This window comes from Jaculus jaculus, chromosome X (genome assembly GCF_020740685.1).
Source record: "Jaculus jaculus isolate mJacJac1 chromosome X, mJacJac1.mat.Y.cur, whole genome shotgun sequence".
NCBI lineage: Eukaryota > Metazoa > Chordata > Mammalia > Rodentia > Dipodidae > Jaculus > Jaculus jaculus.
The window spans coordinates 50389766-50460614 of record NC_059125.1 but is presented as its reverse complement, the minus strand read 5'-3'; the positions used below and the strand labels follow the sequence as shown (position 1 = coordinate 50460614).

At 44.5% G+C, this 70849-nt stretch overlaps 2 protein-coding genes and 1 pseudogene across 8 annotated transcripts; 1 reads left to right on the top strand and 2 right to left on the bottom strand.

Moving 5' to 3' along the window:
* Positions 1–28475: 28475 nt before the first annotated feature.
* On the bottom strand, positions 28476–37681 carry Wdr13 (WD repeat domain 13). 3 transcript variants are annotated; one of them, XM_045140353.1, is made up of 10 exons: positions 37663–37681; positions 37136–37215; positions 36177–36417; positions 35044–35153; positions 34792–34922; positions 33936–34243; positions 33023–33203; positions 32619–32760; positions 31395–31513; positions 28476–30985 (listed from the first exon to the last, which is right to left on the bottom strand). In XM_045140353.1, exons 2-10 carry the CDS (start codon positions 37174–37176, stop codon positions 30801–30803), a joined length of 1458 nt encoding a protein of 485 aa, XP_044996288.1. In that variant the 5' UTR covers positions 37177–37215; positions 37663–37681; the 3' UTR covers positions 28476–30800. The 3 variants fall into 3 exon arrangements, with proteins under 3 accessions (XP_044996288.1, XP_044996287.1, XP_044996286.1); XM_045140352.1 differs by lacking the exon at positions 37663–37681 and adding an exon at positions 37568–37651; XM_045140351.1 differs by lacking the exon at positions 37663–37681 and adding an exon at positions 37363–37426.
* A 12327-nt stretch (positions 37682–50008) lies between these two features.
* Positions 50009–50585, top strand: LOC101614572 (annotated as a pseudogene).
* Positions 50586–53643: 3058 nt separating this feature from the next.
* On the bottom strand, positions 53644–57034 carry Rbm3 (RNA binding motif protein 3). Of its 5 annotated transcripts, none has more exons than XM_004672813.3 (7): positions 56880–57034; positions 56204–56323; positions 55760–55866; positions 55014–55119; positions 54841–54934; positions 54556–54641; positions 53644–54211 (listed from the first exon to the last, which is right to left on the bottom strand). In XM_004672813.3, exons 2-6 carry the CDS (start codon positions 56304–56306, stop codon positions 54581–54583), a joined length of 471 nt encoding a protein of 156 aa, XP_004672870.1. In that variant the 5' UTR covers positions 56307–56323; positions 56880–57034; the 3' UTR covers positions 53644–54211; positions 54556–54580. The 5 variants fall into 5 exon arrangements, with proteins under 5 accessions (XP_004672870.1, XP_004672869.1, XP_004672872.1 ...); XM_004672812.2 differs by having other exon boundaries at positions 54560–54641; XM_004672815.3 differs by having other exon boundaries at positions 54556–54638.
* Between the last annotated feature and the right edge of the window lie 13815 nt (positions 57035–70849).

Sequence of the window (70849 nt, the reverse complement as noted above, 5' to 3'; positions counted from 1 at the left end):
AAATTTCTGCAAGGGGAGGCTAGGGAATTTCAGAGGGAACTGAGATACTCCCCACAGCACAACACAGCTTTTATTAGCAGAGTTCAAGAAGGTAAAGTCAGCCAGGCATGGTGGTGCACACCTTTAATCCCAACACTTGGGAGGCAAAGGTAGGAGGATAGCCATAAATTTAAATCCACCTTGAGACTACATATTGGATTTCATGTCAGTCTGGGCTAGAGAGAAACACTACCTCAAAAATTAAAAAAAAAAAAAAAAAGCCAGGTGTGGTGGTGCATGCCTTTAATCCCAGTACTCAGGAGGCAGAGGTAGGAGGATCACCATGAGTTCAAAGCCACCCTGCGACTACTTAGTGACTTCCAGGTCAGCCTGGGTTAGAGTGAGACCCTATCTTGAAAAAACAAACAAAAGAAAATGTTGTACCATTTTAAATTCTTAGCAGTAGGGCTGGAGAGATGGCTTATCAGTTAAGGCACTTGCCTGCAAAGCCAAAGGACCCAGGTTTGACTCCCCAGGACTTATGTAAGCCAGATGCACAAGGGGGGAAATGCATCTGGAGTTTTTTTTGCAGTGGCTGGAGGCCCTGGCGCACCCATTCTCTCTCTCTCTCTCAAATAAATAAATAAAATATATTTTTTTCCTTTTTTTGGTTGATTTTTAAATTTTTTTTAATTTTTATTAACATTTTCCATGATTATAAAAAAAATCCCATGGTAATTCCCTCCCTCCCCCCTGACACTTTCCCCGTTGAAATTCCATTCTCCATCATATTACCTCCCCATCTCAATCATTGTACTTACATATCTACAATATCAACCTATTAAGTACCCTCCTAAAATATTTTTTTAAAAATAAATAAATTCTTACCAGTAATGTATGAAGAGTCTACCACTCCTGGCTATAGCCATTCTTAATGGTATTTGGGAAATCTTATTGTGGTTTTAATTTGCATCTTTATGACTAATAATGGTGTCTTTTCTTGTTGTTATTACCCATTACTGTGTCTTCCTTGGTCAAATAAACACTCCAACATTTTCTTTTTCATTTTTGGATTTTTGAGGTAGGATCTTGCTCTATTCAGGCTGACCTGGAATTCACTATGTAGCCTCAGGATGGCCTAGAACTCACAGTGATCCTCCTACCTCTGCCTCATGAATGCTGAGATTAAAGGTTGTACCACCATGCTTGGCATTTTTCTTATTATATTTCTTTTTTTGTGTTACTGGGGATTGAACCTAGGATCTCATGCATAGTAGGCAAGTGCTCTATCACAGACCTACTTCCTCGTCTTCAGCCATTTTTTTGTACTTTTTATTTTATTTATTTATGTATTTTATTATTTTTTTTTTCGAGATAGGGTCTCACTCTAGCCCAGACTGACCTAGTACTCACTCTAGTTCCAGGTTGGCCTTGAACTCACAGTGATCCTCCTACCTCTGCCTCCCAAGTGCTGGGATTAAAGGTGTGCACCGTCACGCCTGGTCCGTAGCCCTTACTTTTTTTTTTTTTGAGACAGTTGCCCAAGTTGTACTTGAACTTGCAATCCTCTTGCCTTACCCTGCCAAATATGATTAAAGTCCTGCACTACCAAGCCTGGGGCATACTTTCATTATTGTTATTTGTTTCCTTGTTTATTTATTTTTACTATTTAATTGCAAGCAGAGAGAAATAGAAGATAGACAGAATGGGTGTGCCAGGGCTTCCAGCCACTGCAAACAAACTCCAGATGCATGCACCATTTTATGTATCTGGCTTTTTGTGGGTACTGGGGAGTCAAACCTGAATCATTAGGTTTTGTAGGCAAGTGCCTTAACTGCGGAGCCATCTCTCCAGTCCTGTTTATTTCTTTTTAAACATTTAATTGATTTATTTGCAAGCAGAAAAATAGAGGGAGAAAGTCTGAGGAGATGGTGCAGCGGTTAAGGCATTTGCCTAAAAAGCGTAATGATCCTGGTTAGATTCCTCAGTACCCATGTAAAACCAGATGCACAAAATGGCACATGCATCTGGAGTTTGTCTGCAGTGGCTAGAGACCTTGACACACCCATGTTCTCTCTCTCTCTCTCTCTCTCTCTCTCTCTCTCTCTCTCTCTCTCTCTTCTTTCTTTGCTTGCAAATAAATAAAATTTTTAGAAAAGGAAAAGAGGGAGAAAAAAGACAGACAGAATGAGTGTGCCAGTATCTCTAGCCACTGAAAATAAACTCAAGATGCATGTGCACTTTGTGCATTTGGCTTTATGTGAGTACTGAGGAATCAAACCTGCATTAGTAAGCTTTGCAAGCAAGTGCCTTAACCGCTAAGCCATCTCTCCAGCCCCTATTTTTATTTCTTTGTTTGCATCTCCCTCCCTCTCTCTCTCTCTCTCTCTCTCTCATTCTCTGTATGGGTATGCCAGGGCCTCTTGCACCCACAAACACCAAACATGCCACTTTTTGCACCTGGCTAATGTGGGTGGCTTGGGAATTGAATCATCTTCCCAGACCCATTCCCTTATTTGCAAATGTGTTGTCTTCTTATTGGGCTTTTCTTTTCTTTTTCTAAAAAAAATGTTATTTACTTATTTGCAAGCAGAGAGAGAGAAAGAAAGTGAGCGAGAGACAGAGAGAGAGAATGGGTGCACCAGGGCCTGTAGCCACCACAAACGAACTCCAGATACATGTGCCCTTGTGCATCTGGCTTACATGGGTCCTGGGGAATCGAACCTGAGTCCTTTGGCTTTGCAGGCAAATGCCTTAACTGTTAAGCCATCTCTTCAGCCCAGGCTTTTATTTTCATTCTGTTTTGTTTTTTTGAGAATGAAACTGACTCTCCTCATATAGGCTAGTCTGGCCTGAACCCCAGCCTCTGCCTCCTGAGTGCTAGGATTACAGTCAAAGAGCTACTACACTTGGCTTTATGTTTTCTTTCAAACATTTTGTATTTTGATGCATATGTCTGTGAACTAGTTTGAATTTTTTTTTGTGTGTTTTTTTTAATTATTTATTTATTTATTTGAGAGCAACAGACACAGAGAGAAAGACAGATAGAGGGAGAGAGAGAGAATGGGCGCGCCAGGGCTTCCATCCTCTGCAAACGAACTCCAGACGCGTGTGCCCCCTTGTGCATCTGGCTAACGTGGGACCTGGGGAACCGAGCCTCGAACCGGGGTCCTTAGGCTTCACAGGCAAGCACTTAACCGCTAAGCCATCTCTCCAGCCCTGTTTTTTTTTGTGTGTGTGTTTTGTAGTGTGAGACAAGCCTATTTAGTTTTTGTATATAGAGATCCAATTCCCTCAGCATCATTTGTTGAAGACTAACCTTTCCCCACTGACTTATCTTAGTGCACTTGTCAAAAACAATTAAATAGGGGCTGGAAAGATGGCTTAGAGGTTAAGGCATTTGCCTGCAAAGCCAAAGGACCTCGGTTCAATTCTCCAGGACCCATGTTAGCCAGATGCACAAGGGGGCGCACACGTCTGGAGTTTGTTTGCAGTGGCTGGAGGCCCTGGCGGGCCCATTCCCTCTCTCTCTCTCTTTCTCTCTGCCTCTTTCCCTCTCTCGCTCTCTCAATTAAATAAATAAATAAATAATTTTTAAAAAATGATTAAATATAGCATAAGATTTGGGTATTCCAGGTCATTAGTATTCACAGTATTTTAGGTTCAGGTTGTCAACCTGTATAGCAAATTGTGTTGAAATTTTCTTAGTGATTGCACTGTATTTTTAAATCGATCCAGGGAAATTGCCATCTTAACCTCAAGTCTTTCCAGTGCATTTATGTAAGTCCTTAATTTCTTTAAGCCATGTTTAAGTTCTTAGCACACAAATGTTACACTTTTTTCTTAAGTATGTAATTCCAGTTATAAATGCAATTGCTTTCTTTTTAAAAACTTTTTATTGATAACCTTCATTCAAAACATACCATGATTGCAATTATTTTCTTTTTCTTGTTTTCTTGTTCTTTGAGGCAGGGTCTTGCTCTAGTGTAGGTTGACCTGGGATTCACTATGTAGTCTCAGGGTGGACTCGAACTCATGGTGATCCTCCTACCTCTGCCTCCCAAGTGCTGGGCTTAAAGTCATGAACCACCACACCTGGCTTGTTTATTAGTTAGTTAGTTTGTTTGTTTTGAGATAGGGACTCTCTGTATCCCAAGCAGACCTGGAATTCACTATGTAGTCTCTGGCTGTCCTCGAACTCATAGCGATCCCCCTATCTCTGCCTCCTGAGACCCTGAACACTCAGCAGAAATACAACTTTTTGATATTTGATCTTATCTCCCAAATAAAACTTGTTAAATTCACCTATTTCAGCTGAGTGTGATGGTGCACACGTTTAATCCCAGCACTCAGGAGGCAGAGATAAGAGGATTGCCATGAGTTCAAGGTCAGCCTGGTACTACGAATTGAGTTCTAAGTCAGCCTGGGCCAGAGTGAGACTCTACCTTGGAAAAAAATTATTTATTGGGGCTGGAGAGATGGCTTAGCGGTTAAGCGCTTGCCTGTGAAGCCTAAGGACCCCGGTTCGAGGCTCGGTTCCCCATGTCCCACGTTAGCCAGATGCTCAAGGGGGCGCACGCATCTGGAGTTCGTTTGCAGAGGCTGGAAGCCCTGGCACGCCCATTCTCTCTCTCTCCCTCTATCTGTCTTTCTCTCTGTGTCTGTCGCTCTCAAATAAATAAATTAAAAATTTTTTTAAAAAATTAAAAAAAAATTATTTATTGAACCTGAGTCCTTTGGATTTGCAGGCAAGCACCTTAACTGCTAAGCCATGTCTCCAGCCCTCTCTCAATCTCTCTCTCTCTCTCTCTCTCTCTCTCTCTCTCTCTCTCTCTCAAATAATAAATAAACTGAGCATGAGAGCATATGCCTTCAGTCCCAGCACTCAGGAGGCTGAGGTAAGAAGATTACCATAAATTTGAGGTGAACCTGGACTGCAGAGTGAGTTACAGGTTAGCCAGAGCTGGAGTGAGACACTGCCTCAAAAAAAAAAAAAAAAAGAAAAAAGCCAGGTGTGGTGGCACATGCCTTTAATCTCAGCACTCAAGAGGCAGAGGTAGGAGGATCACCGTGAGCTGGAGGCCACCCTGAGGATACATAGTGAATTCCAGTTAAACCTGGGCTAGAGTGAAACCCTACATTGAAAAAAAAAAAAAGATAATAATCATAATAATACTGTTTTTAGCCAGGCATTATGGAACATGCCTTTAATCCCAGCACTTGGAAGGCAGAGGTAGAAGGATCACCATGAGTTTGAGGCCAACTTGAAACTATATCATGAATTCCAAGTCAGCCTGGGCTAGAGCAAGACCCTACCTTGAAAAAGCACACACACAAAAAAATTTTGTATCCTTTTTACATTTATTTATTTATTTATTTATTTATTATTTGAGGGAGACAGAGAGAGCAGAGAGAATGGGCACATCCAGGCCTCTAGCTATTGCAAACTCCAGAGATTTGTGCCACCATGTGCATCTGATATTCTAGGTTTTTAAATCTATTTTAATTTTATTTATTTATTTATTTGACAGAGAAAGAGGGAGAGAGAGGCCAGGGCCTCCAGCCACTGCAAAAGAACTCCAGATGCATGTGCCTCCTTGTGCATCTGGCTAACATGGGTCCCGGGGAATTGAACCTGCGTCCTTTGGATTTGCAGGCAAATACTTTAACTGCTAAGCCATCCCTCCAGACCCAGGGTTCTTAAAATATATTGTATTTATTTATTGGAGAGAACGATAGAGAAAAAGAGGCAGATAGAATGGGTACACCAGGGCCTCCAGACACTGCAAATGAACTCCAGATGTATGTGCCATCTGGCTTATGTGGGTACTGGGCAATCGGACCTGGGTTCCTAGGCTTTGCAGGCAAACGCCTTAGCTGCTAAGCCATTTCTCTATCCATCTGCTTGCATATAAATAAAGTAAAATAAAATGAAAAGAAAAAATTGGGTTGAAAGCTGGGCATGGTGGCAAACACCTTGAATCTCAGCACTCCTGAGGCAGAGGTAGGAGAATTTCTGAGTTCAAGGCCAGCGTGGGACTACAGAGTGCATTCCAGGTCAGTGTGGGCTGGAGTGTGACCCTCCCTCCGAAGGAAAAACTAGGGTAGAGGAGCCGGAGACATTGCTCAGTGGTTTAAAGTGCTTGCCAGTCTGTGTTCAATTCCCCAGCCACCCATGTAAAGCAGTATTATGCATCTAGAGTTTATTGCAGTAGCAAGAAGACCTGTCATACCCATATTCTGTCTCTCACAAATAAAAGCATAAAAATATTTTTAAAAAGCAAATAAGGGGGCTGGAGAGATGGCTTAGCGGTTAAGCGCTTGCCTGTGAAGCCTAAGGACCCCGGTTCGAGGCTCGGTTCCCCAGGTCCCACGTTAGCCAGATGCACAAGGGGGCGCACGCGTCTGGAGTTCGTTTGCGGTGGCTGGAAGCCCTGGCGCGCCCATTCTCTCTCTCTCCCTCTATCTGTCTTTCTCTCTGTGTCTGTCGCTCTCAAATAAATAAATAACTAAATAAAAAATTTAAAAAAAAAGCAAATAAGGGGTGGAGAGTCTGCTCAGTGGTTAAGGTGCTTGCCTATAAAACCTAACAACCTGGGTTCAATTCCCCAGTACACGCATAAAGCCAGATGCACAAAGTGGCACATGCATCTGGAATTTGTTTGCAGTGGCTAGAGGCTCTGATGTGCCCATTTTCTCTTCTGTTTCCCTTTTCTCTCTGCTTGCAAATAAATAATGAATAAAAATATTTTTAAAAAGCAAATAATAGAAATACTAATTTCAATTATTGATAGAAAATGCAGGTTTCATTTTGATATTAATTTAACAACATATATCAAATCATCACATTGAGAGCCAGGCATGGTGGCACATGCCTTTAATCCCAGCACAGGCTGAGGTAGGAGTATCGCCATGAGTTCAAGGCCACCCTGGGACTACATAGTGAATTCCAAGTCAGCCTGAGCTAGAGTGAGACCCTACCTCAAAAAAATAAAAAAAGAAAAAAATAATATTAATTACACACACATACACTTTTATTTATTTTTTTAATATTTTTGTTCATTTTTTATTTATTTATTTGAGAGCTACAGACACAGAGAGAAAGACACAGAGAGGGAGAAAGAGAGAGAATGGGTGCGCCAGGGCTTCCAGCCACTGCAAACGAACTCCAGACGCTTGCGCCCCCTTGTGCATCTGGCTAACGTGGGGCCTGGGGAACCGAGCCTCGAACCGGGGTCCTTAGGCTTCACAGGCAAGCGTTTAACCGCTAAGCCATCTCTCCAGCCCCCCCCCCCCACACACACACGCTTTTAATCCCAGTACTTGGTAGGCTGAGGTAGGAGGATCACCATGAGTTCGAGGCCAGCTTGGGCTACAGAGTGAGTTCCAGGTCAGCCTGGGCTAGAGAGAAACACTACCTCCACCTTTGTGGTAGCTATAGGCCCTGGTGTGCCCATTCTCCCTGTCTTTCATTCTCTCTCTCAAACAAATAAATAAAATAAAATTATTAAAAATATAAAGGAAGGAAATAGGAAACAATGGAAGAAAACGGTAAGGGCTCGCTGCTGTGTTTGGACTACACACACAGGTTTACAGGTGCTCACTCTTACATGGATATGCGCGCGCACACACATACACATGGAGGCTTGCCCCTGTGTGTTATCACACCGTGCACCCTGATAAGCTGATGAGGTTCATCTAATGGTCCCTTTGAGGACTTGTACCAAATAGCTAGATCATGTTCAAACTTTAGCACCCATATAGAGGCAGGTCCCGTCCCCTATTACCTGTTCCATGGGTCTGGGAGTGTGCATTTCTAACAAATTCCCCCGTAATGCAGATATATCGTGGCAATGGATTGGGCCCCATTTTAGAACCACCAGTCTAGTGCTAGGGTCAGCAAGTAAAAGAGGACACCCCGAAGCTGGCGGGTGCATGAGCCCTTGGACCTCGTGGCTAGAAATACCCTCTTCTGGGTGATCAGGTCTGCTCCACTGAGACCAGCCTCCTCAGCCTGACCATCTAATTATACTGGACAATGGATGAGGACTTACAAAGTCCAGGTGGGGTAGAAAAGCAATTCTATGATGATGTCTGCGGAGGGTTGGCAGTTTAGACCAAGGAAGGTTTTCAAATTCTGAGGAACAAAGCTGCTACAGTCCGGAGTTGCCCTCCCTCAGAGCCCACAGCAGGCAGCCTGTTTGCCTGAAGCCTGTCTACTTCCGTGGCTTTTTTTTTTTTTTTTTCAGACCTCAAGGGTGGGAGAAGAGAACTTCGATTTGGGGGATGGAGGAGTTTTGGCATTTCTGGGGCAATACTGCCACCAAGAGTAATCTAAGGTATATCTCAAGCTATGAGAACAAACAAGAATATCTACAATGCTATAAAGGAATGCCTTGCCCACTAATTTCAGAACCATGAAAAAGACTCAGAAATTTAAAAAAAATAAAAATAAAAAGATGCAAAATCCATGAAAAAACATCCAAGCCTGGAGCACTGAATTGTGCATATAATCCCAGCCACTGGGCTCAGCAGGCTGAGGTAGGACTGTTTGAGCCCAGAAATAAGAGGCAAACCTGGACTACATAGTGAGACCTTGTTGGTGCTGGAGAGATGGCTTAGCCTGCCTGTGAAGCCTAAGGACTCCAGTTCAAGGATCAATTTCCCAGTACCCACATAAACCATATGCACAAGGTGGCACATGCATCTGGAGTTTGTTTGCAGTGGCAGGAGGCCCTGATGCACCCATTCTCTCTCTCCCTCTCTCTCTTTTTCTCTGCCTCTTTCTCTCTGTCTCTCAAATAAATATCTTTTTTAAAAAAAAAAGGGCCGGGCATGGTGGTGCACTTTTAATCCCCAGCATTTAGGAGGCAGAGGTAGGAAGATAGTCATGAGTTGGAAGCCAGCCAGAGAATACATAGTGAATTCCAGGTCAGCCTGTATTAGAGCAAGATCCTACCTCAAAAAAAAAAGGGGGGGGTCAGTAGGGAAGATTGCTCAGTGGCTAAAGGTGTATGCTAGTGGGCTAGAGAAATGGTTTAGCAGTTAAGGCACTTTGTCTGTAAAGTGTAGGGATCCGAGTTCAATTCCCCAGTACCCATATAAAACCAGATGCATAAAGTGGCACATGCACCTGGAGTTTGCAGTGGCTGGAAGCCCTGGCACAACCATTCTCTTGACTGGCTCTCTTCTCTCTATCTCTCTAAACAAATACATTTTTTAAAAGGTGCTTGCTTGCAAAGCCTGCCTACCCAGGTTCAATTCCCATAAATCAGATGCAAAACAGTGGCATAAAAGTCTGTCATTCCCTTGCAGAAGCAAGAGGCCCTGGCAAAATGCACACACAAATAAGCAAATAAATAACATATTTGATTTAAACTAGGTATGGCCCTCTTTTAAAAAAAAATGGGGTCTGGAGAGATGGCTTGGTGGTTAAGGCACTTGCCTGTAAAGTGTAAGGTCCTGGGTTTGATTCTCCAGCACTCACATAAACCAGGTGCACATGGTGGTGCATGCGTCTATAATGTTTTCAGCAGCTGGAGGCCCTGGCATGCCTGTTCTCCCTCTCGCTCTCTTTTATCTCTCTCTGCTTGCAAATAAGTAAATAAGAACATTTTTTTTTTTGAGGTAGGGTTTCACTCTAGCCCAGCATGACCTGGAATTCACTATGCAGGGTATCCTTGAACTCACAGTGATCCTCCTACCTCAGCCTCCTGAGTGTTGGGTTTAAAGATGTGCACCACCATGCCCGGCAAATAAAAATATTTTTAAAAGAAAGAAAGGCTGGAGAGATGGCTTAATGGTTAAGGTACTTGCCTGTGATGCCTATCGACCCAGGTGCGATTCCCTAGAACCCACGTAAACCAGATGCAGAAGGTGGTCCATGCATCTGTAGTTCCTTTGCAATGGCCAGAGGCCCTGTTGTGCCTGTTCTCTCCCTCCTTCTCTCTCTCCCTCTCTTTCAAATAAAAACCTATTTATTAAAAAATAGAAACTTGTGGGCTGGAGAGATGAGTTAGCGGTTAAGCGCTTGCCTGTGAAGCCTAAGGACTCCGGTTCGAGGCTTGATTCCCCAGGATCCATGTTAGCCAGATGCACAAGAGGGCGCATGTGTCTGGAGTTCGTTTGCAGTGGCTGGAGGCCCTGGCAAGCCCATTCTCTCTATCAGCCTCTTTCTCTCTGTCTGTCACTCTCAAATAAATAAATAAAAATAAACAAAACAAAATTTTAAATAGAAATGTAATGTAAAAAATAGTACCTTGTGAGCCGGGTGTGGTGGTGCATGCCTTTAATCCCAAATTTATATATATATAATTTATATATATATATAATTTCCTTTTTAAAATATATATATTGGGGGGGGGAGCTGGAGAGAAGGCTTAGCGGTTAAGGTGCTTGCCTGCAAAGCCAAAGGATCCCAGTTCGATTCTCCAGGACCCAGCAAGCCAGATGCATAAGAGGACACATGCATCTGGAGTTCATTTGCAGTGGCTGGAGGCCCTGGCATGCCCATTCTCTCCCTCTCTCTTTCTCTCTCTGCCTCTTTCTCTCTCTCAAACAAATAAATAAATAAAATATATTTTAAAATATATTTTTGTATCTGGGCATGGTGGCACATGCCTTTAATCCCAGCACTTGGGAGGCTGGAGGATCACCATGAGTTCGAGGCCACCCTGAAACTACATAGTGAGTTCCAAGTCAGCCTTGCACTAGAGTGAAACCCTACCTTGAAAAAAAATAAAAAATAAATAAAAAGGAAATATAAACCAGGCATGGTAGCACATGAATTTAATCCCTGCACTTGGGGGCGGGGGCAGAGGTAAGAGGATCACTATGAGTTCAAGGCCACCCTGAGACTACATAGTGAATTACAGGTCAGCCTGGGCTACAGAAAGACTCTACCTTGAAAGAAAAACATTATTTATTTTTGTGTGTGCTACAGAGAGGGAGGGAGGGAGGAGAGAGAAGGAAAGAGTGGACACTCCAAGAACTTCTGCCACTGTAAATGAACTCCAGATGCATATGCCACTGTAGGCATCTGGCTGGATGGGGGTACTGGGGAATTGAACCAAGGCCAGTAGGCTTTGCCAACAAGTACCTTTAACCACTGAACCATTTCTCCAGCATGATCTATATATTCTAATACAAACATGAGAAGCATTTTTTTTAATTTTTTTGTTTATTTTTTATTTATTTATTTGAGAGCTAGAGCGAGAGTGAAAGAGAGAGAGAGAGAGAGAGGGAGAGAGAATGGGCGCGCCAGGGCTTCCAGCCACTGCAAACGAACTCCAGATGCATGCGCCCCCTTGTGCATCTGGCTAACGTGGGTCCTGGGGAATTGAGCCTCGAACCGGGGACCTTAGGCTTCACAGGCAAGCGCTTAACCGCTAAGCCATCTCTCCAGCCCGAGAAGCATTTTTTTTTTTGAGGTAGGGTCTCAGTCTCACTCTAGCCCAGGCTGACCTGGAATTCATTCTATAGTCCCAGGCTGGCCTTGAACTCATAGTGATCCTCCTACCTCTGCCTCCTCAGTGCTGGGACTAAAGGCATACACCACCATGCCTAGAATGAAAAGCATTATTATAGAAGGAGATATTATGATAACCAGGAATATAGCACATTTATTATTAAAGAAACTAGTTGCTGGGCACAGTGGTACATGGTTGTAATTCCAGATACTTGAGACTCTCAGGAAAGAGTGTCCCTTGAGCCCAGGAGTTTTATGAGCAGTCTGGGTAACTTAGAGTCCATCTCAAAAACAGGACCTGGACCAGAGAGATAGCTCAGCAGTTAAGGCACTTGCCTGCAAAGCCAAATGTCCTGAGTTTGATTCCCCAGTACCCATGCAAAGCCAGATGCACAAAGTGGTGCATGCATCTAGAGTCCCTTTGCAGTGGGTACAGACCCTGGTATGCCCATTCTCTCACTTTCTCTCTCTCTCCCTCTCCCCCTATCTGTCTCAAATAAATAACTAAATAAAAAGAAAATCTTAAATAACAAGCCGGACGTGGTGGTGCACGCCTTCAATCCCAGCACTCGGGAAGCAGAAGTAGGAGGATTGCCGTGAGTTTAAGGCCAGCCTGAGACTCCATAGTGAATTCCAGATCAGCCTGGGCTAGACTGAGACCCTACCTCGAAAAAAAAATAGGGCTGGGTAAATGGCTTAGTAGTCGAAGCATTTGCCTGCGAAGCCAAAGTATCCCAGTTCAATTCCCCAGCACGTCTGGAGTTTGTTTGCAGTGGCTAGAGGCCTTGGCGTGCCCATTCTCTATCTCTATCTCTGCTTCTCTCTCTCTCTTTCAAGTAAATAAAAATATTTTAAAAATAAATAATGGGCTGGAGAAATGGTTTAGTGGTTAAGACATTTGCCTAAGAAACTAAAAGGACCCAGGTTTGATTCCCCAGGGCCCACATAAGCCAGATGTACAAGGTAGTGCGTGCGTCTGGAGTTCATTTACAGCAGCTGAAGGCCCTGGTGCACATTCTCAATCTCTCTCTCTACCTCTCTCCCTCCCTCCTTCTTTCTCTCTTAAAGAAATAAAATAAATAAATAAAAACTTTAAGAAAAATAGGTGGGCGTGGTGACGCACACCTTTAATACCAGCACTCTGGAGGCAGAGATAGGAGGATTGACATGAGTTCAAGGCCAACCTGAGACTACATAATGAATTCCAGCAGGAGGAGGAGGAGGAGGAGGAGGAGGAGGAGGAGGAGGAGGAGGAGGAGGAGGAGGAGGAGGAGGAGGAGGAGGAGGAGGGGGAGGAGGAAGAGGAGGGGGAGGAGGAGGAGGAGGAGGAGGAGAAGAAAGTGGTTCCTGGACCTGAATAAGAAAAATGGATCTTAAAGACAACAGATCAGCTGGGCGTGGTGGTGCACGCCTTTAATCCCAGCACTTGGGAGGCAGAGGTAGGAGGATTGCCATGAGTTTGAGGCCACTTTAGGACTACATAATTAATTGTTAATTCCAGGTCAGCCTGGGTCAGAGTGAGGCCCTACCTCAAAAACAAAACAAAACAAAACAACAACAAAAAAACCAGATTCATTATGACCATTGATGGGACAGTGAACAAATATATAAGTATCTCTTCTCTACACATTGACCTAAATTGTCATCAGTAAATCACATTAACCCATATGGATCCATGAATTTGAAGCATATTTTTTTAATAATCATGGAAAATGCTAATAAAAATTTAAAAAATGAAGCATATTTTAAATGAAAATTGTTTATATAGACAGGGATTCTGCAAAAACATATTTGTCAAGACCCTACATACTTTATGGGAAATATGGTAAGCAACTTCTAAAATGATCCCTTATGAACCTCACCTTGGGCTAGAGAGATGGTTTAGTAGTTAAGATGCTTTCCTGAGAAGCCTAAGGACTGAGGTTCTAGTCCCTAGGACCCACATAAGCCAGATGCATAAGGTGGAACATGTGTCTGGAGTTCGTTTGCATTGGCTGGAGGCCCTGGCATGCCCATTCTCTCTCTCCCTCCCTCTCTCCCTCCCCTCTGTCTTTCAAATAAACAAATAAATAAAAATACCTCATCTCACCTCCTTGTATTTGTGCCCTTATATAGTATGCTCTGGAATTAACAACTCACTCTAACAAATATAATAGATGGCAGAAATGATGGGATGTCATGAGGAGTCATCTGGACCTGACTGCAGCCATCTTAAATCATAACCACCATTATTGCCTCAGAGAAACCTTGGCAGTTTTCTCCATATGCTTTCCCAGCATAAAATAAGCAAACCATTAGAGTTCTGGGCTTTTTTTTTTTTTTTTTTTAGGTAGGGTCCTTCTCTAGCCCAGTCTGACCTGTGTAGTCTCAGGCTGGCCTCAAACTCACAGCAATCCTCCTACCTCAGCCTCCTGAGTGCTTGGATTAAAGTTGTGTGCCTAGTGCCTGCAGATGAACTCCAGATGCAGGCACCACTTTGTGCATCTGGCTTTGCATAGGTCCTGGGGAATTGTTTATTTATTTATTTTTTTCCTTGAGGTGGGATTTTGCTCCAGTTCAAGCTGACCTGTAATTTACTATGTAGTCTTGGGGTGGCTTCGAACTTTTGGCAATCATCCCACCTCTGCCTCCCAAGTGCTAGGATTAAAGGTGTGAGCCACCACGCCTAGTACTGAGGGATTGGACCTAGGTCCTTAGGCTTTACCGGCAAATTCTTTAACCACTGAGCAATCTCTCTAAACCTATATCTAAATTATTTCATGTTGGGCTGGAGAAATAGCTTAGTGGTTAAGGTGCTTGCCTGCAAAGCAAAAGGATCACAGTTAGATTCCCCAGGACCCACGTAAGCCATGCACAGGTTGGCATATGCACCTGGAGTTTGTTTACAGTAGCTGGAGGCCCTGGCATGCACATTCTCTCTCTCTTTCTCTATGTCTATCTCTGTCTGCCTCTCAAATAAATAAATAAATAAAATATTTTAAATTAAAAAAAGTTGTGGGCCACCATGCCAGGCAAACTCATTAGAATTCTATGTGCAGCTTTATGACTGGACCCTGACAGTTTCAGCACCAGCAATATGGAGAGCAGTATTCCACAACATTCCGCCCCTTCCTCTGGCTCTTACACTCTGGCTACCCCTTCTGTAATGCTATCTGAACCTTGGGATGAGTAATATAGATGCCCATTTAAGAAATTGGCAAAACAAGCAAGGGTGCTGTTTTCCTGATGAACCGGATACCAGCACAAAGGGGAAGGAGATCAACACAGAGCAAAATCAACTCCTACCAAATCAGAGAACCAGAGCCCCAGAGCCCCCCAACACCTCAGCACTGAAGCAGACCAAAAATGAACCCAACATGGCTCAGGGAAATTTTGCGGAAGAGGGGGCGGAAAGAATGTCAGAGCCACATGTTGGGTCATGATATGCAGAGACATTTATCTTACCCATAACTGTGGGCTAACTCCACAATGCACAACCCATATACCTCAACAAGGAGGGGCCATGGAGAGGGGGTAGGTCGCGGATGAGCCTAATAATGGTACCAAACTGACTGTATTTGCTGAATACAAAACTAATTAATAAAAAAAAAAAGAACTGAGGGAATGCAATCTGTTCCAGCCATTGTGGAAATCAGTGTGGAGATTCCTATAACAGCTAAAGATTGATCTATGACCATAAAGAATAAAGAATGATCATATGACCCAGCTATAGCACTCCTAGGCATATATCCGAAGAAATCATCTCATTTCCTTAGAAGTACGTGCTCAACCATGCTTATTGCTGCTCAATTTATAATAGCTGGGAAATGGAACCAGCCTAGATGTCCCTCAACTGATGAGTGGATAATGAAGATGTGGCACATTTATACAATGGAGTTCTACTCAGTGGTAAAGAAAAATGAAGTTATGAAATTTGCAGAAAAATGGATGCACCTGGAAAGGATTATACTAAGTGAGGTAACCCAGGCCCAGAAAGCCAAGCGCCACATGTTCTCTCTCATATGTGGATCCTAGCTACAGATGATTGAGCTTCTGCGTGAGAAGGAAAATACTTATTAGCAGAGGCCAGTAAGTTAACAAGGAAATATAAAGGGAAGAGAAAGGAAGGGAGGAGGGTACTTAATAGGTTGATATTGTATATATGTAAGTACAATGATTGAGATGGGGAGGTAATACGATGGAGAATGGAATTTCAAAGGGGAAAGTGTGGGTGGGGGAGGGAGGGAATTACCATGGGTTTTTTTTTTATAATCATGGAAAATGTTAATAAAAATTAAAAAATTAAAAAAATAAAAATAAAAAAATTAAATAGAAAAAAAAAAGAACTGAAACAAAAAGACTGAACATTCAACAATTACGTATTCTCAACACTTTGACCACTTGTGAGTCTCTATAGTAATCACTGCCCACTGGAAAGATAAGCCTCTCTGATCAAAGCTGAGAGTAGCACTAATCTATGGGCAGAAACATAAACCTTCAGAAGGCAAGTAGACAGGCACAGCACATCTATTTAGCAAAATAACAGCAGTAGCTACCCTGCTGGTGCCTTGTGCACCAGGCATGAATTGCACCCTGTGGAGTAGACCTTAAATATAAGAAAGCAGTTGGTTACACCATCTGTTCCTTCCTCAGCCATAAACTTTCCAGTTGTGCTGCTATGGCCCCAGTGGGCACATCTTGCCTCATGCTGGTAGTGTAATATGCAGGATCTACAATTGAGTGCTACTATGGATGAGAATTCTTTCCCAGTCTTCTGCATAGCACTCTCTGGCATTTATAAAAGCTAGCCAGGGCTGGAGAGATGGCTTAGTGGTTAAGGCACTTGCCTGTGAAGGCTAAGGACCCAGGTTCAATTCCCCAGTACTCATGTAAGCCAGATGCACACGGTGGCACATGCGTCTGGAGTTTGTTTGCAGTGACTCGTTCTCTCTCTCTCTGAAATATTTTTTTAAAGCTAGCCAGCAGGGAAGGAACTTTCAGGTCAGTTCCAACTTGATTTCTCTATGTCCTGCAAGCAATGTGTGGTATCTCACCATCTAGTCAGGCAACCAGCAGCAGTGGCATTAGCTTGTATTGTTTTGGAGGGCCTCAGAGTCCTACCTGGCCAACCACTCACAGAGAGGTAGACCACCTTCAGCTGTAGGATTTTCATTTAACAACTTTATGGCTTCTGGAGGCAGCACCATCTACCCAGTCAGGGTATGTACCTCTGTGCAACCTTGTGTGTGTGTGTGTGTGTGTGTCTGTGTGTGTGTGTGTGTGTGTGTGTGTGTGTGTTTGTCTCATGTTTTCCAAGGTAGGGTCTCATTCTAGCTCCGGCTGACCTGGAATTCACTATGTAGTCTCAGGGTGGACTCGAACTCCTGGTGATCCTTCTACCTCTGTCTCCTGAGTGCTGGGATTAAAGGCATGTGCCACCACACCCAACTTTTTTAACTCATTTAAAAAATGTTTGGTTTTTCTTTTAAAAAAAATCATTTATTTGAGAGACAGACCAATACAGAGAGAGAGACACAGAGAGAGAGAGAGAGAGAGAGAGGCACAAAGAGAGAGATAATGCGTGCTCCAGGGCCTCTAGCTGCTGCAAACAAACTCCAGATGCATGCACCATCTTGTGCAGCTGACTTACATGGGTCCTGAGGAATTAAACCTTTGTCCTTTGACTCTCCAGGCAAGCACCTTAACTGCTAAGCCATCCCTTCAGCCTCTGTGCATACTCTTTTTTTTTTAATTTTTTTTAATTGTTTATTTATTTATTTGAGAGCAACAGACAGAGAGAGAAAGAGGCAAACAGAGAGAGAGAATGGGCACGCCAGGGCCTCCAACCACTGCAAACGAACTCCAGATGCATTGCGCCCCCTTGTGCATCTGGCTAACGTGGGTCCTGGGTAGTTGAGCCTCGAACCGGGGTCCTTAGGCTTCACAGGCAAGTGCTTAACCGCTAAGCCATCTCTCCAGCCCCATCTGTGCATACTCTTTAAGATTGCTTTGGCAGTTATAAGCACAAGCTGATGGAGAATATTTCTTGTGTACCTGTGTGTCGTCTGTGCCTTACCTAACCACACAGCTCCCCAGCATTTCCCAGCCATGCCTAGCCTTGGCACCTGTATGAACTAATTTCCCATCCTTACTCCTTTAAGTGAACTTGCACATCTTTCAGATGCTTTTATACATCTGTAAAACACTCAGAGGGTAGCAGCCTGCCATCTATGCAATGAAATCTTTTGGCACAGAGTGGCAGGATCTCTGAAGACCCCCTTCCCACCATTCCAAGCAAGTGTCAGTGGATCTCAGGAGTCAGCAGCTAAGTTAGCAAGATCCAATGCAGCCTGAAGAGATTCCGTTGCTTGTGTCATGCCTTCCACAGTGCAGCCATTCTCCATGAGCTATGCCACCTCTTCATCCTGGGGAGTTGCAACAGGGCTGTGATGCATCGCCTCGCCTTTAACAGGCGCGAGGGGCTAGGGATGACTTTCATTGCTCTGACTGGTCGAGGGCCATAGAGGACCATGGCTGTGTTCTCACCTGCTGTACCTACACCCACTGGCCCCCAGGCTCTGCAAGTTACTGGGTCTGGGCTGAGGCTCACTGTTGCTTCTCCACTGGCCACATATAGTTGTTGGGAGGGCCCTGGGCTGGGTGAATAATTTCCACCCTCAGTGTACTTTCTTACTGGAGGGAAACGTGCACAGCTTACTCTGGAGTGTTTTGGGGGAGGGAGGGATAAGTGCCCTCCACTGGGATAAGCTTAGCCTTTTTCACCTGCATTCTCTTAACATTTATGCATTCCATGAACCAGTGTTCAGGCTTTAAATCTTCCAGAGGCTCGTAAGCACTGCATTTGTCTTTCTGCCAATTTTCCTGTTCGAAACTCCAGCTCAGCACAAATCTTACCACATTTGCTTATTTATTTATTTATTTATTTATTTGCAAGGAGAGAGAGAGAGAATGGGCATGCCAGGGCCTCTAGCCTCTGCAAACAAACTCCAGATACATTCGCCACTTAGAGCATCTGGCTTTACATGGGTACTAGAGAATCGAACCTGGTCATTAGACTCTGCAGGCAAGTTCCTTAACTGCTCAGTCATCTCTCCAGCCCCCATATTTGCTTTTTAGTGACACGGACAGGCCCTTTCACCTGCTTTTTCTTTCTTTTCTTTTTTGTTTTGTTTTGTTTTGTTTTTCGAGGTAGGGTCTCACTCTGGCTCAGGCTTGCTTTTTCTTTTTAAAATATATTTTTTTCAAAAATTTTTTGTTTATTTTCATTTATTTATTTGAGAGCAACAGAGAAAGAGGCAGTTAGAGAGAGAGAGAGAGAGAGAGAGAGAGAGAGAGAGAGAGAATGGGCGCACCAGGGCCTCCAGCCGCTGCAGACGAACTCCAGACGCGTGCGCCCCCTTGTGCATCTGGCTAATGTGGGTCCTGAGGATTCGAGCCTTGAACCGGGGTCCTTAGGCTTCACAGGCAAGTGCTTAACCGCTAAGCCATCTCTCCAGCCTTAAAATATATTTTATTTATTTATTTGAGGGGGAGGGAGGGAGAGAGAGAGAATGACTGCACCAGGGCCTCCAGTGCTGCAAACTCCAGATGCATGCACCATGTTGTGCCGCTGGCTGACATGGGTCCTGGGGTATTGAGCCTGGGTCCTTTGGCTTCATAGGCAAGTGCCTTAATCGCTAAGCCATCTCTCTAGCCCTCATATGCTTTTTGTTTTTCTCATCCCCTCTTGATTGCTTTAGCACTTTACATATCCAACTTACATGCCATTTTAAATCACTCATGTCTGCAAGAGCCTCTCCTATCTCAGCAAAAGCTACCAAAGCCCCATACCAGCCCCAAAGCTTCCGCTGAATTATCACTTTTTTTCAAAAAAAAAGTTATTTGTTTATTTATTTATTTGAGAGAGAAAGAGGCAAACACACAGAGAGAATGGGTGTACCAGGACCTCCTGCTCCTGTATATGAACTCTGGACTCATGTACCGCTTTGTGCATCTGGCTTTGTGTGGGTACTGGGGAATCAAAGCCAGGCTGTCAGGCTTTGCAAGAAAACACCTTTAACTGCTAAGCCATCTCTCCAGCCCTCAACCACTTTCTTTAAATTTTTAGTTTTATTTATTCATTAGAGAAAAAGAGAAGGAGGGGGGGAGAGAATAAGTGCACAAGAGCCTCTAGCTACTGCAAACGAACTCTAGACGCATGTGCTACCTTGTGCATCTGGCTTTCATGGGGCTTGGAGAATCGAACCTGGATCCTTAGGCTTTGCAGGCAAGTGCCTTAACTGCTAAGCCATCTCTACTCCCTCCCCCTTTTTCTAAGATAGGGTCTCACTCTAGCCCAGGCTAACCTGGAACACACTGTAGTTCCAGGCTGGCCTCAAACTCATAGAAATCTTCCTACTTCTACCTTCCCAGTATTGGGATTAAAGGTGTGTGCCACCACACCAGGCTTCAACCACTTTGTTAGCTCTGAACCAGTTTTATCTGGCCTAGTGAACTGGGACTCAAACACTGGCTCTTACAGGCCCAGATTCATTCAGTAATGCCTGACCTTCCTCTGTTGTCTTCCAATCACTGATATTCATGGGGCCATCAGAGGGTGATAACTAAGTATCCGTAATGGCTTCTATGAGCCCATCAGGGTCTCTTGTTTCTCTCATATTGCCTCAAATTATGCAGCCTTTGTCTCAAGGAAGGATGAGTAGTTACATTACTCAGGTTCTCTGCTTCCGTAGCACTCAGACTGATTCCATCTACCAACATGTCCCACAGCCTCATGAACCAGGCTATAAGAGGCTCACTCACTTCTATTTAAAAGCCTTTTCCAAGGACTGGAGAGATGTCTCAGCTGTTAAGGTAATTGCCTGCAAAACCTAAAGCCCTAGGTTTGATTCCCCAGTACCCACGTAAAGCCAGGAGATTCACTAGGTGGCACTTGTGTCCGGAGTTCATTTGCAGTGACTAGAGTCTCTGGTGTGTGGTTGATTTGGCTGATCTGGCTGGCTAGGCAGGTGTCCCCTTCCTCCTCACCATTCCATGTGCGTCCCTCCTGAAGCTGTGTGCTCAGTTGAAGAGGATGACCTTCCCCAAATAGAAGAGGATCAGTCTTCATTCAAGGGTATACGAGTAGCTGTGCTCCCCTGCTAGAGCCTCCAAACAAACTCTCATGTACTGGACCATCATCAAAGTCCCTATCTGCATACTGTACCATGGATTTTCCTTTCCTCTATATTAAAGGTCAGTCTTGAGAGAAATCGTCTGTCACTTCTATCTCTTCTTCACTGTCCAATTCTTCCCATGGGTTCACAGTTTGGGCGTCCCAGAAGGGGTGATTTAGCACAGATCTGATCTGTATGCCCCAGCCCCAGCTGTAAGAAATAGCAAGCCATGGCTTGAAGAGATGGCTCAGCAGTTAAAGGTGCTTGCTTGCAAAGCCTGACAACCTAGGTTCAATTCCCCAGCACTCACATAAAGCCAGATGCACAAAGTGGTGCATATGTCTGGAGTAGCAAGAAGCCCTGGCATTCCCATTTATTCTTTCTTTCTTTCTCTCTCTCCCAATTCAGAGGTCAGTGTAGAGGATAGCATCAAAATATCTTTTCTCATTGTAATTCCTCTCTGTGTGGACAAGTACTTTCAAAGCAGACGTTTCAGCCTCAGTTGCATGTCTTCTCTCTCTTTCACACTCTCTCCAATAAAAAATATTTAAAATGTTATTAAAAGCCAAGTGTGGCAGTGAACACCTTTAGCCCCAGCACTTGGGAGGATGAGGTAGGAGGACCATTGTGAGTTCAAGCCAACCTGGGGCTGTAGAGTGAGTTCCAGGTCAGCCTGGGTGACAGTGAGACCCTACCTCAAAAAAAAAAGGAGAAATCCGGGTATGGTGGTACACACCTTTAATCCCAGCACTTGGGAGGCAGAGGTAGGAGGATTGCTGTGAATTCGAGCCTACCCTGAGACTAAATAGTGAATTCCAAGTCAGCCAGGGCCAGAGTGAGACCCTACCTTGGGAAAAAAAAAAGGAGAGTCAGGCACGGTGGTGCACACTTTTAATCCCAGCATTTGGGAGGCAGAGGTAGGAGGATCACCTTGAGTTAAAGGCCACTCTGAGACTACATAGTGAATTCCAGGTCAACCTGGGATATAGTGAAACCCTACCTCAAAAAAAAAGGTGGGGGGAAAATAATATTAACATAAGCTTTCTAGAACTTTTTTTTTTTTTTTTTTTTGCAAGGAGAGAGAGAATGAGAATGAATGGATGTGCCAGGGCCTCTTGTCACTGCAAATGAACTCCAGAGGCATGTGCCACTTCATGTTCATGAATCAGGCTTTACATGGGTATTGAGGAATTGGACCCAGGTCGTCAGGCTTTGCAAGCAAGCACCTTTAAGTTCTGAGCCATCTCACCAGCCTTAGATTTTTATTTTTCTTAAATAGGAAATCCGACGAGATTTGTGCTTTCTCTTTTCATAATATGTTGGAACTCAGAGAAAACACAGACCAAAGCTCTTAGGAAATATTTTTATTAGGATTTCCTTGGGGGCTGGAGAGATGGCTTAGTGGTTAAGTGCTTGACTGTGAAGCCTGAGGACCCCAGTTCAAGATTCAATTCTCCAGGACCCACGTTATCCAGATGCACAAGGGGGCGCACGCATCTGGAGTTTGGCGCACCCATTCTCTCTCTCTCTCTCTCTCTCTCTCTCTCCCCCCCCCTCTTTCTCTATCACTTTCAAATAAATAAATAAAAATTAAAAAAAAAAAAAGATTTCCTTGGGGGCTGGAGAGATAGTTTAGGCCGTGAAGCACTTGCCTGTGAAGCCTAAGGATCCTGGTTCAAGGCTCAATTCCCCAGGACCCACATTAGCCAGATGCTCAAGGAGGCACACGTGTCTGGAGTTCCTTTGCAGTGGCTGGAGGCCCTGGCACACCCATTCTCTCTCTCTTTCTAACTGCCTCTTTCTCTCTTTGTTTGTCGCTCTCAAATAAATAAATAAAAAGTACAAAAACAAACAAAGAAAGATTTCCTTGGGCTGGGGGCTGGAGAGATGGCTTAGCGGTTAAGGCACTTGCCTGCAAAGCCAAAGGACCCAGGTTTGACTCCCCAGGACCCATATAAGCCAGACGCCCTAGAGGGCACACACATCTGGAGTTCGTTTGCAGTGGCTAGAGGCCCTGGCCCAAACATTCTTGCTCTCTCTCTCAAATCAATAAATAAAATAAAATATATTTTTTAAAAGATTTCTGCTGGGCATGGTGGCACACGCCTTTAATCCCAGCACTTGGGAGGCAGAGGTAGGAGGATTGCTGTGAATTCGAGGCCACCCTGAGACTCCATAGTGAATTCCAGGTCAGCCTGGGCTAGAGTGAGACCCTACCTCGAAAAACCAAAACAAAGGAAAAAAAAAAAAAGAAAGAAAGAAAGAAAAAGAAAAAAAAAAGTAGAAAGGTCTCAAGTAAACAACCTAATGCTTCACCTGAAAGCCTTGGAAAAAAGAAGAACAAGGAAAACCAAAAATCAGTAGATGGGAAGAAATAATAAAGATTAGGGCAGAAATTAATGAAATAGAAGCCAAAAACACAATCCAAACAATCAATGAAACAAAGAGTTGGTTCTTTGAAAGGGTAAACAAGATTGATAAACCCTTAGCAAACCTGACCAAAAGAAAGAGAGAAGAGACACAAATTAATAAAATTAGAGATGAAAAAGGCAGCATCACAACACATACCAGAGAAATTCAAAAAATCATAGGCACATACTATGAGAACATGTACTCCACTAAGTTTGAAACTATGAAACAAATGGATGATTTTCTTGATTTATATGACCTACTTAAATTAAGTTAAGATGACATTAACCACTCAAATAGACCTATAACAAGTATGGAGATTCAATCAGTTATCAAAAATCTCCCAATTAAAAAAAAATCTCCCAACTAAAAAATGTCCAGGCCCAGATGGATTCACTGGTGAATTTTACCAGACCTTCATGGAAGAACTAACGCCAACTCTTCTCAAACTTTTCCATAAAATAGAAAAAGAAGGAACCCTACCAAACTCCTTCTACAAAGCCACCATCACCCTGTTACCAAAACCAGGCAAAGATAGAACAAAAAAAGAAAATTACAGACTAATCTCCCTCATGAACATAGATGTTCTCTACAAAATATTGGTAAACTGAATACAAGAATATATTAGGAAGATCATTCATGCCAACAAAGCAGGGTTTATCCCAGAGATGCAGGGATGGTTCAACATACAAAAATCGATAAATGTAATACATTATATAAATGGACTAAAGGATAAAAATCATATGATCATCTCATTAGATGCAGAGAAAGCATTTGGCAAAATCCAACATCCTTCCATGATAAAGTCCTAGAGAGATTGGGAATAGAACAAACATATCTTAACATAATAAAGGCTATTTATGACAAACCTACAGCCAACATATTACTAAATGGGGAAAACCTGGAAGCTTTTCCACTAAAATCAGGAACAAGACAAGGCTTTCCACTGTCCCCACTTTTATTTAACATAGTACTGGAAGTATTAGCCATAGCAATAAGGCAAGAGACATATATAAAAGGGATACAAATTGGAAAGGAAGAGATCAAGTTATTATTTGCAGATGACATGATTCTATACATAAAGGACCCTAATGGCCCTATCAGCAAACTATTAGAGCTGATAACCACCTATAGCCTCGTAACAGGATACAAAATAAACTCACAGAAATCAATAGCCTTCTTATATGCTAACAACAAACACACAGGATGAAATCAGAGAAGCACTCCCATTCACAATTGCATCAAAAAAATAAATAAAGTACCTTGGAATAAACCTAACTAAGGAAGTGAAGGATCTCTACAGTGAAAAAGCCATTCTCCATGCAGTTCAATGGAAGAAAGAGAAATGAACAGTGCAGATACTCAACAGCGGACACTGCAAGCCTTGTATTTGGCCAGCCAGGCCAAATGAGCCAACAGGTGCAATAGTGGCACATCTGTCATGGTGGAAACTAACTGCCCTCTAATTCAACTGGAGGACTGCTCCATGGGAGGGAATACATGCCTGATACTAAAAACCTACAACAGGGGTAGTCATGAGCCCTAGGGGTGCAACATCTGCTTGTGTCTGGCTAAATGTATATACTATGCTTATCAAACTGCTCAGTAAGCACTTCTGTTAATGTTCATACCCATATATTAATGCTACTCTCAATTTTGGTTGAGAACCTTCTCTTTTCAGATGGCAGTGACCTTGGGATGACTCAGAAGACATCATGGTGCTGGGAAGAAGTGGCAGAGGAGTGCTCAGCACTGAAATATCTCTATCACACCTTCCAAGGCTCAGTGTCCATTTGGAAGAGGTGGTGGAAAGAATGTAAGAGTCAAAGGAAGGGTAGGACTCCTTACAACGTGCTCCTCCAGACACAAAATAGCCTGGATATCCATGACCTCACAGTGCCTGACACTACCTACACAAGATCATCATAATAGAAGGAAAAGATCAAGGCATCAAAATAAAAGACAGACTGATTGGGTGGGGGTATGATGGAGAATAGAGTTGCAAAGGGAAAGTTGGGGGGAGGGAGGACATTACCATGGGATCTTGTTTACAATCATGTAAATTGTTAAAAAATAAATTAATTTTTAAAATATTATAAAAAAAATAAATTCAACAGAGAAAAAAATCCTTGCAAAATAAAGTAAGTCTGTAATCCTACACTCAAGAGTCTGAGACAGGAGAAGCACTGAGTTTCAACCATCCTGGGCTAAATAGAAAAGTAGGGTCTGGAGAGATGTCTCAGAAGTTAAGGCATTGTCTGCAAAGTCTGACAACCCTGGTTTGATTCCCCAGTATCCACATAAAGCCAGATGCACAGTAGTATATACATCTGGAGTTTGTCTGCAGTGGCTGGAGTCTCTGGCATGCCTATTCTATCTCTGTGACTCTCTTCTTTCTCGCTCTGCTGGAAAATAAATAAAAGCAAATAAATACATTTGATACAATTTAGGATATCTGATACGATGTACCTATTCTTTACTGTTTTTGTTTTTCAGATCAAGTCCCTTATTTTATTTTTGATTTGTTTTTTGCTTTTGTTTTGTTTTGTTTTTGGAGTAAGGGTCATGCTCTAGGCCAGGCTGACCAGGAATTCACTATGTAGTCTCAGGCTGGCCCCGAACTCACAGTGATCCTCCTACCTCTGCCTCCTGAGTGTTAGGATTAAATAGGGTCTTGCTGGGTGTGGTGGTACATGCCTAGAGTGAGACCCTACCCCATCAAAAAAAAAAAAAGGTGTGTGCCACCATCAGCTTTCTTTCCTTTTATTTTCTTTTTTGAGGTGTAGAGTCTCACTCTATCTAGTTCAGGCTGACCTGGATCTCTGTGGTCCCAGGCTGGCCTCAAACTCACTTCTGCTTCCTAAGTGCTTGGATTAAAGGCAAACACTACCACACCCAACAAAACCCTTATTTTACTTTAAAATATTTATTTTCAAGGAGAGAGAGAGAATGAATGGGTGCACCCAGGGCCTCTAACAACTGGAAACATACTCCAGATGCATGCACCTCTTTGGGAATCTGGCTTTACGTACACACTGGAGAATTGAACCAGAATATTAGGCTATGCAGGCAAGTACCTTAACCACTAAGGCATCTCTCCAGCCCAAGACTCTTATTTTTCCTTTGAAACTCCATTCTTCATCATATCCCCTCCCCCTCTCAATCAGTCCTTTATTTTGATGTCATGATCTTTTTCTCCTATTATGATGGTCTCATGTAGGTAGTGTTAGGCACTGTGAGGTCATGGATATCCAGGCCATTTTGTGTCTGGGTGGAGCACGTTGTAAGGAGTCCTACCCTTCCTTTGGTTCTTACATTCTTTCTTCCACCTCTTCTGCAATCGACCTTGGAAATAGGCCTTGGAAAGTGTGATAGAGATATTGCAGTGCTGAGCACTCCTGTCACTTCTTGCCAGCGGCATGACACCTTCTGAAGAGTCTTATTTTAAAAGGCAAAATAGAAGGGTGTAGATAGAACAATTTTCAGTAGAAGTGGTCAAAACAGAGGTGGGAAATCTTTGAATAGTTCAAAATCAGGTTAGAGAACCTTGATACTGGGTTAACAGAAATTGCAATTCATGGTCAGACCCGAGGGTTAAGACTGGAGCAACAGTTTAGAGGGTCAAGACTGAGGGGTACCAGTGGTGGAAGAGTTTATCTCTGGGTTTTGGTTGGAGGGTCCTTTCATGGTATATTAGTTTAAAAATGTTTTGCGAGCTAGGCGTAGTGGCACACGCCTTTAATCCCAGCACTCAGGAGGCAGAGGTAGGAGGACTGCTGTGAGTTCAAGGCCAGCCTGAGACTAAATAGTGAATTCCAGGTCAGCCTGAGCTAGAGTGGGACCCTACCTTGAAAAAACAAAAAAATAAGAAAGAAGGAAAGAAAGAAAGAAAGGAAGGAAGGAAGGAAGGAAGGAAGGAAGGAAGGAAGGAAGGAAGGAAGGAAGGGAGGAAAGAAAGAAAAATTTTTTGTGAGAATTCAGTCAGATCAAATGGGGTTTTAATGGAGTCAAACTAGCAGAGTCTGATTCGAGATCAGATCAGAGATGTCTTGATACTGCTAGAGTTTACAAAGGCCCAGAGAGCCAGTGTTGATGGGATATTAACCAGTGGCCCATATTCAAGGTTGAACCAAAGGATAGTCAGCCAGAACTTCAATTTCAAATAAGACCAAAAGAGAATTGATGGTGAAATAATTTGGAGTTCACATTCAAGATCATTGAAGCATCCATGGAATAGTGAACAGGAACAAGGAAGGCTCTGGTGCTTGCCAAGAGGAATTGATGCTGCATATGCGACCAGTGCCTGAGGTTCAAGATCAGACCTGAAGTTATAGAACAGAAAATACAAGCCAGGGTATAAAATAAGATCCGAGAAGTATACACAGCGAGATTAGTTTACCAAGTTTACTTGGTACCAGAAAAGCATCAAGTATGAAAAAATTAAGAGGCTCAAGTTCAGGTTTCAGATTACAGAACTGATCATGAGTGAACCAAAGGTCTGGCCAAAATATATATACTGGAACCTCAGAGACCCAAGTTGGAGTTTAGGATGACACTCGTAGAAGGGTTAAAGAAAACTGAGGCTCAGAGTAAATGCAAATGTCCTGCTGGTAGAGGCATTAACAGAGGACCAGGGTTCAGAATGGACCAGAAGGACACTGATGGTGGTAGAGCTTAAAGTGTCTCATCAGGCTTAGTGTCACATGTCTATAGTCCTATCATGCAAGAAGCTGAGGTATAAGGATCACTGTAAGTTTGAGGCCAGCCTGAGCTACATAGAGACTTGGTCTCAAAGTAGCTGGGCTTGAGGCCACACTAGAGAGACATTGGTGAAGGAAATAGTAAGAAATGTCTAGAGGTGGCAAGTGTAGTTCAGTGGTACAGCTATTGTCTAGCATGTTCTGGCTTTATCCCCAGAATAAACCAAAACCAAATGCCCAGATATGATGTCAGACCAGTCAGGGATGGTAGAATAGTGAACAGAGGCCTGAGCATAACTTTAGATCATATGGACATTCATGGTCCAAGTATTACTATAGAGGTATAGATTGGAAATGCCATATGAGCATAAGAGCAGTGATGATAAAATAACTATGATAGAGTCCCCAGTTCAATGGTAGGACTGAAGATTTTAAGGGCAGAATAATTAACAGCAGCCCACATTCAACTGAGACCAGGAGACAATTGGTAGTGTAATATTATGCAGAAGTTTGGGTTTGAGATTTGACTGGTTGTAGACTGGTGTGGGAATACTTAACAAAGACTCAGCTTCAGGCTCAGAACCAGAGCCCTTGAGGGTGGAGCAGTTAACACACAAGTTCAGAGTTAGACAAAGGGTATGGTCCAGATAACACAGACCTGGATTTGAGAGGATATGAGAATGACATTGAGGGAATGAATAGTTACCAGATCTGATGTCAAACCAGAGGCACAGTGATGATGGACAAGTTCTCAGAGGCCCAAGCTTGACCAATAACATTATTTTTTATTCTTTCTTATTTGTTCAGTATTTTTTCTTGGGTTGAGTAAAGAAAAGTATTATCTAGGTGAATTTAAAGTAGAATATCAACTCTATCACTTCAAAAAGTTCACATGGAGGAAACCCTTGAAAAATCATGCAAAACAATATTCATGATAAATCATCTGGAATCCAATCTCAATAAAGAACATGGAGAGTATGAGAAGAAAGTTAGAGAAAACAGAGGTTCCTCGTAATTACCTTGCCATCTAAACCTTGGTTGAAACTGGGTCTCTATTGGTGTTGTATACTGTGCAGAAGAGTCAACATGCAGGTCTGAACTGTTATCTCAAGATCTCCCTAAAGATTGTCCCTTACCTAGAACTGCAAACCCTTTCCTGGATCTTTTGGCTGTACTATTACAACCATGAATACAATCAGATGCTGACTTTTCTGAGTCCTCTTTGGAAATTGTGGGACCTGCAGCTGGATTAGGAATGCTAGTACACATATACAATCTTTCCCACATGACCAGTCCAGCTCACTGATATCCTAATATCATCATTCTTTATCTAAGGTCTGTCTGATGGAAGTACTGGCCAGAAATGCTTGAGGCTACAGGTGACCACACTATTACACAACAGAATGAATAAACAGAAATTTCATTTCTTCGCTCAGAGACTGCTGGTGTTAGTTCCACATTTCAACTACATTGGGCTACCAGGTTGGAATTTCTTGTGACTCTGGTTTGACCTGAGGTCCCAAGATGTTAGCCACAGTTCAAATTGATACATATGTGACAGCATAAGGAACTGGAGTAAAATGGTAGTAGCAACAGCCCCTGACATTTCTGGTAACTTTGAAATTTCCTAGGACTTCTGACCACGGACAAGGATTTGTAGATTTATCCCCTTGCCAGTATCCAAGAGACCTGTCCTCACTTGGGCTCTCTTCCAGTAGTGACCATTACTGTTTGTTCTCTGAGCTGTTGCTTCATGGCTGATATTTGGACCCTGGTGGATATGGGAGGAGACAAGGGTGGTCTTAAAGTCTTCTCATTGCCTCTACCCCATAGCAGAATCCCTAGCTCAGCCTCAGGGTCCATGGCTGTCCCCATGTTAGCTTGGCACTCCAAGGGCTCAACACCTTTGCTGCCTGCTTGTGGAAAACCCAACACAGACAAGTGTGTGACCCAATCAGGTGCTTTCCTGTTAGGGTTTTGCAGGCTAGTATGAGGAAAACCTTGGGCAGAACCCAGCATTCCCCACTCAATTCCTCCACTGCTGCCAGACCACACCCTTTGCTCCCTCAGGGGAAACAAAAGAAAGCCAACATCCTCACCACAGGCCCAACCTCACCTGTCATACTCAGTCCAGCCACACTCTGGCATAGGCAATGGTTCTCTGGCCATCCCAGTCTCAGTGCCTTTGCACTTGCTTTTTTTCTGTGTCGAGTATGTTCTTCTACCCACACACTGACTTCCCTCATTTCACTACGATTCTTTAAAGTGTCACCTTGTCTAAAATACTTTTCCAATGACATTACCAAGAGCCAACCCCTGTCCACTCCTGGAACTCTATTTGCTTTTCTCCTTTTGCTTTTCTTCACACCACTCATCTTTCGCTAACCCTATGACACACAGATGCTCCTTGATGTATGCCATAGTCATGTCCCAATAAACTCATTTTAAGTTGAAACTATCCTAAGTTGAAAATGTACTTTATATGCCCTACCAAACACCTTAGCTTAGCCTACTTTAAATATGCTGAGAACACTAACATTAAGCCTACAGGTAGGCAAACTTATCTAACAGAAGTCTATTTTATAACAAAGTGTTCACTAGCTAGTGTATTTATTGAATACCTTACGAGAAGTGGAAACACAAGACTGGTAGAGGGTATGCTTCTGCACCGTCAGAAAGTCAAAAAGTTGTCAAGTTGCAAAATTTTCAGGTGGATTCTGAGTCAGGACAGGTGCACCTTTGTCTAATGTGTGCTTGCTTCCACTAGGATGCAAGTCCACAAAAGCAGGGATTTCTCAGTTGAGGTCATAGAACAGCTTCTGGCACGCAGCTGGTGCTCAATACTGTCTGTTGAGTGCATGACTGGGTCAAACACTGTGGTACAGCAGATATTCAGTAAGTGCTTGGTGAATGGATGAACACATTACCGCATGAATAAGAGACCCTCATTGCATTGTAGGCCCCAGAGCTCCCCTGGTGCCTCCTCCTGGGAGTGGGCCCTTAACACAACCACAAAAACTTTATTTACAGCACGAGCCTAGGATGGAGGAGGGAAGAAGGGACAGTGGGTAATGCAGGACTGGCAAGACCCTACTTTTGCTCCCTTCTCCAGACGATGACCATGCCACTGGCGTCACTGGAGGCCAGCAGACTCTCGTCGCAGTTGAAGCTGACATCAAGCACAGGTGCGCTATGGCCCTGCAGCTTGTTGACAGCAGCCTTGGCCGCCCGCTCCACATCAAAGAAGTGCACGCACATATCCTCACTGCCTGTCACTGTTCGGATGAAAGAGAGAGGCCATCAGGAGACTACTGGGGTTCCCTGGGTGTGATGTCCTTGAGAAATCTGAGGAATGAAGACCCCACAGGACTTGGGATGGTCTGAGGAAGACCATCCCTAGACAGGAGGCCATCTGCCTCTTTTGGTCCTATAGGTAGTATGTGAGGTCTCAGAGATGTGTGGGGCTGTGTTTCAGACTATGGAATTCCCAAGGTGTTTGGGGTTTTGCATTTAAAATCATGAGAGCTGTGAGTCCTGGCATGAAGCTGTATGGGCACAAGAGATCACAAGACCCAGGGCATCCATCATGGTATCGAGGTGTTGTAATGTTTGAACCAGGATGGCAAAAGCCCCGTTCTCTGCCCCTCCCCAGCTCTCCAGGCCCCCTGCCCCTCCGGAACTCACCTACACAGGCCCCCTGGCGGAACGACATGAGGGGGCAGAAGATGCTACGCACAGGGTGTGAACTCTGTTCAATGGGAAAGCTTCTCTTCAGCTGTAGGGTCCCTTCATTGTCCACCACCCTGAGAACACAAGAGAGATGGTCAAGGTGCAACCTCAGCCTCTGGAGGTGACTGGTGGTGGGCCAGTCTATGTTCTCACACTTGTACCAGAGTTATTTCCAAGGCTCATGAAATTCAATTTTTAAATTTTTTGAGACAGACTATCACTCTGTTGCTCAGGCTGCCTCTGAATTTATGGATTCAAATGATCCTCCTGCCTCAGCCCTTGGAGTGCTGGCATTACAGTTATGTATCACCATGCCCAGTTTCAGGCCTAACTTTTTGCTAGAGCTACGTTTGGGCAACATAACAAAGAGAAGTGGGGAGAGTGAATTCTCCTCAAAAACTAGAAGAAAAAAATAAGGACTACGAGAATAGCTTACTGATGGTGTGTGATTAGCATGCCCAAGACCCTGGTTCAATTCTCAGCACTAAATAATAGAATGAATGAATGAGTGAATCAATAAATAGGAAGAGAAATAAGCCTCTGCTCTAAGGGAAGGAGAGCTGTTTTTTTTTTTTTTTTAATTGCAGTGTTGGGGGTGGAACTCAGGGCTTCATATATATCATACTAGGCAAGTGATCTACCACGGAGCTACATCTTTAGTCCTTGATCTATTTTATATTTCAGTTTGCTTAACTGTAAAGTGGAGATATAGTAACAGTATCATCTATGGCTATACCTCCCTGAACATACCCGATTTTGTCTGATAGTAACAATGTCTACTTCACACGCTAGTTTAAGGATTAAATGAGGTGATAAACAGAAAGTGCTTTGAACAGGACCTGGCCAGAGCAATTACCGTGCAGGTGTGCATTCCTGCAATCACTATTTATGTTGCTAATGTCACTATCATACACTGTGCACTACGCACACTGTGAGCCATGTATTGTCATACTGTGTTCTTGCTATTATTTTCTTGTAGTGCTAAAGATGAAACCCAGGGCACTGTACCTGTTAGGCAAGCATTGTACCACTGAGATATACCCCAGACCTATCATATTATGAGGCCAGACTTCTAACCTTGGTGAAATTAATCTGATGGAAGATTTGGGATCCTGTTCCATTCTGATGGAGGAGGCAGGCCCTCCCTGCCCAAGTGGCCCTGACCCAGGAGGGACCCACCTATAGAGCAGCAGCTTGTTGAGACAAGCATTGATGAGCAGCGAGGGGTCTCGGGCCTCACGGCTAACCCAGGAGCGGGCAGAGATGCTGGTCACAGGGCTGCCCTCATGCACCACCAACCGCTTGGCTTTGGTCAGTTTCCCTGTAACAGTGAAGGCAAAGGTAAGGAAATGGGCTGAGTCTTGGGAGGACAAGAAAGGAGACAATGATCTGGGTGTGGTGGCACACACCTTTAATCCCAGCACTTGGGAGGCAGCAGTAGGAGGACCGCTGTGAGTTCAAGGCCACCCTGAGACTACACACTGAATTCCAGGCCTGCCTGGGCTTGAGTGAAACCTTAGCTCAAAGAGAAACCAAACTAAATAAATAAATAGATCAATAAATAAACAAATAAAATAAAATACCTGTGGCCATGTCGAAGAGAAAGGAGAAGACACTGCCGCGGTCATCACCTGCCCAGAGTAGCCGGCCAGGGGCATCAAAGGACAGAGCAAGGACGCGGCCTGTCAGCTTGCTAGAGCCACCCTTCACTTTCTTGCCTGTGGAGATGTTCATGACATGCACATTGTGCTTGGCATTCCCTACCTGTGGGTGGAACACATACACCATCATCCTTGCCCAACCAGTCCCTCCTTGAGTTTGACCACAGTAGAGATGTGGCAAGTACACCAGGAGGTAACCCAGCCATATATTTCCTGTTCCCTAGATACTAGCCTTTCTTGCAATATTCCCCAAGTACGACAGCTGCTCATGGGACTAAAGGGGTCCCCTTGGCCAGTCTAAAAACCACACAACTCTCCTGGCCCTATAACAACAACCTTACAGCTTTCCTATATGCACTGACTGTCCCTTCCCAAAAACTATGGGGCGACTGCCACTGAAATAAGAAGCCCAAGCACTGCTCACTCTTGGCCTGTTCCCTGTAGTTCAACTCCCTGCCCTCAGACCACACCAGACTTTTCAGGTTCTTCTTCTGGCCTCTGACCAGTCTGAGCACAGTGGGGCTACCAATGATAGATACATGAGCTTTCAGCCTTGGCATCCTGCTGCCCAGGGGAAGCCCCAGCAGATGTAAGACTTTAGCCAATAGAACCAGAGGGATCCCATAGCTATGGCCCCATTGTGGTCTGGGTTCCCAAAGTCTACCACAGCTATGCCATCCTAGACCGAGAACTCTACTTCCTGCTGTCTGGCCACAGTAAGACTGATGTAATGGGTGGGCCTAGCCGGTCTTAAGACTTTATACTCTGGTGCCCCGAGACAGCCCTCCAGACCCGGCATGGCCGCCTTTGGTGAGCGGGTGCCCTGGAGCCTGACCACAGTGAGGTTGTTGTTCACAGGCTGGAAGGTGCAGCACAGTAGTTCAGCGCCATCAGGGTCAGGGATTTCCCGGATGCAGCGGCCGTCCTCGGAGGCCCAGATACGCATGGTGGCATCGAGGGAGGTGGACACAAGGATGTCATTGGAGAGGGACCAGGCGAAGTCAGAGACACCACGGGTGTGACCCCGCAGCACACGGAGCACGGTGGGTGGGGCAGGCACCAACTGGCACAAGGAGATGCTGCCATCCAGTGAGCAGCAGGCCAGGCGGTGACGGTCATCATTGGCGAAGCGCACCCTTGGGACTGCAAATACCAAGGAGCCATTTGTAGGAGTCAGCACACTCCTGAACACAAGGAATGCTGGCCTCAACAAAGGGCTTTCCTAGGCTGACAAAGGCAGTTGTAACCTCATAAGGCCCTCTGTCAAAATGGTCTCTAAATCTCAGCAGGTCCTTTGTTAATTTTAAATCTTCTGCAATGCAAAAAAAAAAAAAAAAAAAAAAAAAAAGCTCCTAGTGTTTTAGTATGTACTTTACAATCACTAAGATCTCAGCAGTTTGCAAAACATTTGGCATAGTACAGCCCATCCTCCCCTAAGCAAGGGAGTTATCATCAGCTACGGCTTTCAACTCTTCCATGACTCATGTAACCTGCTGCAAAGGCCCTTACAGCATCTGAAGAGCCTATAAACTGAGACTTTGCAGAAGGCTTGTGAGTTTGGTAAAGGTTCTATAGATGGTAATTCCTCCTTCTGAGGCAAAGTGCCAGAGGCCTTGCATTCTGCAAAACGATACGTGGGGAGTTGTTTAAAACAAATGTTTGGTGATGGGACCCACCACCCACCAGCTCACCTGCCTCGTCCACATGCTGGTCAAAAACATGGTACATGCCCGCAAAGGCATAGTTCTCACTCAGCGACGTGTCCCCAGCCATGGCCCGACTTGCCTCTGCCACCGATGTAGGCACAACACTGCCGGGAGGCCTGAGCCCCAACAGGAAGCAGGGGATGACAGGAGGTAGGTGTGGGTGTTCAGACCGCCATGTCCCAGTGTCCCTCTCCTCCTCATGAGCCTCCACCCCTTGGCTACCTATGGTATATATACCTGTCCTCATAGACTGCACGGTTCATCTGTGCTTGCAGCTGGTAGGAGCCTCGGCTAACAGAACGGCGGTGCCCTCGTGCCCCCAGGGCTCGAGGATCATCCTCAAAGTCCTGCAAACACACACAGTCAGGGTTGGTGCAAACCTGTAATCTCACCAATTGAGAAACTGAAGCGGAAGGAAAATGAGATCAAGACCAGCCAGGGCTTCACAGTGAGACCTTGCCTGCCTCAAACAGAAGGGAAAAAAAAAAAGCCCCTAAGAAGCATCAAAGTCTGTAACCTTCAAAAATATACCAGAACCTGATCCCTTCTTACCATAACTGGCACTTGCCACCACCATCACTGCTTGCCTGCACTGCTGCCAATGGCTTTCTCATTAGCATCCCTACTTCTGTCTTTGCCATGCTCAGCACATCCCTAGTATATGTTATCTGCAAAAAGCATGCGTAGTCTTTCCTCAGAAAACTACTCAAATCAGTCCCGCATTTCATTCAAGTCTCAGTGGTCACCTCTTCAGAGTGGCCTTTTTCTTTTCCTTCTGTCACTCACACTAGTCTCTTTTTTAATGATTTTGCTGTGCTAGAGATGGAAAGCTAGGCAAGTGCTCTAGCACTAAACTACATCTCTATGGCAAACATTAGTCCTTTTGTCACCTAAGACCACTTTGTTTCTATCTTGGCTTTTTTTTGTTGTTGTTGTTCCAAGGTAGGGTTTCACTCTAGCCCAGGCTGACCTGGAATTCACTATGTAGTCTCAGGCTGGCCTATAACTCACATCAATCCTCCTACCTCTGCCTCGCAAGTGCTAAGGCTAAAGTTGTGCGCCACCATGCCGGCTCTATCTTGGCATTTTTTACTATATCATGTATCATAATATAGCTGTTTGGATAAATGTTTGATGATAGGACCCACAACCCACTAGCTCATCTGCTACTGATTAATCTGGCTTGCTATATGTTTAACTTATTTGCTGACTGTTTATCATGTTGTCTGTTTATTGACTTAGTAGACATATTTTGTTGTCCTCTACTGACCCCAGAACAGTGCTTTGTACATCACAGGTGCTTGATAAAAGGTTGTGATGACTATGGAGGCAGTCTAGATGCACAGTAGGGGGTGCAGCCAGGAGCTCACCTCCATTCTGTCAAGGGTAGTGCGGCTGCTGCGGATAATGCTGTTGCTATAGGCACGAGCACTGCCTGGCTCAGAGAGTGGTCCGTATCGCTGGCCCAATAGCTGGCCCCGTAGCCTCAGGTATTGCCTACGCAGTGCTGGGGGGTGTCCAGCCTTGGCATTCTCCCGCAGCAGCTGGCTGCGCCGGCGGATATACTGGGTCCGAAACTGTGGAAACGTTGGTGTGCGGTAGGCGTTGTACCTGTTGGGGTCCAGGAGACAGGGCAGGCAGCAGGCACAGGATAGAGGGAATCAATCAGCTTGGGCACGGGGCAGAGCAATGAGGTGTGTGGCAGTGGTTGGGGTCAGAGTGGTAAGAGTGATGATCAATAGTGGTAAGGGAGGATTCTTCCTGGTACTATGATGGGGTGATTCTGCAATAATAATGGCTATGATGACAACATCAGAATGGGGACAAAAGAATCAGTCTTTAGCTCTGATGGGGTCGGTATGGAGTGACTGAGTCAGTGCCAACTGTAACATATCTGTCTAGCATGGTGACAGAAGTCAGATTGGCATGGCATAACAATGGAGGATAGGATCTAGGGTGGGGCAATGGTGAAGGTTAGCGCAGAGTGGCAATGGGATCATATTGGGATAGTGTTATCAAGAAAAGTTGGAAGGGGAGAAGGCAATGAGGGGCTAGGAAAACACCAGCCTGAGCTCCAGTACCCACTCCCAAGGACAGTCTCTTTCAGCAAGCCCATATGTAACCGCATTTTCCCAGCAGGCTCTTTAGAACCCTCTACAGCCGGCCCACTTGACAGGCGTGCCCCCACACCATGCTACTGCGCATGCTCACCTCCAGCATGCCCACGCAGCCGCACAAGACAAGTTCTCCTCCGCCCAGCCTCATTTATCGCCATTGCTCATGCACAACAGTAAGTTCCGCTCCCATGGGCTCCGACCCCACGCCTCACCTCGCGTCCACTGCTAAGACTTGCTGCCACACCGCGGCCATTCCCTGGTCTCCTCCTTTGGCGTGTCTCCCCGCGGGAGCCTGCAGGGCAAGGCCTTGGAATGTCAGCGTTCCAAGCGAAGAGATCTAGTCTCGTCCCATCCACCAGGTGACAGTCGCCATAGACACAGAGTCTCTCCGTGCAGGGGAGGTGGCAAGATCCCACTGGGCCCTTAGAATGATCATCACCTCAGCCCTGCCCTTCCTGGGCAACGCCGGCCAGGCTGACTCACAGAAGCAATTCAGAGCTGATCCCGCCCTCTCCGGTTGCCATAGCAACGCCCCTCCCCCGCCTAGCAGGCCTCGTTTTATATTCTCCATGCATCTGCACCCCTCCACCACCCTCCGCCTTCCCTTTTCTGGTCCTAGAGCATAGCCCAGGACCAAGGGCCACCTCCGGCTCTTGAGGCCCCCGGGGCGGCCCTGAGACCAGTGTCTCGCGTTCCTTCTCTCTTCTCTCAAGCTCAAGGCAAGATGGCCGCCTGTTACCAGAAACAGCTGCGGAGCACTGAGCGAATCGATAGGAACCGCTCCATGGGCGTGGGAGCTTCGCAGGCGCACTAAGGGACAGTAGTTTCAGGCAGTAGGACTGAGGCTCCACCCCTTAAGTTCTACCCATTCCCTCTTAGCACTTTCTAAAAAAGATTTTTATTTATTAGAGAGAGAGAGAACGGATGCGCCAGGGCTTCCAGCCACTGCAAGCCAACTCCAGATGCACGCACCACCATGTGCATCTGGCTTATGTGGGACCTGGAGAATCGATCCTTGAGCTTCCCAGGCATGTGCAAAAACCACTGAGCCATCTCTCCAGGCCCCTCTTAGCACTTTTTGTATAAACAGGGATAACGTATTGGGGTTACAAGAACAGGGGTGACTCCGTCATTTGCTAAAATTCAGAAACATGGCCGGGCGTGGTGGCGCATGCCTTTAATCCCTGCACTTGGGAGGCAGAGGTAGGAGGATCGCCATGAGTTCGAGGCCACCCTGAGACTACATAATGAGTCCCAGGTCAGCCTGGGCTACTGTGAAACCCTACCTCGAAAAGCCAAAAAAAAAAAAAAAAAAAAAAACAGAAATATGACTTTAGCATTAAAGGGGTTTAGTTAAGAGTAAATGACCGAGGACTGGAAAGAGTGCTTAGCGGTTAAGGCGCTTGCCTGCAAAGCTAAAGGACTTCGGTTCAATTCCCCAGGACCCACGTAGCCAGATGCACAAGGTGGGGCATGTATCTGGAGTTTGTTTGCAGTGGCTGGAAGCCCTGGTGCACCCATTCATTCCCTCCCTCCCTCTTTCTCTCTCTCTCTTTCTCGCTCTGCCTCTTTCCCTTTCTCAAATAAATAAAATATTTTTTAAAAAGTAAATGACCAAGCATGGATGGTGACACACACCTTTAGTCACATCACTTGAGAGGCAGAGGTAGGAAGATCACTATGAGTTCGAAGCCAGTCTGGGTCTACAGAGTGAGTACCAGGTCAGCCTGGGATAGAGTGAGACCCTACCTGGAAAAGAGCACACAAAAATAGATCAAAGAGCTGGGTGAGATGGTGCACACCTTTAATCACAGTACTCAGGAGGCAGAAAGTTAGGAGGTGTGCTGTGAGTTCGAGGTTAACCTGGCTCTACAAAGCGAGTGCAAGGTCAGCCTGGGCTAGAGTGAGACCCTACCTCGAAAATAATAACAAAAATAGATCACAGTGAATGTAACATGATTGCTAAAGAATAAACTATTTCTCTATGTAAACTTAGCTAGGCATAGTAGTGCATGTCTTTCATCAAGCACTGGAGAAGCAGAGGTAGGTGAATCACTGTGAGTCTGAGGCCAGCTAGAGACTACATAGTGAATTCCTGGGTTAGAATGAGACCTACCATTAAAATAAAAATAAAAATAAAAATAAATGTAACCTTAACAAGACCACTTTTTTTTTTTTTTTTTTTTTTTTTGAGGTAGAGCTTCATTCTAGCTCAGGCTGACCTGGAATTCACTATGTAGTCTCAGGGTGGCCTCCAACTCATGACAATCCTCCTCCCTCTGCCTCCCCAGTGCTGGGATGAAAGGCGTGCACCACCATGCCCAGCTAAGACCACTAGTATTTATTTATTGGACAAAGTACAGGGCACACTATTCAAAAGGTTTTTTTTTTTTTTTTTTTTGTCTTTTTGTCAAGGTAAGGGTCTCACTCTAGACCAGGCTGACCTGGAATTCACTATGTAGTGTCACGGTGGCCTTGAACTCAAGGTGGTTCTCCTACCTCTGCCTCCTAAATGCTGGGATTAAAGATCTACATGCATCTGGAGTTCGTTTGCAGTGGCTGTGGCCCTGGCACACCCATTCTCTGTCTCTCTATCTCTGCTTGCAAATAAATAAAAATATTTTTAAAATGAACTTTGGGGCTGGAGAGATGGCTTAGAGATTCAGGCACTTGCCTGGGAAGCCTAGGGACCCAGGTTCATTTCTCCAGATCCCACATAAGCAAGATGCACATGGTAGCACATGTCTGAAGTTCATTTGCAGTGGCTAGAGGCCCTGGTGTGCCCATTCTCACTATCTCCCCCCTCCCCTTTGTCTATAAGTAAATAAAAACATATCTTTAAAAATGAATTTTGATTTGGGAATATGATAGAATTTCCAATTTTTAAAAAAATTTTTAATGAGAGAATGAGTACACCAGGGCCTTCTGTTGCTGCAAACAAACTCCAGACACATGCACTACGCTGTACATCTGGCTTTATGTAAGTACTAGGGACTGAATCCGAGCTATCAGTCTTTGCAAGCAAGTGCCTTTAACCAGTGAGCCTTTTCTCCAGTCCTCCCACCCCACCTTTTTTTGAAGTAGGGTCTTGTCTGGAACTTACTCTGTAATCAAGGTTGGCCTCAATCTCACAATAATCCTCCTGCCTTTTCTCTTAGTGCTGGGATTAAAGTCATGCACCATCTCACCCAGTATCTAACAATTTCTGAAATGACTTTAAACATACTGGGAAGTAGTGTTCTCTGCATTGACAACTATAAAATCAAAATATCAATTAACTCTGAACAACAGTAAAGATATAGTCTAAGTCCTATAATTTCGAATATTCAGCCAAAATTTAATTACACAAAAGTAAAGATGCATACCACTCTCATCTGTATACAAATTTGATTTATTTAATAAGTGATTGTTATGCCAAAGAATTATTTTAAAATAAATTTCTAGAGCTGGAGAGATTGCTTAGCAAAGTCAAAGGACCCAGGTTCGATCCCCAGGACCTGCCTAAGCCAGATGTACAAGTTGTTGAATACAACAGTGTTTGCAGTGGCTAGAGGTCCTATTATGCCCATTCTCTCTCTATCTCTCTCAATTAAATAATAATAAACTAAAATTTAAAAAATAAATGTATAGCTGGACATGGTGGCACATGCCTTTAATTCCAGCACTTGGGAGGCAGAGGTAGGAAGATTGCTGTGAGTTTGAGACCACACTGAGACTACATGGTAAATTCCAGCCTGAGCTAGAGTAACACCCTACCTCAAAAGACAAAAAAAAATAAATAAAATAAATAAATTTCTTGGGACTGGAGAGATGACTTAGTGGTTAAGGTGCTTGTCTGCAAAGCCTAATGACCTAGGTTTCATTCCCCAGTAGCCACGTAAAGCCAGATGCACAAGGTGTCACATTCCCCTGGAGTTCATTTGTAGTGGCTAGAGGACCTGGAACGCCCATTCTTGCTTATTCTCCCTCTCTCTGCGTATTTATTTCACATTCTCAAATAAATGGTTTTTTATTTTATTTTGAGAGAGAGAGAATGAGTATGCCAGGACCTCTAGCCACTGCAAAAGAACTCCAAATGCGTGTGCCACCTTGTGTCCACCTGGTTTACATGGGTAATGGGGACTTGAACCTTGGTCCTTAGGTTTCACAGGCAAGTGCCTTAACCATTAATCCATCTCACCATCCCAATAACAAATTATTATTTTTCTTTTTTTTTTTTTCCAAGGTAGGGTTTCACTCTAGCCCAGGCTGACCTGGAATTCACTATGTAGTCTCAGGGTGGCCTCGAACTCATGGCAATCCTCCTACCTTTGCCTCCCAAATGCTGGGATTAAAGGCATGTGCCACCATGCCCAGCTGCAATAAAATATTTTTAAAGCCTATCAAGGCATTTAAAAAAGATATCTGTGACAGGGAGGAAGGGAGAGACAGAGAGTGAGAAAGAATTGGGTGCACCAGGACCTCTAGCCACTGCGGACCAACTCCAGACACATGCACCACCATGTACATCTGGCTTACATGGGGCCTGGAGAATCAAACCTGGGTCCCTATGCTTCAAAGACATGCGTGTTAACTGCTAAGCCATTTCTCCAACCTGATCAAGGCTTTTTTGTGTGTTTGTTTGAGGTAGGGTCTGTCTCTAGCTCAGGCTCACCTGGAATTCACTATATAGCCACCTCAGGGTAGCTTTGAACTCATGGTGACCCTCCTACCTCCACCTCCTCAGGGCTGGGATTAAAGGCTTGCACCACCATGACCAGCCCTATCAAGGCTTTAAAACTTTTTTTTAATTTTTTTTTTTTTACTTTTTAATTTTTATTAGCATTTTCCATGATTATAAAAAAGTCCCGTGTTAATTCCCTCCCTCCCCCCACACACTTTCTCCTTTGAAATTCCATTCTCCATCATATTACCTCCCCATAACAGTCATTGTTTTAATTTTTTTTGAGGTGGGGTCTCACTCTAACTGAAGGTGGCCTGGAATTCACTATGTAGTCTCAGGTTGGCCTCACACTCATGGCGATCCTCCTACCATTGCCTCCCAGGTGCTGGTGAATGTGCCACCACCACTCCTGGCTCATTTTTCTAAAGTTTTTATATATTTATTTTCCGGGGGGGGGGCAGATAGAGGTAGAATGGGCGCATCAGGGCTTCTAGCCAGTGCAAATAAACTGCAAAAGCATGTGTCCCCTTATGCATCTGGCTTTAGTGGTGTTGCAGTCAGGTTCACATTGCTGACAGAAAACACCTGACCACAGCATTTTGGGGGGTGAGGACTTATTTTGGCTTACAGACTTGAGGGGGAAGCTCCATGATGGCAGGGGAGGATGATGGCATGAGCAGAGAGTGGACATCACCTCCTAGCCAACATCAAATGGAAAACAGCAACAGGAGAGTGTGCCCAACACTGGCAAGAGGAAGCTGGCTGTAACACCCTTAGGCCCACCCCCAACAATTCACAGCCTCCATGAGGATTTTTAAAAAAGATTTTATTTTTATTTATTTGAGAGAGGAGAGCGAGAGCGAATAAGAATGGGCATGCCAGGGCCTCTAGCCACTGCAAATGAACTCAGATGTATGTGCCACCATGTGCATCTGATTTATGTGGGACCTGGAGAATTGAACCTGGATCCTTAAGCTTTGCAGGCATGCACCTTAACCACTGTCATCTCTCCAGTCCCTCTAGGAGGCTTTATTTATTTATTTTTTTAATTTATTTATTTGAGAGCAACAGACACAGACAGAAAGACAGATAGAGGGAGAGAGAGAGAATGGGCGCGCCAGGGCTTCTAGCCTCTGCAAACGAACTCCAGACGCATGTGCCCCCTTGTGCATCTGGCTAACGTGGGACCTGGGGAACCGAGCCTCGAACCGGGGTCCTTAGGCTTCACAGGCAAGCGCATAACCGCTAAGCCATCTCTCCAGCCCTCTAGGAGGCTTTAATTCTCAAATTGCCACCAGCTGGGGAAATAGCATTCAGAACACCTAGGTTTATGGGGGACACCTGTACCAAACCACCACATGTGGGTACTGGAAAATAGAACCAGGATCCTTAGGCTTTGCAGGCAAATGCCTTAAATACTTAGCCATCTCTCTAGCCCAATAGAATATTTTAAAAAATAAAAATAAGAGCGGGGCATGGTGGTGCATGCCTTTAATTCCAGCACTTGGGAGGCAGAGGTAGGAGGATTGCCATGAGTTGGAGGCCACTCTGAGATTACATAGTGAATTCCAGGTCAGCCTGGGCCAGAGTGAGACCCTACCTCGAAAAATCAAAAAAAATTTTTTTTTTCCTTTATGGTTTCTTATGAGTAAGTGTTTGATTTCTACACCTGTATTGTATACTTATATATCTAAGGTTGCTAAAAAATTTCTTGGGGGCTGGAGAGATGGCTGAGCGGTTAAGGCACATGCTTGTGAAGCCTAAGGACCCAGGTTCGATTCTCCAGGTCCCACGTAAGATACACATGGCAGTACATGCATCTGAAGTTTGTTGGCAGTGGCTAGAGGCCCTGGCATGCCCACTCTCTCTCTCTCACTTTCTCTCCCTCTGTCTCTAATAAATAAAAATAAATCTTTAAAAAAAAATTTCTTGGGCAGCCGGGTGTGGTGACACATGCCTTTAATCCCAGCACTCGGGAGACAGAGGTAGGAGGATTGCCATGAATTTGAGGCCAACCTGAGACTACATAGTGAATTCCAGGTGAGCCTGAGCTAGAGTGAGACCCTACTTCGAAAAAAAAAAATCTTGGGCAAAACAAAATTGTGAGTAGAAAAAGTTTAAGAAGCCTTCGTTTTGATACCACAGGTAATGACAGGAATAGATAAGAATTAATCATTAATGCACAAAGTGTTTGTACCAGTTACTATGTGAACATTTGCTATTTCAAGAGGCAATATAATTTATTTCACAAGACATGGCCATGAGGAGAGGCTCTGCCAATTCTGAGCTATGTGATCTCAGGCCAGTCACATAACCTGTTTGTGATTCAGTCTCTTCATCTGAAAAAACCTGTCTTCTAGAGTTATTGTGAGAACTAGATGAGTTACTACTTGTAATACTTTGACTAGCATCTGGAACAGAGAAATAGTCAATTTAACTATTGTTCTTTTTTTCGAGGTAGGATCTCATCTAGGCTGCCCTGGAACTCACAACTAACTCTTTAGTCCCGGGCTACTCTAGAATTCATGGGGATCCTCCTACCTCAGCCTCTGGAGTGCTGGGATTAAAGTTGTGTGCCATCCCACTGGGCTAATTTTGATTTATTCAGTGTTTGTGTTTGTACACGCTTGGGCCTGTATGTATGAGCATGTCAGTGTTTCTTGCTGTTGTAAGTGAATGCCAGAATGCCAAATGCAAGCACCATCTTTTTTTTTTTTTCCCCTGAAAACTGGCTTTATGTGGATGGCTAGGAAATTGAACCCAGATTGGCAGGCTTTGCAAGCAAGGTGCCTTTAACCACTGAGCAACCTCCCTAGCCCATCTTTTGTCCCCTTACTTTAACTGATTTTTTTGTTTTGTTTTGTTTTTTTGAGGTAGGTTCTCACTCTAGTTCAAGCTGACCTGGAATAAACTGTGTAGTCTAAGGCTGCCCTCACACAGTGATCCTCCTATCTCGGCTTCCCAACCGCTGGGATTAAAGGCATGCGCCACGTCCCGTTTATTAATCTTGGTTTTTACTTTTTATTTATTTATTGGTTTTTTTGTGGTAGGGTCTCGTTCTAGTCCAGGCTGACCTGGAATTCACTATGTATTCTCAGAGTGGCCTTGAACTCATGGTGATCCTCCTACCTCTGCCTTCCAAGTGCTGGGATTAAAGGCGCACGCCACTATGCCCAGCTTTAATCTTGTTTTCAGAGTAGCAAACAAAGTCTTAGGCTTTGGTATGGCACGTGCAAATATAATTTATCATTCAGGAATGAGTATAATTTATTAACCGGGCATGGTTAATAAATCCAACACTCTAGAGGTGGAGGCAGAATGATCAAGAGTTGAAGTTGGCCCTGGTGTGGTACACAGCCCTTTAATCCCAGCATTTGGGAGGCAGAGATAGGAAGATTGCTGTCAGTTTTGAGTTTGAGGCCACGCTGAAACTACACAATGAATTCTAGGTCAGCGTGGGCTAGAGAAAGACCCTACCTTAAAAAAAAAAAGAAAAAAAAGCGATTTTTTTTTGTAGAACAGGCCTGGGGAGGCAGAGGTAGGAGGATCACTGTGTTTGAGGGCAGCCTGAGACTACATAGTGAATTGCAGGTCAGGCTGCACTAGAGTAAGACTACCTTAAAAGCCCCTGCCCCCCCCAGGGAAAAAAAAAGAAAAAAAAATTGGTCTGAAGGTCTCAGCAGTTAAAGGCACTTTCTTACAAACCCTGATGGCCCAGGTTCAGTTTCAACAATACCCAAATAAAGGCAGATACACAAAGTGGTGCATCTCTCTCTCTCTCTGCCTAAATAAATAAATATCCTTAAAAAATTGTCAGGTGTGGTGGCACATGCTTTTAATCCCAGCACTTGGGAGGCAGAGGCAGGAGGATTGCCGTGAGTTCAAGGCCACCCTGGGACTCCATAGAAATTCCAGGTCAGCTTGGGCTAGAGCGACACCCTACCTCAAAAGACCAAAAACAAAAAACAGATAACCGATTCACCTTCTAGAAGTATTTCAGGTGCAGAAGTCATATATGAGTTGTTAGGATGACCACAGCTACCTCCCTCTTAACATTTGTTATTCTGCAATTTCCAATTTTTCTTTTTTTTTTTCAAGGTAGGGTTTCATTCTAGCCCAGGCTAACCTGGAACTCACTCTGTAGTCCCAGGTTGGTCTCAAACTCAGTGATCCTCCTACCTCTGCCTCCAGAGTGCTGGGATTAAAGGCGTGTGGCACCACGCCCGGCTCTACAATTTTTTTTAAATGTTTTATTTATTTATTTATTTGAAAGTGACAGAGAGAGAAAGAGGCAGAGAGAGAATGGGCGCGCCAGGGCCTCAAGCTACTGCAAAGGAACTTCAGATGCACGCACCCCCTTGTGCATCTGGCTTACATGGGTTCTGGGGAATTGAGCCTTGAACCAGGGTCCTTAGGCTTCACAGGCAAGCGCTTGACCGCTAAGCCATCTCTCCAGCCCACAATTTTCATTTTTATATCATTTACATGCTATTAGGTTTTTCTTTCCAAGGTAGGGTCTCACTCTAGCCCAAGCTGACCTGGAATTCACTATGGAGTCTCAGAGTGGCCTCGAACTCACGGTGATACTCCTACCTCTGCTTCCTGAGTGTTGGGATTAAAGGTGTACATCACCATACCCGGCCATGTTTTATTTTCTTATATTTTAAAATATATATTTATTTGAGAGGATGGGTATGTCAGGGACTCCAGCCACTGCAAACAAACTCCAGATGTGTGCTAGCTTACGTGGGTCCTGAGGAATTGAACCTGGGTTCTTTGGCTTTGCAGGCAAGCGCCTTAACCTCTAAGCCATTTCTCCAACCCCATATTAGTTTTAATAAGATGATCAAAGGTGGCACTTTCAGTTTTTTGGGAGCTTAGAACATGCAAATTTATCTGCATAACTGCCAAGTTAGTGGGTGATGGAGTCTCGTGGCCTAGGCATATTGTCACCAAAACCCCAACTGTCACCAACTCCTGAGGGTTTTGAGTGACTTTTGGTTACAATCATGATCTAAGCTCAAGCCAATGGGGACCTCAAGCCCCATTCATTCTGACAAGATCCAGGGCATTTATCCCCCTTTGGTTTTGAGGTAGGGTTTCACACTAGCCCAGGGTAACCTGGAATCCACTATGTAGTCTCAGGGTGGCCTCGAATTCATGACAATTCTCCTACCCACACCCAGCTATCCAGGGCAATTTTAATGCCAGAGGGATGATGGGACGGTTCCAGCAAAGCATACTGAGACAGAAGAGACAGGCGGTGGGTTGGAGAGAGATAACTTAGCAGTTAAGACACTTGCTGCAAAGCCTAAGGACCCAGGTTTGATTCTCCAGTACCCATGTTAAGTCATATGCACAAGGTGCCTCATGTGTCTGGAGTTCATTTGTAGTGGCTGGAGGCCCTAGCATGCCCATTCTCTCTCAAAATAAATAAAATATTAAAAAACAAGAAACAGCTGGGCATGGTGGCACATGCCTTTAATCCCAACAATTGGGAGGTAAAGGTTGGAGGATCGCGTGAGTTTGAGGCCATAGTGAGTTCCAGGTCAGCCTGGGCTAGAATGAAACCGTACCTAAAAAAAAACAAAAAAAAACAAAAAAACAGGTGGCTCAGAGTTCTTTGAAGATATCGTTGGCTACAATAGTGACTGCACTGGTGGAAAGGCCGTATCTGCCAGATTCATTCTTTCTTGACATGTTCATTTCTATTTGGCTTCCAGAGTTTAGAAATGCATAAGAAAACACTGGATTACACTGGCTATGTGCTTTACTTAACTATCACAGGCTGAAATCTGCCAAACTTCAGGGAACAGAGTGGAACATTACTTGAAGGAAAGCCTAGGTGTCTGGGGTGAAAGCCAGGTAGTGAAATGTGAGGAGATATGGAGCTGAAAAATCATCCCTGACTTTTCTTCTCTACATGGATCAAGTGGGAAATAGGGCATGAAGTCATAAGTTAAATGCCAGCATTTCCTGATGGAAAGTATTTGGCTCTGAAGCTAAAGTTTTTTTTTTTTTCTTAATATTTTTTGTTCATTTTTTATTTATTTATTTGAGAGTGACAGACACAGGGAGAAAGACAGATAGAGGGAGAGAGAGGATGGGCACGCCAGGGCTTCCAGCCTCTGCAAACGAACTCCAGACGCGTGCGCCCCCTTGTGCATCTGGCTAACGTGGGATCTGGGGAACCGAGGTCCTTAGGCTTCACAGGCAAGCGCTTAACCGCTAAGCCATCTCTCCAACCCTGAAGCTAAAGTTTTTACAAACTCAAAAGTTTTCAGTGATAATTCTCCATTGCCCAAGTTAGAAACGAGATTCCTCCAGTTGAGAAAAGCCTCAAGAGACCACACAAGTGGTTTCCAGCAGGCAGAAATAGCAAGCCAGCTTTCTGGAAAAAATTACTTCAGTTCCTTCTGGGTGTCAGGCACCAAGGAAACAGCAGTAACTTTGACAAAATAGTGCCTATTTTCATCAAGCTGACATTCTAGTTGTCAAAATAATAAGAAATTGCATAAATTAGTACTTAATACAGAAAATACTAGTTTAATGATGTTGAGTTAGTAGATGGAACTGGTCAGAGCTGGGGGTATTGCTCAGTGGTAGAGGTCGTGGACTAACTAAAAGGGAGAAGGGGAGGGTCAGGGGCAGTCTTAATTCAACTTGCCCAGTGAGTGATTCAGAACAAGATTGTGAGCCTGGAACAGAAGCAGCCCTGGGCTTCATGGGTGATTATAGGGTAAATAAGCACAGCCCCCTCCCCTTTTTTCCCCAAGGTAGGCTTCTCACTCTAGCTCAGGCTGACCTGGGATTCACTATGTACTCTCAGAGTGGCCTCAAATTCAGTGATCACCAAGCTTTCTCTGTCTTCCTGTCTCAAATATTTCTAAAAAGGCGAGAGGGCTGGAGGAGTCAGTGGTTAAGATGCTTGCCTGCAAAGTCTATCTACCTGTGCCTCCCAAGTGCTTAAAAGGTGTGTGCCACCGTGCCCAGCTAGCCCTTGATTTTTTTTTTTTTCTAATAGATCTCATATTTTTCTAAGACCCAGTCTCCAATTTGTAGACATGCTCCTGCCTCCCAAGTGCTGGGATTACAGGCCTGCACCACCAGCTCAGCTTACATCATGCTTCTTTTAATTGTACTAAAAATGATTTATTATGTATTTGAGAAATAAAGAGCAAAAGGGGCAGAAAGAATGGGCACAGCATGGCCTTCAGCCACTGAAAATTAATTCCAAACACATGTGCCACCTACATGTGTCCTGGAAAATTGAACCTGGGTCTTTTGGCTTTCCAGGCAACTGCCTTAACCACTAAGCCATCTCTCCAGCCCTTATTTTATTTTTGGAGGTAAGGTCTTGCTCTAAACTAGGCTGACCTGGAATTCATTAAGCTTTGTCTGTCTCTCCTCCTGTCTCAAACAAACATTTCTAAAAAGAGGGGAGGGCTGGAGAAGAGTCAGTGGTTAAGGTGCTTGCCTGCAAAGTCTACAGAACCAGATTCAATTCCCCAGTATTCATGGAAAGCTGGAGGCACATGGGTCTTGGGTTCATTTTTTTTTTTTAATTTTTTTTGTTCACTTATTTGATAGTGACACAGAGAGAAAGAGGCAGATAGAGAGAATAGGCGCGTCAGGGTCTCTAGCCACTGAAAATGAACTCCAGATGCGTGTGCCCCCTTGTGCATCTGGTTAACGTGGGTCCTGGAGAATCGAGCCTCGAACCAAGGTCCTTAGGCTTCACAGGCAAGCGTTTAACCACTATGCAATCTCTCCAGCCCTGGAGTTCATTTCTTGCAGTGGCTAGAGGGACTGGTATACCCATTCTCTGCTTAACTGCCTCTCTCTCCCTCGTTCTCTCAGACAGACATTTGGAGAGATGCCTCAGCAGTTAAGGTGCTTGCCTGCAAAGCCAAAGGACCCAGGTTTGATTCCTGAGGAACAACTGTAAGCCAGATGCACAAGATGACAAATGGGAGTTTATTTGTAGTGGCTGGAGACCCTGGAGGTCCATTCTCTTTCTCAAATAAATAATTAAAAATAAAAATAAAGAAAAGAAAAAATAATAAAGGGTTGGGGCTGAAATGACGGCTTAACAGTTAAGGTGCTTGTTTGCAAGTTTGATGGCCCAGAATCGAATTCCCAGTACCCAAGTAAAGCCAGATGCACAAAGTGACACATGTGTCTGGAGTTTGCTTACAGTGGCCCTTGCGCACCCATTCTCTCCCTCAACTCCCTGCTTGCAAATAAGGAGAAAAAAAAAAATTAAAAATAGCCAGGTGAGCCAGGTGTGGTGCGGCACACCTTTAATCCCAGCACTGGTGAGGCAGAGGTAGGAGAATCACTATGAGTTCGAGGCCACCCTGAGATTACAGGTGTGGGCAATGATGTAAGATGCTCTCTCTTTGCTGCATCTACTGTGAGAATGAAGAGTATTCTCAGCAACTGGGTTGTCGACATCCCAGAAAATGTCACCATCACTCTGAAGAGACACAGAGTTATCATGAAAGACCCCAGAGAAATCCTCTGGAGGGACTTCAACCACATCAATGTAGAACTGAGTAACCTGGGAAAGAAAAAAAAAATAGTCTACAAGTTGACAAATGGTGGAGAAATACAAAGGAACTGGCTACTGTTCATATTATCTGTAGTTATGTCCAGAGCACGATCAAGTGTGTTACATTGGCTTCCATTACTAGATGAGGTCCATGTATGCTCACTTCCCCACCAACATCATTATTCAGAAAAATGGGTCTCTTGTGAAAATAGGAAATTTCTTGGGGGAAAAATACAATTGCAGGGTTCGGATGACAACAGGTGTTGCTTGTTCTGGGTCTCAGGCCCAGAAAAATGAGTTAATCCTTGAAGGAAATTATATTGAGCTTGTTTCAAATTCAGCTGTTTTGATTCAACAAGCCACCTTTAAAAACAAGGATAACCCAAAGTTTCTGGATGGAATCTATGCTTCTGAAAAAGGAACAGTGCAGCAGGCTGAAAAGTAAGATTTAAGTTACCCAGCTACACACAGAAACAAGATCCTGGATCTTAAGAACAATTTTTTATTTGAAACAATAAAATACTTCTGTTGATTTGGGGGGTGTGGTGGTGAAGGCCTTTAATCCAAGCACTTGGAAGGCAAAGGTAGGAGGATTGCTATAAGTTCAAGGCTACCTAGAGACTACAATAGTGAATTCCACGTCAGCCTGGACTACAGTGAGATCTGGCTTTAAAAAACCAAACAGGCCAGGCATGGTGGTACATGCCTTTAATCCCAGCACTCTGGAGGCAGAGGTAGGAAGATCACTGTGAATTCAAGGCCACCCTGAGACTACAAAGTGAATTCCAGGTCAGCCTGGGCTAGAGGAAACCCTACCTCAGGGTGGGAGAGGAGAGGGGAGAGGGACTGGAGAGATGGCTCAACAGTTAAGGTGCTTGCCTGCAAAGCCCAGCAACCCAGGTTTGATTCCCCAGTGCTGATACTACATAGTAAATTCCAGGTCAGCCGGGGATAGTGTGAGATCCTAACTTGAAAAACCCCTAAAATAAAAAAATAAAAAAAATTGTGAGTTGTATCCAAGTAGGGCAGGACTTAGGACCTGAAAAGGGCATCTTAATTTGTTTTTATAATATTTTATTTATTTGAGACAGAGAGGGAGTGAAAGAATGGGTATGCCAGGGCATCTAGCCACTGCAAACCAACTCCAGATGCATGTGCCACCATGTGCATCTGGCTTACATGGTACCTGGAGAATCAAACTGGTGTCCTTAGGCTTCACAGGCATGCACCTTAACCGCTAAGCCGTCTCTCCAGCCTCTTCATTTGTTTTTGATCCTGCAAAGGACTTACATAATGGAAATGTTTAGGCTCAGTGGTTAAGAGTGCTTCCCTACAAGTACAAGGCCCAGGAGTCTGATTCTCAGGATTACAAAAGGACTCAAGGCAGGGGATGGTGGTGCATGCCTTTAATCCTAGCACTTGGAAGGCAGAGGTAGGAGGATCACTGTAAATTCAAGGCCACCCTGAGACTACATAGTGAATTTCAGGTCAGCCTGGGCTAGAGTGAGACCCTACCTACACCTTGAAAAACGACAAAAATGCCCCGCCCCCCCCCCCCCCCCAGCACACACACACACACAGACTCAGGGAGAGCTTGAAGTAGTCATTGCAGACTAACAAGCATTTCTAAAAAGCCTTAGAAGTATGGGTTGGGAAAATGGCTTAGTGGTTAAGGCATTTGCTGGCAAAGCCTAAGGACCCCAGTTCAATCCCCCAGAAAGTATGTAAGCCAGATGCACAAGGGGGTGCATCCATTTTTTAAAAAAAATTAAAAAAAAAAACAACACCTTAAGCCTAAAATTTTATCAGGGACTGTATCACAAAAACTGCTGGGAAGCTGGGCGTGGTGGTGCATGCCTTTAATCCCGACAGGGGCAGGGACAGAGGCAGAGGTAGGAGGAGCGCCATGAGGCCACCCTGAGACTAAATAGTTAATTCCAGGTCAGCCAGAGCCAGTGAGACCCTACCATAAAAAAAAACCTGCTGGGTTCCTCCTTTGCCCTTTTCATTTGACAATAGATAGGTATCCCACAGCTAAATTATTACAAGACCAGGATGAAGAGGTCAAAGGAGCCTGCTTTCAAAGCTTACTGGCCCAGTAGAATTCCCCAGCAGTTATGTAAAGGTGGACACAAAAAGTGGCATATGCATTTGGTGTTGGTAGGGGCAAGAGATTGTGGAGCATCCATACACACACACATATATACAAATGAAAATATTTTTTAATTTTTTTATTACAATAAACCTCTTGTTATCTGGAAAGCAGAACAAACTGATAACAGTTACACAAGTCTGAGGGCTTGGCCTTTATTGATCATACCTAGGCAAACACTTTGTTGCATTGTCATTTTGTAGATGCTTATAGACTCCTATCTCAGATGAAACTAGGATAAGAGTTACTATTTTCCTCCCACCACCTTAGCTCCCCACAGGCCCAGCATAGAATGATTCCTCAGACCAAGTACCCACCTGGTGGGGTTAGCCACAGTGCCCTATAACCTGGGCCTGGCTCAGTGAGGCAGAAGTCTGAGAAGTTCCTGAGTCTTCATTCCACCTGCCAAAGCAAATTCATGACCATTTGGGTGGGAGAAAGAAGGGTCCTCGGGGCTCAACCCTAGCTAGTTGGGAGACTCTGGAGCCAGACCTTCAGGACTGAGACTCAATATAGGTCTCCCATGTCTCATGAATGAAGAAAGCAGTTTAGAATATATTCCAGTCTGCAACACAGAGGTATTTGGCTCTGTCAGATTACAACCATAAAGCTCACTTCTGTTCCACATTGGAACCAATGGATAACACCCATGGGGCCCCAAGAAACAGACACTAGAACTGTGACTTTCTAAAGGTAAAGGTAGAACTGAGAAACAGACCAATTAAAGATTTAAAGGGCTATCACTGCCTTCCTATTCAAGACCCAATGCCATCAAGACTAGATCCCTGTGCCTGAGAGCTTTACTAACTGTCCTCAGTGGCTTTATATCCCTATTCAAGTCACTTAACCCTCCAAAAACTGAAATGCCCACAAGAATAAGGAAAGCAGAGATTAAATGACCCACACCAAAGGTTAAATAGCTGGGGAAGTAGTAGAGTCCATTTCTGAATTCTGGAATTTTAAACTAATCTTGAGCTCAGAACCCTGTTTCAAATCAACTTTCTCACAGATACACAAATAATCTTGGGAGGAGCGTCTTTACCTCGCACTCAAGAAAAGCCCAGAAATGTCAAATCCTAGTACAACACTGATTAGAAAGGACCAAGAAACTATCTCAGAAAACCCAACTCCAGCCACAAGGGAATTGACTATTATCTGTATCCAAAGCACCTCCTATCTCTATGTATAACCACAAACCAATTCCAAATGTGACCCAACTTTGTAACTTGAGGTGTCAACCTTTGTGGCAGTCCCTGCCCATCCCAAATTTTTCAGGCTTTCCTCCTGACTTGCCTTGATTTTTCATTCATAAAACTGGGTCGAGTAAGGAAAAAAGCATTATCAGTATCAATTTGTATTCAGATATCATCTTTTAATTAGCTCCATGAAGGACATCCTAAACACTACATGAGACACAACAGAATATTTTTTCTTCCAGTATTAAAAAATGACAGTCACAAACATTTTAAAGAAGGTTTCCTATACAATCAGTGTGGTGGTTTTGAATAAAAAACATCTAAGTAATCATGTTCTTGATGCAGACTGCTTACAGGTACATTCAGAAATTACTTTCTGGCCATAATAAACATTGTGTACAAGTTTTACAAATGTTCCTAGATACATATTAATTTTAAAAACATCAGTCTGTCCACACTTTTTTTTTATCAGAATAATCCCAAAAATTCTGGCAAAAGGGCAAATATTGGGATTCTAGAAATGTCTCAGAATTTGTCTTCAAATGAGAAAAAATGTGTAAAGAAAACATGGAGCTTTCTAAAAGGTCTTTAACAAGCTACCTTGGGAGCTCAGTTCAAAAATAGGTGTACTAAAACAGATGTTTCAACGCAGCTCCAAAAATCTTTATAAATACAGCAATTTGGAAGGACGATCCTGGATCAGAAGTGTTATTCCTTGTGTATCTGAGAATAGTAAGAAGGGGTAGAATTGTGATGTCAGGAAGAAACAGGCTGACAATATGCTCACCTCCCAAAGTTGATAAAGATGCTAGACAATATCAACAACTATTTCCACCATCTCCCACACAGCAGGTCACAACAGATGAGTTTTTAGAACATCCCGCAAGACAGCTAGCCCTGACATGCAACTGACAGCAAGAAAAGCCAAACAGAGGTATGATGGGCTGGCCAGGCAAGGTAAAACAGCAGCAGAAACAGAGCAGTGAAGCCAGAAAAAAAGCTAAGAAAAGAAACAGCACAGGGTCTGATGGGCAGAGGCCAGCTCATTGCCAATTTTCATGTCTCACCTACATTATGTGTGCATGTCTCATCTCAGTTGTCATAATTGTCTCTGTAATTTCCTCCTGAGTAGCGGTCATAACCACCCTGGCTTCTGGGAAAAAGTGCAATTGTTTTACAGGAATGTATTCTATACAACAGGCAGTAATTTATAAGTATACACGTTAAATTTTGTATGTACAATATAATGTAGAAAAGTCCAATTTTATAGCATTAGCTACTACTAACAGCAGGCTACTAAGCTCCTAAGGACAGCAGCAGGATCAAAATACTCTAACCTTTCAGTTACCCACCTGCCGCTGTAGTCTCTGGACCGTCCATATCCATATCCATATCCTCCAGGTCGACTGTCATACCTGCCACTTCCATAGCCCTGGTCCCCACCACCTACAGCAGACAAATACTTAAAATAGCAGTTGTCCAGATCTCTCCAGCACCCTGCAACCAAACTTACCATAGCACTTACCTCTGGAGTAGCTGCGACCTCGCCCATGGGCCCCAAAGGCACCCCCTCTGGTGCCCCGGGCAGACTTGCCTGCATGGTCCACACGGATCTGGCGCCCATCCAGAGACTAGGTATGGAAGGAGACACAAGGAGGATGGGTTGGCAGTCAGTCAGGGGAGTGGTGAGAGAGGAATGGGCATGGGCAGGTAAGCAAGAGCCCAGAAATTCCTGCTGGGCACCAGGTTCTGGGTGCCATGCTCCAGAACAAGCTCCTTTGACCACAATGGCTTCACCAGGAGCTATAGAATCCCACAAAATGACCTGAATCCACCGTGTTCCCCCTGCCGCTACTTACATCTTGACTGAACTCAGGCTGAGTTCTCCTCCCCACTCCTCTAAGCTGCCCGACTATTAGGGCTAGACAACTCTCTTGGTTTGAGGCTTCAGAGTCCATCCCAGAAGACTCACGAGGTCCTCTCCGGGCCAGGCCCACAGGTCTGCAGACTCTACTACCTAAGCCCAGGGCAGGTCAACCATCCACAGGTGGCTTCTCGGCCTCATGCAGGACCAGTCGTCGCCTCCCAGGCAGCACGGCTCTGTCTGCCGCTGCCCTCCACCCCCTAGAACAGAAGGCAGTCATGCTCCTGTGAGTGGACACTGCGGGGCTTCATGGCCACGCTGCCCCTGGCAGACACAGAAGGAAAAACAGAAAGAAAGGAGAATGTGGCAGATAGGGAGAGGGCCCCTCTGCAGGTAGGAGACCTCACCTCTCCATTCATGGCTCTCATAGCATCTGAGGCATGCTCTGGATTGGTGAAGGTGATGAAGCCAAAACCCCGGGATCGCTGAGTCTCCCGGTCCTTGACAACAACCACTAGAAAATGTGAAAGAAAGGTAGATCCGTCAGCACCAGAAAGAGTTAAGTAGGAAGAAGTGGCCTGAAAAGGCAAACAGTAAGTAGAAGAGCCAAGCACGGAGGGGCACATCTAGAACTGTGGCACTTGGGAGAATGGACATGTCCCTGCCACCACTAATCCTGTATCCTAGTGGATACTTCTCAGCCTATCTAGCCTTAGGCATAGAAAAACAAAAAGTTGAGCAGTTCAAGCATAAAGTCCTGACTTTTCTCTAATATTCCATGGTTTGCAAAGATTCCAAGCTTGCTCCTACTCCCCTCCCCCCATACATTGCGGGTCTGGTCTAGATCTCACCCTCAGAAATAGGCCCAAAGCTGCTGAAGTGGTCTTCAAGCGCCTGCTCATCGGTGTTGAAGTTGAGCCCTCCCACGAACAGCTTTCCTTCTTCAGAAGACATGGCAGGTAACCGAAGTCCTATAGAGAGTATGCGTTGTTGAAACAGTAAATGTGGGAGGACAGGAGGATGTCAGTGATGTGAGAACAGGAGATCATGGAAAACACATTAAAAGACAGGAACTCACAAGACGGAAAAGGCCGGAATCAGCAGAGCTGGTTGCATACAGCCGCCATTTGAGGGCCACTACCGCGCATGCCCACAACATCCCCTTCCACCACGCCCGTCATTTTGTATCACCGCGCAGGCCCAGAACAGCCTTGCGTTACCTCTTTGCCCGCACAAGATGGCGGCGGTCACGTGGGAAAAGGGGGGCAGCAAAAATCGGTTGTCGCGTGGTCACTGCCGACAGCAAGATTGCCGGTCCTCCCGGAACTCCTTGCATTCGGATGCAGCGCGCCAGCCTCCCACCAACAAAAGATTTTACCTCCAAGCAAGGGACTCGCCCACCCCGGGAAGCGCAAGCCAACGTGTCAGTGACCGCTACTCTCCCGACTCACGCTGCCCGCTAGCGGCTGGTAAGACGCAAGGGAGTGAGGTGAGGAGTGGCCGCTCGACACGACATACGCTGCTTACCTGGAAATTAAAAAGGGAAACGGCCTGAGAAACAGCAAGCTCTGAGGTGCAAGGAGAACAGGGAGGCTGCGGCGCGGGAAGACGCCTGATAAAGCAGACACGTCACAGAACGTCCCCAAGTGCGCGCCGACGTGCGTGCTCATTGGCTGAGGCTAGGTGGAGGGAGAGGAGGAGGGAGAGGAAGGGATGGATCAGCGAAGCCAGCCACGATCTGAATGCGCTTCCGGGAATAGAGACGACCTTTATGTGATTGGTGCACCCTAATCTAATTCCTCTACTAGCTGAGCCATTGGCTTCCCTTCCTCGGCTGAAATATGTTAGGTCCTTTTCCCTTCCTGATGTCATTTTCACTGCCTTTGACGTCATTTCCCATATTGGGTATGAGGTCCTCACTATAGCAGTAGATCCCTGCTGAGTAAACTATTTTACTCTTTTTTAAAAATATTTTTTATTTATTTGAGAAAGAGGTAGAGAGTGAGAGAGAGTCAATGGGCATGCTAGGGCCTCCAGCCACTGTAGACAAATTCCAGATGCATGTGTCCTCTTGTGCATCTGGCTTACATGGGTCCTGGAGAATCAAACGGGGATCCTTTGGCTTTTCAGGCAAGCACCTTAACTGCTAAGCCATCTCTCTGGCCCTATTTTACTCTGATGTCATCCTTCTTTACCTTCAGGTCCTCTAACCTCTCATCTTCCAAAGCCTTGATGTTTTATCACCTACTTCCCTGAAGTCATTACCCTTTACTTTTCCTTGATGTCACACTCTTTCTCTTTTTTCCTTCGTCTATTTTCCTTTCCTTTTTTTCTTTTAGTTTTTTTCAAGGTAGGGTCTCATTATAGCCCAGACTAACCTGGAGCTCATTCTGTAGTCCCAGGCTGGCCTTGAACTCATGGTCAGCGTCCTACCTCTGCCTCCTGAATTCTGGGATCAAAGGCGTGGGTATACCACTATGCCCAGCTCCTGTATTTCTTCTGTATGTTTTTATTTATTTGAAAGGAGAGAGCCAGGCAAGGTGGTGCATGCCTTTAATCTCAGCACTTGGGAGGCAGAGGTAGGAGGATCGCTGTGAGTTCAAGGCCACCCTGAGACTACATAGAGAATTCCAGGTCATCATGAGCTAGAGTGAGACCCTGCCTCGAAAAAAAAAAAAAAAAAAAAGAATGGGCACAACAGGGCCTGCCACAGTAAACAAACTCCAGATGCACACACCACTTTGTGCATTTGGCTTTATTTGGGTACTGGGGAACTGAACCCAGACTGTCAGGCTTTGCAAGCAAGTGCCTTTAACTGCTGAGCCATTTCTAAAGGTCCCCTTATACGTATTATTTATTTTCAGTGTGAGAGAGCATATGGGCATGCCAGGGCCACTTGCCACTGCAAATGAACTGGAGACACATGTGCCACTCTGTGCATCTGGCTTTACATGGGCACTAGAGAATTGAACCAGGAATGGCAGGATTTGATAGCAAGCATTTTAAACAACTGAGCCATATCTCCAGCCCCCAAGCCCTATAATTCTGAGTGCCTGACCCTCCTGACTTTCCCCTTATGCTTCTTCTTTATTTTCCCCATCAGATTTCCTGAGATGTCTACTGCAAAGCAGGATGTCTCCTATCTTCAAAGGGTGTAAATCCAAGTCCACAGAAAGAATTTTGCTGTCACTCTGATGAGCTGAGCTCTTGATCCACAGAATGGACTTTCACAATACACAGCGAAACCAAAGCAAGTAGCATCTGAGCCCACTACAATTTGGTCTTTTCCAGCCTTCAGTGCCTAATCTGTTTGCCTTCAGAAACTAATTTTTTAAAAATTTTTTAAATTAAATTTTTAAAACTTATTTTTTTTTAATTTTAATTTTATTATTTGAGAGATAGAAAGAGAAAGAGAGAAAGAGAATGAGCGTGCCCGGGCCTTCAGACACTGTAAATGAACTGCAGACATATGCACCACCTTGTGCATCTGGCTTATGTGGGTCCTGGTGAATTGAACCTGGGTCCTTTGGCTTTGCAGGCAAATACCTTAACTGCTAAGCCATCTCTCCAGCCCCCAGAAAATACATTTTATATACATAGAATGTTTGTCCAGCCACTATCCCCTACTCCACCACCATCCCCAATATAAACTAGAGACTTGTTAACCTTCAGCTGCTATTCATCTATATTCCTGTTGGGCTAATTCCCCTAATTTCTCTTCTGAGCTTTCAGGGATTCTTCCCAACCTAATTATTAACTCTGTAGGTGTTAGAAATTATACATGTACCTTCTCACTCTGACATTTGTGTTATTTTGTCTTTAAGACCTAATCACTTTTGCCTCTATGGTTCATACCTTTTTTGGGGGAGAGGGGAAACAGGGTCTCGTTATGTATGTCAGGCAGCCTGTGACTCTTGAACCTCCTGCCCCCATCACCCTGATCACCCGGATGTTGGGATTACCACGTCCAACTGGTCTGTACTTCTTTCTTTTCTTTTTTCTTTTCTTTTCTTTTCTTTTCTTTTCTTTTCTTTTCTTTTCTTTTCTTTTCTTTTCTTTTCTTTTCTTTTCTTTCTTTCTTTCTTTCTTTCTTTCTTTCTTTCTTTCTTTCTTTCTTTCTTTCTTTCTTCCCTCCCTCCCTCCCTCCCTCCCTCCCTCCCTCCTTCCCTCCTTCCCTTCTTTCTTTCTTTCTTTTTGAGGTAGGGTCTTACTCTAGCTCAGTCCGTCCTGGATTGCACTATGTAGTCTCAGGGTGGCCTTTGAACTCATGGCAGTCCTCCTACTTCTGCCCTCCAAGTGTTGGAATTAAAGTTGTGCACAACCATACCTGGCTGGTCTGTACTTCTAAAAAGATAAAAACAAAAAACCCTTTCCCCTAAGCTTCAAAGACACTCCCCTATGGTTTATTCTTTTAACTTAAAAAAATATTTTATTGGGCTGGAGTAATGGCTTAGTGGTTAAGGCACATGCCTGCAAAGCCTAAGGACCCAGATTTGATTCCCCAGTAACCAGAGAAGCCAGATGCACAAGGTGATGCATGCATCTGGAGTTTGTTTGCAGTGGCTAAAGGCTCTGGTGTGCCCATTCTCTCTCTCTCTCTCTCTCTCTCTCTCTCTCTCTCTGATTCTCTGTCTCTCTCTCTCCCCTAAACAAATATTTTAAAAATGTTTTTTAAAATGGCCATGATTCCACATGTCTTTAATCCTAGCATTCACAAGGTCGAGGTGGGAGTATCGCAGTGAGTTCGAGGCCACCTTAGACTACATAGGGAATTCCCAGGTCAGCCTGGGCTAGAGTGAGACCCTACCTTGAAAGCCCCCCCAAAAAAAAAAATTTTTTTTTTGTTTTTCGAGGTAGGGTCTCACTCTAGCCCAGGCTGACCTGGAATTCACTATGGAGTCTCAGGGTGACCTTGAACTCATGGCAATCTTCCTACCTCTGCCTCCCGAGTGCTGGAATTAAAAGCGTGCTCCACCATGCCTGGCCAAAAAAAAAATACTTTTAATGTTTTATTTATTCATTTATTTGAAGAAAAGAGGATATATATATATATATATATATATATATATATATATATATACACACATATATGCATACACACACATACATATATGGAGAGAGAGAGAGAGACTGGGTGGGCCAGAGCCTCTACCCACTGCAAACTAACTCCACATGCATGCGCCACCTTGTGCATCTGGTTTGTGCAGGTACTGGGGATTGGAACCCAGGCCGTTAGGCTTGACAGGTAAGCACCTTAACCGCTGAGCTATCCCTCCAGCCACCCTATTAATTTTTTAGTCTTGCTTTTAGATTAAGGTTTTTTCCCCACAATTTTTATTAACATTTTCCATGATTATAAAAAATATCCCATGGTAATACCCTCCTCCCCCCTAGATTAAGGTTTTTAATCCTTGTTCAGTGGTAGAGTGCTTCCTAGCATGTGCAGTTCCCTCTGTTTGAACACCAACAGAGAGTGGAGAATGGAGAGAGCTGTGTCATGTTTTACCATATCATTGAGACAGATGTCCTGTCATCCTCAGGAAACACAGGAGGATAGTGATTTTGAAGCCAGTATGGGCTACAATAGCAAGTCCCCTGTCAGCTTGAGCTACATAGTGAAACCCTGTATTCAAACAAAGAAACAAGAGGTGGGGAATCAACTCAGTGGACAAATAACTTGCCCTGTAAGTGTGATGTCTGCAAATAAATAAATATATTTTTTAATTGGCCAGACATGGTGGCACACACTTTTAATCCCAGCACTTGGGAGGTACAGGTAGGACTGCTATGAGTTCAAGGCCACCCTGAGACTACATAGTGAGTTCCAGGTTAGCCTGGGCTAGAGTGAGACCCTACCTCGAAAAACATACACACATGGGCTGAAGAGATGGTTTAGCGGTTAAGCGCTTGCCTGTGAAGCCTAAGGTTCGAGGCTCGGTTCCCCAGGTCCCACGTTAGCCAGGTGCACAAGGGGGCGCACGCGTCTGGAGTTCGTTTGCAGAGGCTGGAAGCCCTGGCGCGCCCATTCTCTCTCTCTCCCTCTCTCTGTCTTTCTCTCTGTGTCTGTTGCTCATAAAAAAAAAAAAAGAAAAACATACACACACAGAGATTGAATATATAGACTTGGGAATAAATGACATATTACTTGTAGAGATTTTAAAATACACCTGGGCTATATAGTGACATTCTGTCTCAAAGAAGGAAGAGGAGGAAGAAAAAGGAGAAAGGAGAAGAAAGGAGGAGGAATGAGAAGGAGGAAAAGATGAGTTGGCACTTTAGCAGGGCATGATGATTTATACCTATAATCTCAGTACTTGGGAGGCTGAGAAAGGAGCATTTTGTGTTCAAGGTCAGCCTGGGGTAGCCATATAGCAAGATTCTTGAAAAAACAAAAACCACAAGCCAGTTGTGGTGGTGCACATCTTTAATCCCAGCCCTCAGGAGGCAGAGGTAAGAGGATCACTGTGAGTTCAAGGCCAGCCTGAGACTACATAGTGAATTCAGGACAGCCTGGGCTAGAGTGAAACTCTACCTCGAAAAACAAAAATAAACAAATAAATAAAATAAAAACAAAAACCAGCTGGGCATGGTGGTGGGTGCCTTTAATCCCAGCAGTTGGGATGCAGAGATAAGATTATCACCGTGGGTGTGAGTTTGAGTCCAGTCTGGGACTACAGAGTGCCAGATCAGCCTGGGCTAGAGTGAGACTTGAGTATTTCTCAAGCCTCCTTAGGCGTGCTTGCACAGCAAGTGCTCTTAACTACTGAGCAATCTCACCAGCCCAACACACGTTGTTTTTTTGTGTGTGTGTGTTTTTTTTTCTGTTCCCCTGACACTTAGCTTTAAAAAAAAAAAAAAGTATTTATTTGAGAGAGAATGAGTGCCCAGCTTTTAATGTATTTTAAAATATTTTATTTATGGGCTGAGGAGATGGCTTAGAAGGATTTTGCCAGCAAAGCCAAAGGACCCAGCTTCAGTTCCCCAGTACCCACTTAAAGCCAGATGCACAAGGTGGCACATACATCTGGAGTTTATTTTCAGTGGCCAGAAGCCCTGGCGTGCCCATTCTTTCTTCCCCTACCTTGCTCTCTCTCTAAAACAAATATTTATTTATTTGAGAGAGAGAGGAAGATACAGAGAGAATAAGCATACCAGGGCCTCTAGCCACTGCAAATAAACTCTAGACACATGTATCACCGTGTGTATCTGGCTTTACATGGGTACTGGGGAATTTTAACCCAGGCTGTCAGACAAGAGCCTTTAGCTACTGAAGTATCTCTCTAACCCCAACACTCAGTTTTAAATGTATAAAATGAGCCAGACATGGTGGCACACGCTCTTAATCCCAGCACTTGGGAGGCAGAGGTAGGAGGATGGCCGTGAGTTCGAGGCCACCCTGAGACTAATAGTGAATTCCAGGTCAGCCTGAGCTAGAGTTAGACCCTACCTCGAAAAATGAAAAAAAAAAAAAAAAAAAGAAATAAAAAACTGAAATTAAATGTACAAAATGAGGCAGAAGTGATGGCATGTCATTAAGACTGGGTCATAAAAGGTACTTTGGTTTACTGTTCTCTCACAGATTGCACACTATGGAATGTTTATTGGTATGTCACAAGCAGGCCTATAGAGGGGACCAGGTGTCAAGGAACTAAGGTATCCTGTCATCAGCCACATGATCAGGGCTTCTTAGAATTGGGTCCAGGTCTTCAGATAATTAGTGTAGGCTGACAACCTTACAACAATCCTATGAACTACTCAGCTAAGCCATTGCACAAATCTTTCTCTTTCTCTTTTTTTTCAAGGTAGGGTCTCACTCTAACCCAGGCTGACCTGGAATTCACCAGGTAGTCTCAAGCTGGCCTCAAACTCATGGCGATCCTCCTACCTCTGCCTCCCTAACGTTGGGAATAAAGGCATGCATCACCATGCCCAGTTGCCAAATCTTGATCCTCCAAAACCATGGGAGATGTTTATTGTCTTGTTTAGGTTTTTTTTTTTTTTTTCTTTTCTGAGGTAGGGTCTCACTCTAGCACAAGCTGACCTGGAATTCACTGTGTCGTCTCAGGGTGGCCTCGAACTCACAGCGATCCTCCTACCTCTGCCTCCCAAGGCTGGACTTAAAGGCATGCGCCACCACGCCCAGCTGTTTGGTAATTTTTAACAAAATTTTATTAGAGAGGGAGAGGGCAAGAATGGGTGCACCAGGGTCTCTAGCCACTGCAAACTAACTCGAGATCCGTGTGCCACCATGTGCAACTGACTTACGTGGGTTCTGGGGAATCAAACCTGGGTCCTTAGGCTTTGCAGGCAAGTACCTTATCTGCTACACCATCTCTCCAGCCTATGTCTTGTTTTATTTATTTATTTTTGTCCTGAGACAGGGTCTCATTAAATAAATACCCCAACTTCTGAGTCCCTGCCTCAACCTCACATGTGGTGCATTGTGATGCCTATGTTTATTGTTTTAAGCTAGTAAATTTTGCAGTAATTTGTTACCAATAAGTAACTAATGCGTCACCAAAATCTTCCTGGCAAAGAGCACAAAATATCTTCCCTTTATCCAAATCATGTATTTCTTTCTTTTTTTTTAGGATGGAGTAATCCTTTATTTTTACATATTTTAATGATGAGGTTTTCATGACACAATCTTCCCAGTGGAAAATGGAGAATGAGAAAAGCAGCCACCATCAGCTGTGACTCCCCCTTGACCCAGTGGTGAGGTGAAGTGGTGTACTTCCCCCCTCCTTCATCAGCTTATTTTGCTGCCTCTTTTTTTTTTTTTTTTTTTTTGAGGTAGGGTCTCACTCTATTCCAGGCTGACCTGGAATTAACTCTGTAGTCTCAGGGTGGCCTTGAACTCACGGCGATCCTCCTACTTCTGCCTCCCAAGTGCTGGGATTAAAGGCGTGCACCACCACGCCCGGCTTTTTGCTGCCTCTTGATGGCGTCCATGCGCTTCATCGTTTTTCTTTTTTGTTTTTTTGAGGTAGGGTTTTAATATAGTCCAGGCTGACCTGGAATTCACTATGTAGTCTCAGGGTGGCTTTGAACTCATGGTGATTCTCCTACCTCTGCTTCCCAAGTGCTGGGACTAAAGGTGTGCACCACCACGCCTGGCTTCACTGCATTGTTTTGAATGGAAGCAAACATTCTGTGAGATCATCATACTTTAGCTTACACTCTTTCTTAGCCCAGATACTGCCAATCCCATGTGCACATTCTATTCATTCTTTTTCTTTTAATTAATTTATTTGACAGAGAAAGAGAGGGGGGTAGAGAATGGGTATGCCAGGGCCTCCAATCACTGCAAACAAACTCCAGATGCATGCGCCCCTTTGTGCATCTGGCTAACATGGGTCCTGGGGAATCGAACCTGGGTCCTTTGGCTTTGCAGGCAAATGCCTTAACCACTAAGCCATCCCTCAGCCCCTATTCATTCTTTTTCAAAAGCATGGCATCAAGAAAGAATCTTGAAGGCCTGTTCAGAACTTTGGATTGTAAAGTGATTATCAAGGCTAATGCCCAGCCTCCTCTGCAAGTTCAAAGAAAGGCATGGTGTAGGCTTGCAGTGTCCTTGTCTCCTGGACACAGCTTCGCGGCGAACCTGCTTAAAGACGGAGCAGACATACTGATGGAAAGCTATTTTGTGAAAAAAAAAATTTTTTTTTTTGGTTTTTCGAGGTAGGGTCTCACTCTAGCCCAGGCTGACCTGGAATTCACTATGGAGTCTCAGGGTGGCCTTGAACTCATGGTGATCCTCCTACCTCTGCTTCCCGAGTGCTGGGATTAAAGGCGTGTGCCACCATGCCCGTCTTAAAATTTTTATTTATCATGTATGTGATGTGTCTGTGTGCATGTTTATGTATGTGAGTGTTCGAGTGCCACAGTGCACTTATTTTGATTGATCCATGTCTTCCGTCTTGGTTGAGGTAGAGTTTTTCCTTGTGCATTGCTCCTTTTACAAGTGTCCTGTAGATTTTCCTGTGGCCACCTCCTTTCTTACTTATACGTGCACTGGGACACAGATTTGATTCCCCAGGATCCACCTAAGCTAGATGCACAAGGTGGTGCATGTGTCTGGAGTTCGTTTCCAGTGGCTGGAAGCCCTGGTGCACCCATTCTCACTCTCTCTCCTTTTCTCTCTAAAATAATTTTTTTTAAAGAGTTAATTTGAAGCTGGGTATGGTGGTACATGCCTTTAATCCGAGCACTAGGAAAGCTGAGTAGAAGGATCACTGTATGTTTCAGGCCAGCCTGAGCTACAGAGTGAATTCCAGTCAGCCTGAAGCGAGATCCTGAAGGTAATGGACTTAGGAGCCCTCAACCTCTCCCTGAGGGTTATAGGCAGTTTATTGTTGCAGAGGTCAGGAGAGACATTTTCTTCAGTGGCATAGCCACTGGTAAGTTAACCATGCTTCTGTAGGAAACCCGATTAGACTTACTGAATCACCAAAAAAAGACATGAAAGGGCTGGAGAGACATTTGCCTACAAAGCCTAAGGACTTGGGTTTGATTCCCCAGTACCCAAGTAAAGCCAGAACCACAAAGTGGCACATGCTTCTGGAGTTCGTTCTCAGTGGCTAGAGGACTTCACATGCCACCTGTCTTTCTCTGCTTGCAAATAAATAAACAAAATATTAAAAAGAAAAAATAACAGAAGCAAGCATTTTTTAAAAACATGAAAGGGGACAGGCATGGTGGTGCACGCCTTTAATCCCAGCACGCATGAGGCAGAGGTAGGAGGATCACTGTGAGTTTGAGGCGACCTAGACACTACATAGTGAATTCCAGGTCAGCCTGGACTAGAGTGAGAACCTACCTCAAAAAACAAAACGAGTGCTAGAGAGACAGCTTAGCAGTTAAGGCACATGCCTGTGAAGCTTACGGACCCTGGTTCAATTCTCCAGGTCCCACGTAGCCAGATGCACATAGTGGCACATGCTCTGGAGTTTGTTAGCAGTGGCCAGAGGTCCTGGTGTGCCCATTCTCTCTCTCTCTCTAATAAATAAATAAAAATAAAATCTTAGCCGGGCGCGGTGGCACACGCCTTTAATCCCAGCACTTGGGAGGCAGAGGTAGGAGGATTGCCATGAGTTCGAGGCAACCCTGAGACTCTATGGTGAATTCCAGGAGAGCCTGGGCTAGAGTGAGACCCTACCTCGAAAAACCAAAAAAAAAAAAAATTAAAAAATTAAAAATAAATAAAAATAAAATCTTAAAAATAAACAAAAGGGGACTAGTTGAGTGGTTGGGAAGAGGAAGGGGATCAGTGGAAGTAGGAGAGGGACAAGAGGTGAGTAGGATTAAAATATATACATGTATTAAAATGTTGGGCAGCAGTAAGCACTTCTCTTAATGTTCATACCCTTATATTTATTCCACTTTCACTTTTGGTAGAAAACCTCTTTTCAGATGGCAGTGACCTTGGGATGACTCAGAAGGTATCATGGTGCTGGAAAGAAGTGACAGGAGTGCTCAGCACTGCAATATCTCTATCACACCTTCCAAGGCTCAGGGTCGAATGTGGAAGAGGTGATGGAAAGAATGTAAAAGCCAAAGGAAGGGTAGGACTCCTTACAATGTGCTTCCCCCAGGCACAAAATGGCCTGGGTATCCATGACCTCACAGTGCCTGACACTACCTATACAAGACCATCATAAAGGGAGGAAAAGATGACGACATCAAAATAAAAGAGAGACTGGGTGGGGAGGGAGGGAATTACCATGGGATATATTTTATAATCATGGAAAATGTTAATAAAAATTAAAAAAAAATAAAAGAGAGACTGATTGAGATGGGGAGGGGATATGATGGAGAATGGAGTTTCAAAGGGGAAAGTCAGGGGATGGAGGGTATTACCGTGGGATATTTTTTGTAATCATGGAAGTTGTTAATAAAAATTTGAAAAAAAAAAATGTTAGGCAGGAGAGATGGCTTAGCAGTTAAGGCACTTGCCTGCAAAGCCAAAGGGTCCAGGTTTGATTCCCCAGGACCCACATAAGCCAGATGCACAAGGTGGTACATGCATCTGGAGTTCATTTACAGTGGCTGAAGGCTCTGGCATGCCCATTCACTCCCTCCTCTGCCTCTTTTTCTCTTCCAAATAACGAAATACAATTTTAAAAAACTTTTTTAAAATGTCAAAAAAGAAAAACAAAACAAAACAAGAAAGCTGGGCGTAGTGGCACATGCCTTTAATCCCGGCACTTGGGAGGCAGAGGTAGGATTACCATGCGTTTAAGGCCACCCTGAGACTACTGAGTGAATTCCAGGTCAGCCTAAGCTAGAGTGAGACCCTACCTCGAAAAACAACAAAAAAATTTAAATGTCATAGTGAAACTCATTATAATTAACATGCTAATAAAATATGGTACATAAAATGTTAATTTTTTTCCTCTTTTTTGTAAATTTTTAAAAAAATATTATTTGAAACAGAGTTTTTGTTTGTTTTTTCAAGGTAGGGTCTCACTCTAGCCCAGGCTGACCTGGAATTCACTCAGTAGTCTTAGGCTAGCCTTAAACTCGCAGTGATCCTCCTACCACTGCCTCCCGAGTGCTGGGATTAAAGGCGAACTCCAGACACATGCCCCACCTTGTGCATCTGGCTTACATAACTACTGGGGAATTGAACCTGGATCCTCTGGCTTCGTAGGCAAGCACCTTAACTGCTAAGCCATCTCGCCAGCTCTAAAAAGTTAATTTATATAATTTTTTCAAGGCAGGGTCTCACTGTAGCCCAGTCTGTCCTGGAACTCACTCTGTAGCCCCAGGCTGCTCGTGAACTCATAGCAATCCTACCTCAGCATCCCAAGTACTGGGACCATTTATTTGCAGTGCAAATGAATATGTATATGTATGGGCAGGCCACACTTCCTGCCACTGCATAGGAACAAAGTCCAGATGCATGCACCACCTTGTGCATCCAGCTCTTTGTGGGTACTTGGAAATCACACCCAGGAGTCAGGCTTTGCAAGCAAGCACTTTAACCACTGAGCCCTCTCTCCAGTCCCTAACTATGTAACCTGATTTTTTTTTTTTTGGTTTTTCAAGGTAGGGTCTCACTCTGGCTCAGGCTGACCTGAAATTCACTCTGTAGTCTCAGGGTGGGCTCGAACTCTCAGCGATCCTCCTACCTCTGCCTCTCAAGTGCTGGGATTAAAGGTGTGCGCCACCATGCCCAGCTGATTTTTTTTTAATTAAGAACATTCTTTGTATGGATACATCATGTATTGATACCATTTGGAGTTTATTTGCAGTGGCTGGAGGCCCTGGTGCACCCATTCTCTCTGCCACTTCCTCTGTCTCTCTCTCAAATAAATAAGTGTACATAAAACAATAAAAAAGTGAATGAAAACAAACTACCCAGTTAAGCTACTCTAGATTCCTACCCTCAGAAACTGAGAAATAAATCCCAGTTCTAAGATGCTAAATTTAGGAGTAACTTGTTATACAGTCATAAGATAGCTGATACATCCAGTCTATTTTTCTCTGGCTCTACTGCCCCCCATCTAGTTATTTTATGACATCATATTTAAGTCATCAGCTACTCTAGCTGGCAAAATACATTGAGGAAAAGCTAAGGTCAGACTCTTAATTGCTTACTTACCTAGAGTTTGAGGAGTAAAAAGAAGTGTGAGGAATGAGCCAGAGGCTGGATGGACCCAATCACCACAGAATTAGTTAATTCTGGGGCTAGGGGGATGGCTTAGTGGTTAAGGTGCTTTCCTGCAAAGCCAAAGAACCCAGGTTCAATTCCCCAGGACAGTTACTGCCTTTGCATTAGTCTCCCTCCCCCTCCCCCATCACCTATACTTTCTGCAGTGAGGTAGCGCAGCCAGATTTTTTCCAAGGCAACATGGGGAAGAGGTAAGACCCATAATTTACATCTCCATTTCCCTAATCTACCCTCTATTTGCTGCCTCCAAGTCATATCCCCCTCAAAACAGACACTACTTCAAGACTGCCCTATAGGTCTGGAGAGATGGCACAGCAGTTAAGGCTCTTGCCTGTGAAGCCTAAAGACCCAGGTTTGAATCTCTAGTACCCACATAAGCCAAATGTACAAGGTGGCACATGCATCTGGAGTCTGCAGTGGCTGGAGGTTCTGTCATATCCATTCTCTCTCTCTCAAATGAGCAAACAAATAAACCATTTTTTAGACTGGGCATGGTGGCACACGTCTTTAATCCCAGCACTTGGGAGGTAGAGGTAGGAGGACTGCTGCCTTCTACTTTCCCATTGGTCTCAGAGCCATGCTACACCATGTTTTCCCCTGTGGTTTCACTAATGGTGGTTTCAGCAGCTTTTACTGTCTGCCATCCTGGCAGGGAACAGAAGGCCCAAGTATCCCAGAAGAACAAGTTTCTGTCTTATAGGACACCTAAGGATTCACTGACACTCAAAGGTCCCAAGCCACCATACACACAATTGAACTGTCTGGCCCATCAAATATCAGAGCTCATTAATCACAGAACATATCACACAGGGTATCAATAGGCTGCTGACAAAAGGGGCATTGTGGTTCCCCAGAGGGCCCTATACTCCCTTGTTCTTAGTATGAACTTGGTACACTCACTGTTTGAACACACTGGATACAGGCGAGTCCTGTCCTGTTCCAGGTGAGTAATCCCTCTCCTCCAATGCTGGAAGATAATGAGAACCTTTTAGGGTCATCTGCAGGTTTTTTTTTTTTTTTCCCATTATCAGTTTTACATGGCAATCTAAGGGGAGATAGGTGAGATGTTTGCCCTGATGCCCTCTCATCTCTGGTCACATTGCACAATGCAATCACTTCTAGCCAGACCTGGCATGGCTAGGTCACCATCTGGGGACCCGTTAACTCCATCACTTGCCACATCCTTAGTACAAGATAGTTCGCGACCTGTGAGAAAACTCTTACCTTTTGACAAGTGGAGAAAAGAGTAGGCTTTTTTTTTTCTTTTGAGATAGAATCTCACTATGTAGCCCCAGTTGGCCTTGAACCTGTGATCCTCCTGCCTTCGCTTCCCAAGTAGCTGGGAACGTAGGTATTGGTGGATGCCACTGGGGCCTGAGTAAAGGCCTGATTTTGATGGATCTTCCAAATAATTAGGCAAACTCTTTATGGGTCTAAACTGTATCAATGCTTGGGTTTTTTGTTTTTTTTTCATGTGAGTGAAAAGGCAAATATTTAGGTTTAATTGATGAAACAAGACAGGTGTGACCTGTAAGCCTCAGTTAGGGACTTAGGCATGACAATACCACACACAGTTGTTTTTTTTTTTTTTTTTTTTTCTGAGGTGGGGTCTCACTCTGGCCCAGGCTGACCTGGAATTCACTCTCAGGGTGGCCTTAAACTCACCGTGATCCTCCTACCTCTGCCTGCCGAGTGCTGGGATTAAAGGCGTGCGCCACCATGCCTGTCCCACACACAGTTCTTTAAGCTGGCTCCACAAGTGACAATACCAGTACAGTAGCCTTTGATCTCTGCTCTGAGCTTCCAGCATCAGTGCATAGGA

Bases quoted from the DNA above. Each gene is read 5' to 3' on its own strand.
- Wdr13 (XM_045140353.1), bottom strand. From the start codon at position 37,176: ATGGCCGCGGTGTGGCAGCAAGTCTTAGCAGTGGACGCGAG. The intron at 36,418-37,135 runs GTGAGGCGTGGG...GGACCCCAACAG, and splicing joins GTCTTAGCAGTGGACGCGAG to GTACAACGCCTACCGCACAC. The intron at 30,986-31,394 runs GTGAGTTCCGGA...TCATCCGAACAG, and splicing joins CCGCCAGGGGGCCTGTGTAG to TGACAGGCAGTGAGGATATG.
- Rbm3 (XM_004672813.3), bottom strand. From the start codon at position 56,306: ATGTCTTCTGAAGAAGGAAAGCTGTTCGTGGGAGGGCTCAACTTCAAC. The intron at 55,867-56,203 runs GTGAGATCTAGA...CACATTTTCTAG, and splicing joins CTTTGGGCCTATTTCTGAGG to TGGTTGTTGTCAAGGACCGG. The intron at 54,935-55,013 runs GTAAGTGCTATG...TGTCTGCTGTAG, and splicing joins AGGTCGCAGCTACTCCAGAG to GTGGTGGGGACCAGGGCTAT.